This window comes from Euphorbia lathyris, chromosome 1 (genome assembly GCF_963576675.1).
Source record: "Euphorbia lathyris chromosome 1, ddEupLath1.1, whole genome shotgun sequence".
Lineage (NCBI taxonomy): Eukaryota > Viridiplantae > Streptophyta > Magnoliopsida > Malpighiales > Euphorbiaceae > Euphorbia > Euphorbia lathyris.
Genome location: NC_088910.1, coordinates 104,403,443 through 104,475,531, shown reverse-complemented (window position 1 = coordinate 104,475,531; position 72,089 = coordinate 104,403,443). Strand labels below are relative to the sequence as shown.

The 72,089-nt window shown below is 39.7% G+C and overlaps 1 protein-coding gene across 1 annotated transcript; it reads right to left on the bottom strand.

Annotated features, from left to right (window-relative positions):
- Positions 1 to 41,001: 41,001 nt before the first annotated feature.
- LOC136209824 (nudix hydrolase 8-like) lies at positions 41,002 to 44,409 on the bottom strand. The gene is made up of 9 exons (XM_066001422.1): positions 43,737 to 44,409; positions 43,328 to 43,593; positions 43,114 to 43,179; positions 42,700 to 42,837; positions 42,247 to 42,324; positions 42,107 to 42,157; positions 41,977 to 42,011; positions 41,738 to 41,846; positions 41,002 to 41,525 (listed from the first exon to the last, which is right to left on the bottom strand). The coding sequence occupies exons 1-9, from the start codon at positions 43,864 to 43,866 to the stop codon at positions 41,322 to 41,324; spliced, it is 1,077 nt and encodes a 358-aa protein (XP_065857494.1). The 5' UTR covers positions 43,867 to 44,409; the 3' UTR covers positions 41,002 to 41,321.
- Positions 44,410 to 72,089: the final 27,680 nt, after the last annotated feature.

The window sequence follows — 72,089 nt, the reverse complement described above, 5'->3', positions numbered from 1 at the left end:
AGTATCATAAAAGATGATATTCCTAATACAACAACAATTGCGGGAGTTCAACCCACCGACACACAAAAGAAAGCCATTGATGATGCTAAGTTGAACGATTTAAAAGAAAAAAAACTACCTCTTCCAAGCCATTGATAGATCGATTCTGGAAACTATCTTGAACAAATATACAACTAAAAGTATTTGGGATTCTTTTAAGTAGAAATATCAAGGGATGGGGAGAGTGCAACGGTCATAAGGCAAGTTCTTCAAAAGGAGTTTGAATTACTACATATGGAAAGGAGAGTATGTGAATAGATATTTTGGCTGTACTCTTGTCATAGTCAATAAACTAAGGGTTAATAAGGCCAAAATGGATGATATGGTAGTCATTAAGAAGATAATAAGATAGACATCCAAATTTGATTATGTGTTCTATCGAGGAGTCAAATGATTTAAACACTCTCACTATAGATGAGTTAAAGAGTCGCCTTTTGGTACATGAGCAACGAATGAAGGCTTATATTATGGAAGAACAAGCTTTGAAGGTTGATTTTGAGGAGCCTTCAAGAGGAAAAGCTTGAGGTCATTGTGGATATCGAGGTCATGTGAGACGTAGTTTTGATAAATCATCAATCGAGTGCTATAATTGTCATCAGTTTGAACACTTTAAATATGAATGTCCAAAGAAGGAGTCAGACAAACAAGCATACTATGCAGAAGACACTGAAAAATGATTATTGATGGCATATATGAATGAGAAGAACATCGATGAGGAAGAAGTGTGTTTTTTTATATTCTAGATGCAGCAGTCATATGTATGGCAAGAGAGAGCTTTTCTCAGATTTTTAAGAAAACTTCAAAAAGAAGGTGAAACTAGGAGATGGTTCAAGCATGAATGTAATGGGAAAAGGAAGTATTCAGATGCTCATGAATGGTTTGTGCATATTACTTTTGGAGTTTTCTACGTTCCCAGTCTAAAATACAACTTGATAAGTCTTAGTCAGCTTGCTGAAAGGGGATTGGACATTCTTATACAGAAATGAACATGCAAAATTTATCATCCAGAGAAATGGCCAATCATGGAGGCAACAATGTCTTCTAGTTGAATATTCAAGTTGTTTGCTCGATCACAAAAAAGGAAGATTATTTTAACTCACTTATAGAAGATTCAACTCAACTTTGGTACTACAAATATGGTCACTTGAGTTATAGTGGCTTGAAGATCCTTCAATAAAATAAAACGGTGCAGGGTCTTCCATGCCTTAAATTCACATCTAAAGTATGTGAAGGTTGTTTATTTGGGAAACAACAAAGAGATCCATTCCCAAGGAAAAACACGTGGAGAAATTCTCAAGTTCCTGAGTTGATAAGTTGCGATATATATGGATCAATCACGTCCATATCTAACATGAACAAAAGGTACATGATCACCTTCATTGATGACTTTAGCCGTAAAATTTGGGTTTATTTCTTAGCTGAAAAATCAAAAGCTTTTAATAGATTAAAGAAATACAAAATTTTGGTTGGAAAAGAATCTTGTTTGAGTATAAAATATCTTCGGACTAATAGCAAGGGAGAGTTTACCTCTCTTGGAGTGGAGTCAAGTCATCAGTTAATTATTTTTGAGTGTTTGGGTGTATATCTCATGCACGTGTTCCAGATTGCAAGCAGACAAAGCTCAATGGTAAAAGCATCAAATGCTTTTTACTTGGAGTTAGTGAGGAGTCAAAGCCATAAACTCTAATTTTTTTTTTATCATAAGTAAAGATGTGATTTTTGAAGAAGATAACAACTGGGATTGTGAGAATAGTCATAAGTAATCTATTTGGGTCAACTTGGATTGGGCTCATAGTGACAAAGATTCAGATGAGAACAGTGACACTGAAGAAAATACATAGGAAGAAGACTGAGTTGACAACTCTAGTGAAAGTGAAAACTCACTTGGCACAAATGCATATCCATTGTTTGACACCAATGAGCAAAGTCCTATATTGCAATGAATAATATGACAACCAAGTTGGATGCAGGACTATGAAAGTGGAGAAGGTTTATTTGAGGAAGATGATATGACTAATTTTGTTATGTTTGCAGCAAATGATCCAATTCTATTAAAAAATGATATGAAATATGAAAAATGGAAAGTAACAATGGATAAAGAGATTGAATCTATAGAGAAAAATTCCACTTGGGAACTTACAAATCTTCTTACAAATGCCAAAAAAGTTGGAGTGAAGTGGGTGTTTAAAATAAAGCTCAATGAATGTGGCAAGATGGAGAAGTAAAAAGCCCGAATGGTTACAAAAGGGTACACCCAAAAGCATGGCATGGATTATATAGAAGTTTTGCACCTGTGGCACGCATAGAGACAATCTGATTGGTAATATCTCTTGCATCTAAAAAAAGGTGGAATATTTTTCAGGTGGATGTAGAATCAACTTTCTTTGTGGAGAACTCAATAAAAAGGTCTTTGTTGAACAACCACCCACATATGAGAAAAAAGATGTTGAACATAAAGTTTACAAGTTAAAAAAGGCTCTGTACGGACTAAAATAAACACCTCGAGCTTGGTATAGTCGGTTAGAATTTTATTTTGCTAAGGAAGGCTTCCAACGATGCCCTTATGAACATACTTTATTCATCAAAACATAAGGAGGTAAGATTTTGATTGTTTGTCTCTATGTTGATGATTTGATTTTCACGGGCAATGATGAGAAAATGAGATATTTTCTTGGTATAAAAGGTCTGAAAGGTATTTTCATTTGTCAAAAGAGGTACACATTAGACGTTTTGGAAAAATTTGATACACATAAATTTAATTTTGTTCATAATCGAATTGTTCCAGGTAGCAAACTCACAAAGGATATGAATGGAGTAAGGATGGATGGTAGTAATATAAGTAATTAATTGGAAGTTTAATGTATTTGACTGTCACTCGACCTGATATTATGTTTGTGGCGAGTTATTAAGCAGATATATAGAACACCCTACGAAATTGCACCTCAAAGCTGCGAAAAAAGTCTTAAGATATTTAAAAGGTACATCTGACTTTGGGATACTCTACACCAAGAACGGAGATGATGAGCTAGTTGGTTATACAGATAGCGACTAATGTCAGAGACGTAGACAACAAAAAAAAGTACTTAGTATTCCAATTAAACTCACGAGTTGTTTCTTGGTCATGAAAAAAACAACCAACTATCATACTATCTACCAATAAAGCAGAATATATTGCAACTACTTCATGTGGTTGTCAAATATTATAGTTGAGAAGAATTTTGGAGGGGCTAAATCAAGTTCAAACTAGTGGTACAACAATTTTATGTGATAATAGTTCAACTATTGAACTCTCAAAAAATCGGATGCTCACGGATGAAGCAAACATATAGATGTTAGATTTCATTTTATTCAGAAACTGATAAAAAATGGAGCGGTAAAACTGGTTTACTATCCTACTCAAAATCAGGTTGTAGACATCATGACTAAGTCATTAAAGTTGGATATGTTTGAGAGTCTTTGAAATTTGTTGGGAGATTATAGTGCTCTTAATATAAACTGATATATAAGATGTTTAGTTTAAAGGGAGATATTGAGCTACCAAAATGTTGATTTAAATTTTAAAGTTTGAGTTGAAGTGGCCACTTAAAATTGACTTCTGTTTCTTTTATAAGGTTATATATATATATATATATATATATATATATATATATATATATATATATATATATATAAACTAGTTTCTTTAAAAATCAAAAGTCAATGGACCTTCCGTGATCTACCTGTCTTTGCCCCTCATCCCTTAGTCTCCCAGCAACATTTAAATTATATCCAGAAAAAGATTGTATATTTCTAAGAATTTTTCTCTACTTATAGACCACATCATCCATGCACCAGACTAATAATTTGATATCGCCTCATATATATTAAGGTTCAGGTTTATAATTTAGGGTTATATTTTAAGGGCTAAAACTTTATATAAATAATTAATTGAAAAATATGAGGTAAATTACAACAATGACCACTGAACTTTACATCTACTAAAATTGTAACCATTAAACTTTAATTAACGCCTTAAAATTATTGTTGACGACCTCAAAATAGAAAACTCCAAGAAATAAAGTTGTTTAGAACCTCATTTATTATGGAACAACGTTTTTTTTATTTTTCAAAATCATTATTTTTGAAGTTTCTCTCTAAATATTCTTTTTCTCCCTCCTAACCAAACAACACCTAAATAATCTCAAAACGAAAAAACTTGAAGAATTAAAATTGCTTGGAATATCATTTCCATTCGTTCTATAGGTGGATCTAGTAATTGGCCAATTCCAATTCTGATAGGTGCTCTAAGATTACCTCATTGACTACAGCATAACCCGTTAGATTACACATTATTAAAGTGGTCAAAATTGAATAATTTTTATGTTAGAAAGTGTAAAGTAAATGACTTTTATATTACATTTTAAGTTTAGTGATCATAATATTCAGTTAGGATAAAATTTAGTGATCATAATTGTAATTTATCAAAAAAAATGTAACTAATTAATTACATAACGTTAATATTTTATTGATCGAAATGTTAAGCAGTATCAAATTATTAGCCTAATGCACTATATTATCCGTGCGTTCTGTGCGTGAACGTATAATAAAATCTCTCCTAATTTTACCTCAGCAGAGTAAACATTAATTTAGGTGTTAAACTGTTGAAGAAAAAGAGTCAGTTAGAAGAAGATGAGATATTTTTGGAATGTCATAAATTGTATTAGCAAAGTCCCACTAGACATTTCAGATTTTATTAATTAATTTGGACTTATAAATCCATTCGTGATACACATAACATAAATGATATCCGCATGGACCTTGATGACCACGTAAATTTAATCATTCACCGTTAGATCTAGGCGGATTAAAATCCTAAGGTAGAGATTCAAAATATTCTAAGACTTATATTTAATCCGCCTAAATCTAATGGTGAATGAACGCAACTGTAATAACAAAAATTAATTTTAACAACAATGCTATTTTCTAACCATAATTTTTCTGGTCTCGTATATCACAATTTTCACTTCAATATAATATCAACACAAATTATATACTTTTAGTGATAAAAAAGGTTAATTTATAATCTTTAAAATTATTGGAGAAATTAATTTTTATCCTTATTGTAAGAGAAGGGTTAATGTTATTATATACATGGTTTTAGAACATCTCTTTGATTTATAGTCCACTTTTTAAAAATATATAAACAATTAATTCTCGCTGATTTAAGGATTGACTAAAATACATTCACTTTTTAATACTTATCATATTCAATTCTTATTTATTATTTTATCATTAAAATTAGTTAAGAAGCTATTGGAATTTGTTTTTAACTGCTCATTTTCAAATTTTAATGTGAGAATCCAACTAAAATAATGTTTGAAAATACCCTTAATTACTTTTTAAGGGGTAGCCTTTTCTTTTTCTTGCTAGGTCCATGCCAAAACAATGTCATTTTGATTAAGTCATCAACTAAAAAAAGTGGTTAATCTCTTCCCCCGGTATTCTATAGATGAAATGGAGGGATTGGATGGAGGCGACAACTACCCCTTTCAAAAGTGGTTTCGAACAGTCGGGGTGCATGACAATCCAATCCTATTAATTAATTTTTCTATTAAAAGCAGTTGTTTCGAAATTTTACCAAACATTTTATTTTGTATCTCATGTTAATTCCGAAAAATAGAAACAAATAACACTCAATCTTAACTTAGTTTTTCCTTTTTCAATTGATTTCATTGATAAATTGATTTCATTGATAATTTAAAAGAAAAAGTATAAATAAAACTTTTATGGTTTTACCGATTTGCAAATAGAGAGCGAGAACTTACGTTTAACACAGTTAAAAAATAAGGAATTTAATATCGTTTGACACGTAATCTAGTTAACATGACATATCATCTAGTCAACATGTTATAATAGCAAAAATTAACATTTCATTATATCCATATCAGCAAAGTCAAAAAGTTAACGTATGATATCAGCAAAATCAATATGTCACGTGATCAAATATTAACACCATTATTCATATTTCTTTCTAAAAAAACAAAATTATACTATATTCTTCTAGTTACAAATCCTAAAACCGCAAAAGTTTATATATATATATATATATATATATATATATATATATATATATAGGCTTAATGCTTCTTCAACCCTCTTAACTTGTTCAAATTGGTCATTTTACCCCTCCAACTCATCGAATGTCCTATTTACCCTCTTAACTCCATAAAAATGGTATTTTTCACCCCCTTAACTTGTCCAAATTTGTCATTTTACCCCTTCTCAACTCATCGAATATCCTATTTACTCCATTAACTCCATAAAAATGGTATTTCTTATCCCTTTATAGTAGTAAAAAAAGTTGAAAAGAGAAAGAACGAATAAAAAATACTAATAACAAGAACATTAATATAAACAAGTTAAATATATTATATGTAGGGATAATGTACCAAAATAGGCCTATGATTTTTGGGGAAGTATCAATTTAGGTTCCACTTACAAAATAGCATAAATATAGGTTTAACGTTTAAAAAAGTTATCAATTTAGGCTTTGATAATGGATTGTAAGGGGTGAAAAATACCACTTTTATGGAGTTAAGGGGGTAAATTGAACATTCTATGAGTTGGGGGATAAATGGACAAGTTGAGGGGATGAGACATACCACTTTTATAGAGTTAAGGGGGTAAATAGGACATTCGATGAATTGAGTGGGTAAAATGACCAATTTAGATAAGTTAAGGGGGTTGGGGAAACATTAGGCCTATTATAGACACCGAGTCGGAGGACCTGTGACGAAAACCTGAAAACAAGACGGTGGAAGCGATTGATTCCGGAAGTTTCGAAAAAAAATAATAAAATAAATAAGTTACGGTGGGTCGCTGTTGTTGATTGGATGGCTCGCGAATGCTTAGCGGCATGGTGCGAGTATTTAGCGGCGGCCGGCGCGAGTTCGACGACAGTCGGACACCCGCTCGACGACGCAAAGCGCGCGCTCGACGCCCGTCGGACGCACGCATCCAACCAGGAATATCACGCGCTCGACGTCTGAGCAATGCACGAGCTTGGCAGCGCGAGGCGCGCGCTCGTTGGCCACGGGACTTGTGCGCCCGGCAGCGCGGAACACACGTTTGGCGGTCACGACGCGTGGACGCCCGACGGCGCGGAACGTGAGCTCGACGGCCGCAGGGGGCGTGCACGCCCGGCGGCGCGAGATGCGCCCCTGTGGCCGTTAGGCGAGCGCCCAACCACGTCGGGCGGACGCCCAACGGCAGTTGGGCGCGCATTCCCAACCTCGCGTTGGGCGCTCGCCCAACGCTGTTGGGCGACCGCCCAACAATTGTTGGGCGGCCGCAAAACATGCTTTGGGCGCCCGCCCAACCCCCTTGGGCGACACCCGATTTTACTCGGGCGTCGCCCATTTGTCCGGGGACCCGTTTGCCTATAAAAGGCACGGATCCCCATGCATTGAAAGGGAGGGGGGGATCTTTTGGAGCTTTCTCACTCTAAACATTTTTAGAGAGAGAAAGTCAATTTTTTGGTGAAAATATTTTTTTCCCAAAAAAATCCAAATTTTTCCAAAGTTAAATTTTTACTAAAAAACACAAAAAAACGGAAAATCGCGACTCGTGGAATCAATCGGCTTCAACTGTCAGATACCGAACTTGAGGTATTATCCGAGGACTAGACTCGCTTTATTTTATTTAATTTATTTCCTTCTTCTATTTATTTTTATGTTATAGTTTTTATTTATTTAGTTATTCATTTATTTTATCACGTTTTATTTAATTTAGCGTATTTATTTAATTTTTGTCTCGTGTTGAATAAAATGTGGTTTTGTTTTAAAAATAAAAAACCTCGTTTTGATATTCCAATACGAACCGTGATCCGATAAAAAGGTAGTTCGGGTATTAAAGACGTTGTAATTATAAGTTGTAATTTAAAGAATTTCCAAATAACGTTTTAAAATAAAAACGTCGTTTTAGGAACGTCCGTTATTGACTATGATCCATTTTTGGTAGTTCGAAAATCCAAAACGATTGAATTAGATTTAATTTAAAGCTTTTGAATAAATCTGGAAATAATTGGAGTGCTGCTGTAATTTGCCATTTCTGTCACTAATTGCTGTTTACCGACGGATTTTCTATCGGTAAATCTGCTGGAATGTAAAAAATGCTGTTTTAGTCCCTCTTTCTCAACTTTTAAGTTTTTGATTCTTGGTATACATATATATAGTTATGTAATATATACTTTTAAACTATTTTTTAGATATTTGGTACCTATAGTTATTTAGAACGTCTATATATTATTTTTCATTAATTTGATCTATTATAAGTATATGTATATATATATTTCCTTTTTCATTCATTTGAGTTATATTGAATTTTATTTTAAATGTTATTTACTTGAGCATTTTGGAGATAATTAGTAAATATTAGTGGATAAATATATATTATTTTTGACATTTAAAATTACCTTAGTTATGTATATATATAGTTTTGGGATATTTGGGCTATATTAGTTATTATTAAATAAAACTATTTTGGTGACAAATGTTATTTTCTTATCTAGGAGTTTTATTTACTATTTTCGCATGTTCAAAGTATAAATGTATTATATTTAGTATTTTCATATATGTATTATATAGTCTCTTTTCATTAACTTTTATTTCATATTTCCTTTTTGGATTAAAATGTATATATATATGCTTATATTATTTTCTTTATTCTTTTGGGCCATTTAGGGTCCATGTTTCAAATGGGCTTTATTTGGGAGTGAATTTTGGTTTAAATATGTTTATTATTGTAATTATAACAAGTAGAGAATCCACTAAGGAAAAAGGGGAAAATAAATCACAAAAAGAGTTTTCAATTTAATTATTTAAACTAATGAGTTTTTAGAAGTTCCTAATGTAAATAAATAGTGTTTTCTTGACATTTCAAAATCGTTTCCCAAAACATCACGCTTTAAAACCTTAGTCCGTTCCAACGACGGATTAAGCGAACCTTGTAATTAAAATCGTTTTCATTATAAATGATAGAGTTTTGAATCGTTTTCTTAAATGATTTGTACAAAATAAATTGACTTGTATGCTTAACCACGTTTTCTTATTAAAGGTTTTTACCTTAATGTTTTCAAGCACTTGAGTCGTTCCAACGGCGATTCAGGCGGACTTCATCAAACGAGGTTTTGAAACGTACCTAAATCGTTCCAACGGCGATTAAGGTACGAACCATGTAAATAAACTCGTTTTGGGGAAATGAGTTAGTATAGAATTAACACGCAACACGACATGTAAATCCCGTGGTAAATAAACCACTTCTTTCTTCCTCCCCTCTCTTTGTATGTATATCAAATTGATGTAAATGGGTGATTCTTTACTAAAGTGGCTTTTCAATAATATATGCTCAAAACGGTTTCTAAAAAGAGAAAGAAAAAGTTTCAAATGAATTTTAAACTTAAAGAAGTATACGATTAGTCCGTTATCGCCTAACATGCTGAGTAGGAGGTCGGTGGTTCATAACCGGGCAATGTCGGGGTGCCTAGTAGCCTTTCTCCGGAAAGGAGCTAGCCTTCTCGGCTCGTACCTAAGTTTCCCGAACCCACACCGGTCTCCCGCAAGGGATCGGTGTTCATTTTCCCATTCGTGGGTGGCGACTCTTCCATATCTTCGAGCTCCGGTCCTGCCGAGCAGCTTGATTCCACGATTGGTTGCTTTTGGCGCCAATCACCGCTTACGTCGCCATGAGGTGTCCACCCCCCGGTCCGCCCGGAAGATTAGGCCGCGGCACCTCGTCTAACAAGTGGCGACTCTGCTGGGGAAGCGAGAAATTTGATTCCGGAAGGCGTGTATTAAGCCCTTAACGGGGACGGATCGTATTATTTCTTTTCGTATGCATTCATGTGCATTATTGCAAAACTTTTGGGTAATTTCCGTGAAACCTCTAGCGAGAGTCCATTCGTCGCTCGAAAGAGGCTAGTGTAAGTTCCCCCTTACAGTAAGGCGCCAAAGGGTCCCCATCCATTCGTTAGGGGAGAATTTGTGCGGTCCTGTGAGGTCCCGCGCTCAGTCGTGTCAGCATATAGTAGCCTTAGAAGTTTCCATAGGATTACCCGTTACTATTTTTGATGTGATAAATGAATCAGTTCGTGTTTTCAAATCGCCATGATACGTGTCTAAATCCTAAAGTATGTAAAGAAAATGAAATGATGCGTTAATATATACTCTTGAGTCGACATACTAATTACCCTAAAACATCAAAACGATTTAAACTAAAGACGACTTAGTCATCTCATATGAATGAACATGTGCGGCCCGCCTTGTCCCTTTCTATGTCCCGACGAAAGCACATGTTCAGGAAATGCGTTACGACGTAAGCACGTATTAGTATGAATCGGTTTGGTGTTGAGGATAGTTATACTTCGATTCAAAAGACTATATTAACAGTAGCCGTTATTCACATTCTTTAAATAAATTGGGATAAAACGAGATCATAACGAAACGAAAACGAAGAACATTTCTGTTTCGAACGACCCTGTCGTAACGTGAAAAGTTTCGCACGAGTAGCTCGTCCCTTCCGAATAAAAAACGAGCTTTTACGTTATGCCCCGTGTCGTTCTTAAAGAGAAATGGACGTGTCCGCAGAAGTGACTAAGAAAAGAAAAGCGAAAAATGAACTAAACGACCAAAATCATTCTGAATTTACGATATATGTCAATCCCGAGCGTAGTTAAAGAAAATAAACCAATGCCGTTGAATACGTGCCTCGAACGAGTGTATACCCCGTTTAAAATCTCGAAGCCGAATTAAGCCAAACCATATAATTGCGCCATATGGACGAGACTGCGGGTTTTGACTAACGACTCGATCATTTCGACCGTTACCAAAACTGCAAGAAATATGGCCCGATGTACGTGTTTGCTTAAGTCGTGCCTAAAGGAAAGAGAACGGTGATATCCTCGCTTTGAATAAGCATGCGATTCAACGAAACGTTGATTTTCTATAACCACACTAAGATGATATATCCTGTGGATTGGGAAGAACAACGAACTGTTGCTAGCCGAAATGTTACCGTGCGCTCAAAATAAGACTCGCCGTCTTTTCACGTAGCTAAAATGAGCAAACGGATCCTCGACGCTAAGAACAAACGCGTTACGCGATGAGTTCGTTCCCTAAAATAAAATCCAAAAGTGATTCCATCACTGAATAAACACGTGGTTACGTCTCTCGATAGATCCAAAAGATCCCATTGTAATCCAAAAATCGAGACACGAACCCGCACGAACAAAAGGGAACGAGTCATTGACAATAACGAACGATTGGACTAGAAGAATAACTCGTACCACGTCTAAAAACTGAGATGCGCTCAAAGGGAGTCAAAACCCGAATTAATGCGTCTCGCGAAAGGACAAAAGACGAGTTATTCTGAAAGGACAATCCAACTTGGTCGATTTCTTAGTCACTGAACGTTGATACGTCAAAACGAACTGTATTGTCTGATGACTGATCTACTTTTCCGCAATAATCGGCGGCATCACGCGTCCCTTGGACCGCAATGTGAGCCCCAAACCAAAATCCTAGGAAAGAGACCTGGACCAACGAGTGTGTGGAGGAATAAGGGTGGAAGAGAGATGTTGTGATACGTGTAATTAGACTAACGTTTGTTCTTCTTATCTTATATATCCGTAAATAAATAAACGCACACACCACGAATCATGCATATAAAATCATGCATACATACTAATGGATACCGTTCGCGCAGACGTCATCATTAAGCGATTGTGGTACCGAGATAGCAGTCGGCTAGTTAGGCAGTTTGACCAGTTACAAATTGACAGTTCGGAATCGGCAGTTGTGGCTTCGGAATCATCTTCGTCCGAGTATACTCAGTCTTCAGCCAGTATATCTGCGACCGACGAAAAAGTGGCCGGATTGGAAAACTCTGTGAACAACATTAATGAGCAGTTAGCGGTGATAGCGGCCCAGTTAGCTAAGCTGGCCATGAGAGATGATAAAAATGGCAGTAAACACGCTGAGAATGAGGTGAACGATGGCCCTCGCTTTGGGAATGAGGAGGATTATCAGGATTATATCCGAAAACAGCTGGAAAAAGAGAAAGCTAAGGAAGAGGAGTGGAAGCAACACATCACGCAGGAGGTGCAGGACTTGCGCAGAGGAAGTTCCGGAAGTCAGGACTTTTATAACTTGAAGAATTGTTTATCGGCAACGGCTTTGCCTTTGAAATTCCGGCTCCCTGATATGAAAAAGTTCGATGGAACTGGGGATCCCACTGCCCACATGAATCAGTATGTCGCTGTAATGAAGCACACGATCCTTACTGAGGATCAAGTCCTAGGGCTGTTTAACACTTATCTTAAGGGGGCTGCCCTCACATGGTTTCATGCATTACCAATGGTGACGAAGAGGGATTGGAAAGAGTTAGCGAAGTCATTCATCGCTCAGTATAGCTTCAACACCATGCTTGAGGTCACTTTGAAGGAACTTGAGAGCACTAAGCAGTAGACTGGGGAATCCTTTTCCGATTTTGTAAGAAGGTGGAGGGCCAAGGCCGCGGTTATGAAACAAAAGCCGCTTAAGCAGGATCAGATCCGAATGGTAGTGGGCAACACATTGCCATATATTAAGAATGAGTTGCGGTATATGTCTTTTACCGGTTTCAATCAGATGTATAGTTGTGCCTTGACCGTTGAGGGGGATGGAGAGCCGAAGAAATCATACACTAAATGGACGAAGTCTGGGTATAGTGCCGGAGGGCCGAGTGCGAGTGCAGAATCTGCAGCAGTGAAAGTGCTTGATCTTAATGCTATCGAAAAGAGGCGGTTTGCCAAATTTGATCAGACTTACGCAAAGGTTTTCGAACGTTTGCAGAAGAAAGGACTGTTGAAAGCCCTTACCCCTTATAACAAAGCTCCACCTACTCCGCAGATACAGGCTAGAGGGTATTGTGAGTTCCACAGCAGTTATGGGCATACAATTGAGAATTGTGAGAGGCTGAAACATGAAATCCAGGATTTAATCGAGGAGAAAAAGATAGCTGATCCTTCGTCAGCAAACCCTTCCACTAGGCGTAATCCATTGCCTAATCATAGGGTGAGCATGATCGGAGTTGGTTTGACAGAATGCATAGTGATGGAATCCTTCGAGGAGAACGTAGAGGAGTTGCTGGATTCCGATGAAAGGAACAATGTAGGAAATGGTCTATATGTGTCCTTCCTTGGCGAGGAACAAGAGGATGAACCGATGGAAGAGGGATTGGATGGTGGAGCACCGTATGATGAAGATAGTGCCGAAGAGACCGAAGAAGGGTCGTCTCGAACTATTATGCCTAATTTGGGCCTGTTTAGTGGAGGGGGAAATCCCGAGGTGCACTTGCATAAATATATGCGCGATATGTTTGTTGAATCCTTCGGGGTGGATGAGATCGCTCAGTGGTTCCACCATTCGCTGATAGGCGAGCCTTTGGGGTGGTTTCACTCATTACCCGACTCTTGCAAGTATGATTGGGATCAATTGTCAGATCTATTTCTAGAAAAGTATCAAAGAGCTGAGGACATGACTGCAGAGCGCTTTGCGATGCAGATCGGACCTATCAAGCGTCCGCTACCGAGGGTCAGTAAGTATAATGGCAACAAAGATCCGATGGAACACCTTCATTTCTACTTGTCAGCCATGGCGCCCTTGGGTTTTAAGGAAGAAGAGATCACCAGCTTGTTCTGTAATTCATTGATGGGTGAGCCGTTGATGTGGTATATGTCACTTCCGATGTATGTTAAGACCGATTGGGCGGCAATGACGAAGAGGTTTATCAAAGAGTATACGGTATGGATGTTGGTGGATCAAACCCCGGACTCCCCCTTTTATGAAACGCCCGAGGCAGTGTTGGCAATGCCTAGGTATGGTGGATACCAGGATCCTGTTGAGCATGCGAGGTTATTCCGCAACCATATGTACGACGCCGGATTCCCGCAATGTGAATTACATGAACATTTCCCGGAAACTTTAATGGGAGAAGCCTTGTTGTGGCACCAAGGCCTATCAGAGGAGGAAATGGGTCATTGGATACCGCTTAGGAGTGCTTTTGTGGCAAGATATGAGATGTATGTTCCATGGACGGGATCCCTGGAAGATCTGGATAGGATCATGCAATTCCCCGAGGAACCATTCGTGGATTATGCTAGGAGGTGGAGGCACCGGTATGAATAGTGTCACGAAACAATGAGTAATAAGGTGCAACTTATGTGCATACAATGAGGTGCTATTCCGTTGGTAGCAAGAAGGATGAGCAGAGTGTCCCTCCGAGATTATGACGATTTGATAGGCTGGGCTTTGTATGGATCAGCAGATCCCTTTTATTTGAATCCAAACGTTCCTCACGTCATGGATTTAATGATTGTGGACATTTGGGAGAGCTCTTCGGACGAGGAAGATGCTAATCGGAGGATTCCTATCAATATTTGGGATGAATCGGATGATGAGCCAGAAATCGCCGTCATGACAAGGCCAGGATGAGTGGCCGAGGGAAAGGCACCTATGGTTGAGACTGAGATAGGGAAGGGTCGGCTCCTAAGCCCGACGACCAAGTTCTCGAGCAGTTGAAGAAGACGCAAGCTAAATCCACGGTGTGGGAAGTTTTATGCCATTCCAAGTACCATCGTGAAAACCTGATGAAAGAGCTGCAGAATTTGGTTGTTTCCACCGATACTGAGCCGGTAGCGCTAGTAGGGGCAATTATGGCTCGAAAGAAAACTGAAATCACATTTACCGACGAGGATCTCCCAGAAGAGGGGAAGGCCCACAATAAGCCTCTGTACATCCGGGCAGAAATCAACGGGAAGAAGACTAGCTGTGTGATGGTCGATGATGGATCGGCTATTAATGTTTGTCCGTTGAAACTCTTATTGAAGTTGGGAGTTGAGAGGGGAGACTTGACAGCCTCTGAAACTGTGATTAGAGCATATGATGACAGCCGTAGGCATATTGAAGGAGTCTTCAAGGCCAAGTTGAAAGTGGGGCCGTATGAAGAAGAAACTGAGTTCACAGTGCTGGATATCCCGGTAACCTTTACCGTATTATTGGGACGCCCATGGTTCCATAAGTTGGGAGGTGTGCCCTCCATGCTCCATCAAATGATCAAATTCCCCTTCGGAGAAGAGATAGTGACAATCAGAGCTGAGAAGTTGAGCTCGGTGGCAGCATTGGGAATCGAGCCATAACTTTTCTCCGGGTTCCAAGTTTCCGGGATTTACGAGTCAAGCATGACCACCGATGTGGTGAAGATGATGAAGGGAGGTTTCATCCCAGGAATGGGCTTAGGAGCACACCATCAGGGGTTGCCAGAATTTCCGGACTTTAAGAGTCAGCAAACCCGGAGGGGTTTGGGATATGAACAGGGAGGTCCGTCCAATGCAAGTAATGAAGGAAAGGTGGGCCTGAGGAAGTACTTCGTGAATGAGGGGTATGGAAAAGTTTATTCAGGAACCCCCGAGTCATGGACTAGCACAGAAGGGAAGATCCTGCCGGGGTTCGAAATCTTCAATGATGTTGTCGACTGGGGCAAAGGAAAGGCGAGCTGCTTTGTCGAGGAGATTATGGTGCTAGACTTGAATGCCGAGGAGCAAGTCATCACCATTGAAGAAACTGCGGGAGCGGTGGACGAGCCTAGTACCTCCAAAGTTCATGAAAAACCCGAGGACCTTGAGGATGAAAATTGTATTACTGCTTTGTTTGAATCAAACGATGTAATCGCCAATACTATCAATGAAATGAATTCTGATTTCGCTTACTTGCTTGATGTTGATCGTGATCATTCCATGCATTCTCATTCATATAACATGCCTACATTTGAAATCAATGCAATAGAAATGTCAACTTTCAATCTTGGCACGGATGAAAATCCTAAACTTATACAAATTGCTCAAGAATTAACTATTGAAGAGAGGAAAGAATTCGAAAGAATAATTAAAAAATACGAAATAGTGTTTGCTTGGACATACGAAGACATGCCTGGAATTGATCAATCAATCGTAACTCACCGTATTCCAACATATCCCGAGGCGAGGCCCGTAAAGCAGAAGCTCCGACGCATGAGACCGGAATGGGCAGATAAGATCAGAGAGGAAGTGAAGAAGCAGTTAGAAGCAGGGTTCATCGAAGTAATCGACTATCCCCCTTGGGTCGCAAATGTGGTGCCCATCGCAAAGAAGGACGGCAAAGTAAGAATGTGCGTCGATTATCGAGACCTTAACAAGGCATGCCCCAAGGATGAATTCGCGTTGCCTCATATTGACGTGTTGATCGACAGTGCAGCATCGAGCGTCTTACACACGAATGTGGACGGTTTCATGGGCTACATGCAAGTTCAGATGGCCAAAAAATACAAAGCAAAAACCTCGTTCACAACTGAGTGGGGAACATACTGCTACAGGGTGATGCCGTTTGGTTTGAAGAATGCCGGGGCAACTTACCAGCGAATGGCTACAACACTGTTCCATGATATGATACACAAGGAGGTGGAAGTTTATGTGGATGACATGATGGTCAAATTAGAGACGAGAGAGGGGCACTTTGCTGCACTCGAGAAGTTTTTGGCCCGAATTGCAGAATTCAAACAAAGGTTAAACCCGAAGAAGTGCTTCTTCGGCGTTTCATCGGTGAAAATCTTAGGCTATATAATCGGAAACAAGGGAATTGAGGTAGATCCTGACAAAGTGAAAGCCATACGGGAAATGCCGGCACCGAAGAATGAGAAAGAAGTGAGAGGGTTTCTGGGGCAGGTTCAGTATATCAGTCGGTTCATAGCAAGACTCACCGCAATCTGTGAGCCAATCTTTAAGTTGTTAAGGAAAGACCAACCCACAATCTGGAATGATAAGTGTCAGCAAGCTTTGGAGAGCGTCCGGAACTATTTGTCTAATCCGCTAGTGCTGAAACCGCCTAAACTGGGAAAACCTCTTCTCCTCTATGTGGCGATCGAGGAGCGATCTATTGGGGCAATGTTGGCCCAAGAAGGGGACACCGGTGTGGAGCACGCGGTATATTATCTGAGTAAGAAGTTCCTGGAGTACGAGCTTAAGTATAACATGATCAAAAAGACGTGCGTGGCAGTAGTATGGCTAACAAAGAAACTACGGCACTATTTTCAATCTTACAAAGTGATCATTATTTCTCGGATGGACCCCGTGAAGTATCTGTACCGAACTCCGTCTTTGACAGGGAAGTTAGCCCGATGGTTACTACTTTTATCTGAGTTGGACATTGAATATGTAACGAAGAAGGTTATCAAAGGGAGGGCCGTGGCAGAGTTTCTGGCCAACCAACCTCTGAATATAAAAGAGGAAGAGATAAGCTATGATTTCCCCGATGAACACTTGAACGCAATAGAAGTTATACCGTGGAAAATGTTCTTTGATGGAGCAGTTGATTCGAATGGAGCCGGAGTTGGAGTACTACTTATCTCACCAGATGGAGAAAGGATCCCGATGGCCAAGAAGTTGTCGTTCCCTCTTACCAATAATATGGCCGAATATGAAGCGTGCATTTATGGTTTAGAGTCTTTAGCGGCACTAGGAGCATCGTACGTCGAAATTTGGGGTGACTCAAAGTTGATCATCGAACAGGCACAAGGAAACTGGGAAGTAAGGGAAGAAAGGCTACATCCATATCTAGATCAGCTAGAAGGGTTGGCACAAAGATTCAAGGAATGTCGTTTCTATCATATTCCTCGAGCACAGAACCAGGCGGCGGATGCTTTGGCCACTTTGGTGTCAGTTTGGGACAACCCCCGGAACCTTGCCTCGAAACCGTTGGTATTGAGGAGATCTCACAAACCATGCTACGAAGACGTAATGCTGTTAGGGGCAGATGAAAAACCGTGGTATTTCGACATCATGAACTTCATGAAGAGTGGAACATATCCGGCAGAATCAGAACCTAGGGATCAAGCTGTGATTAGAAGGTTAGCCCGGCAGTTCATCATCCACAACGATTTGCTTTATAAAAGGCACACTGATGGGTTACAACTGAGGTGCTTGGATGCGGAAGAAGCCCGCGAAGCAATGGAATCAGTACACTCGGGAATTTGTGGGGCCCATATAGGAGGAGCAGTGTTAGCCAAGAAAATCATCAGACGAGGCTTCTATTGGCTCACCATGGAAAGAGATTGTAGCGAGTATGCGAAGAAATGCCACGATTGTCAAATCCACGGCGATTGTAGTCATCTTCCAGCCATGGAATTACATGTGTTAGCACCTATTTGGCCATTCGCGGCTTGGGGCATTGACATCATTGGTGAGGTAAGGCCTAATGCTTCAAACGGGCACAAGTTTATTGCAGTCGCCATCGATTATTTCACCAAGTGGGTAGAGGCAGAGTCGTTTAGCAAATTGGGATCCAAGCAGATGAGAAAGTTCATTGAGAAACACTTGGTCACCAGGTTCGGAGTGCCTCATCATATGATCACGGATAATGGGGTCCAGTTTCAGGGGGAAGTAAGAAGTCTCTTCCGAGAATATGGCATTGAACATCACAAATCTTCTTCGTACCGTCCACAAGCTAATGGGGCAGTAGAAGCAGCTAATAAGAATCTTAAGAGGATTCTCGTAAAAACGGTGGAATCACATCGGAATTGGCATGAGCAGCTCCCACTCGCATTATGGGCTTATCGCACGACAGTCAGAACCTCGACTGGGGCAACGCCATTCTCCTTGGTATACGGAACAGAAGCAGTCCTGCCGATTGAGATCGAAAAGCGATCGTTGAGAATCGCAATGGAAGCAGAAATCCCCGAAACGGAATGGGTGAAGAAGCGATATGAGCAGTTGGCTTTGGTTGACGAGAAAAGGATGGAAGCCCTTTACCATGTACAGTTATATCAAAGAAGGATGGCTCGAGCTTTCAATAAAAAGGTCAAGACCAGTCCTATCAAAGAAGGAGATTTGGTGCTGAAACAGATTCATGTGACGCACACCGACCCTAGGGGCAAGTTTAAACCTAACTGGGAAGGGCCATTCGTCGTGAAGAAGATACTAAGCAAAGGAGCGGTGAAGTTAACTACCATGGACGGCATGGAATTCTCCGAACCTACCAATCTGGATAGGCTTAAGAAATACTTTTCGTAAAAAAAAAAAGAGAAAAAGAAAGAAAAATTCCCGATAGGTTGAAAACCCGCAAAGGGGGACCTATGCAACAATAAGGGAAATCCCAATGGGTGAAAACCCGAAAGGGCACTCATTTAAAAATTCCGGGATAGTAAAAGGAGAGGAGAAAAATCGCCGGGATCCGAAAACCGAAAGGCGGGTCCTGGTAACAATAGTTATAACTTGAGCAGTTACAAAAACAATGTATAAGAGGCTAAGTATTTCTGCTGTTTGTAAATAAATAAAGGCATGAATATATTTGACGAGAATGATTGGAATCATCACAATCTACTGAATGTATGGTAATATGAATCATGAGTTATACATTTCCTATCTTACTGTTCACAAAAAAAACCTACCTACTATCCACCCCACTCCCTATACATCAGCTATACATCGGGGTAACTCTAATGAAAACTACAAAGCAATACATAATAAGCCTAATATGGAGGGAAGTCCCAGTAGGCCTCAAACCCCCTCAAATGCGATGCCCGCTCCGTAGATAAGGTCTCCTCGGTAACTCGGAGCCTCTCCTCAGCAACTCGTGCTCTCTCTTCGGCAGCGAGGCGTCCTGTGGTCTCAACATGCACCCTCTCCTCGGCAGCGAGGCATCCAATCGTCTCATCACGCGCCCTCTCCTCAACGACAAGACGTCCAGCAGTCTCCCTCCGCATCACCTCCGACCAGTGGTCGTTCCGCTCTTGGTACACCTGGCCAACCCTGGCATCGGCCTCCTGCACCGACTCACTCCGTCTCCGCTCATGGGCGTGAAGATCGCTCTAAAAAAGAAAAAAAAAGAAGAAAAACAGATGTGACAAAAAAAGAGAAAAAAACGAAGCAGCATAGGCAAGAACAGAAATCATACATACATGCATGCATCCCACTACACTAAAATAAAGTAAGGATACATACCAGGTGATCGGCACAACGCAAGCTGAGGCGGTCTCGGAGGTAACCGGACAGTCCCACATAATCTGTACAGGTCTCTCTCGTAGTCAGAGAAGCGTTTGAAGGATCAAATGGGACCCTCGAGGTAAAGATAGAAGGAGCCGCCTCGACCCCCACATAAGCTGCCCCGGACTCATCGTAACAAACCGTGGCAAAATCTCTCCCGTAGTCCGGTACGGGCACGCCTAGGGAAGACCTCTCCGGTCGGGCGGCACTGGAGGACTCGCCGACATGGTAGGGTGGCTCGTCTACGGATGTCTGAGCTCGAGTACCGTCAAAGAAGTTCGACAGGTGAGCGCTCCTCCAGGACCCCTCCTGCAAATAAAAACACAATAAATACCGCTAACCATCTCATGAATAAAAGGTAAAAAGCGGAATCACTTACCGGGACCTCCTTCTGACCAAAGACTGCCGCGACAGCCTCCCTCGAAAATACGTCTGCCACCGGATCCACCTCCATCGCTACCGCCGGGGCATCCCTCGCGCTCAACAGAGTCGATAGGTAGGGATCACGGCCCCCGGTATGAACCCACACCTCTCTACCGACAAACCGACGGGTCAAGTCCTGACGGATGACCGACAGGGGCATGGTCCGCACCGCGAACATGGAAACGGGAATCTCGCCCGGTGTCCAGTGTGCGTCACTAACCCCAGTGATGCCTCGGTCCCCCAAATACCATACCCGCACGCAGGGGCCGGTGAGCATGCACTGCTGCTCCTGGATCACAGATACATACATGTAATCGGGACCGAAGTCGAGGTCGTCCCACCTGAACTTAATCTTAAAAAAAAAAAACACAAAGAGAAAGTCAGAACGGTTCAAACAAGAATCTAGCACGACTAGACGACATCTACCTGTCCCAGGGTCCGCGAGTCAATCCAATCTAGGAGCCGCGCCACCGTCCGTCTCCTCTCGGCGCCTAGGTCAAAATCTCTCCATCGGGTCATGAGAGGGAGCCTCGGTACTCGTGGCCGAGGCCGAGACTGACTGGGAAGAATCCGCCTCTCATACGCCCAAACCTGCGGTAAAAACAAAGATTATAAGTGTGAAAAGCGCGAAGAAGATAAAATGGGCGAGTCAGGGGCGCGTCACGTACCAGTAGGGCAAAGGCGTAACCACCGAAGTCCTTGCGCTTCCGGCAAGTCAGATCCAAAAATTTATATAGAAAGACTAGACCTGCCCCCGTCCAATCATAGGAAGCCGCCGTATCCAAATCACTGAGTGCCTGAATAAGACCCGCGTGTACCTTTCCGCCCTTGGTGTGGAAAATCGTCTCGCTCAGAGTATACACTAAGAAACTACGAACTGCCAAGTCAGTATCGTCCGTCTCACAAAAATCCCGGCGACTCAAAAGGCTCGCAGTAGAAATAAACTTCGCCGGAGTAGATCTGGCGCCTGGACAAACTCCCGGCCCAATCAAAGCAGCAAGCCTAGCGAGGTCAACCCGCGGTCGCATCAGGTCAAAATGAAAGGGAACTGGAGTGCTGCTCCCCCACAGCCCCGTCAACAAAGAGAAATCTCTAGGCGAGATGGTCATCTCCCCAAAGGAAAGATGGAAGGTGTGGGTCGAGTCAACCCACCGCTCGCATAAGGCACGTAGGCCAAAACGATCACACACCCCGTTGGTGCGGGGCAGCGCTGAAATAAAGGGCTCGAAGCCCAACTCGCGCACACGGGCTCTCGCCGCGGCGCCTAGCCTAGCATACCACGAATGAATCTCGGCCGTAGTCCTGGAAATCTCGATGAACTAGAAAGAACAAGACAAGAAAATTTAAATACGATTCCTAAAGCGTACGATTGATGAAAACGCGTTAAGACTAGGTATTCTTTCATTATCTAACCTAGAGACATCTGGTCAATTAGGGCCAACTTTCTATAAAAGTCTCTCCTTTTGGGTCGCTCATGTAAGGTTTAGTTAATTCTTTAGTCCACTCTCGTCCGCATTGACAAGGAGCATAGGTTAAGTTTACCATTCACGTGCATTAGTTAAGTTTTCACTATTCACATTTTTTACTATTCACGTACACTATTCACGTACACTATTCACGTTTTTACTATTCACGTGCATTAGTTAAGTTTTCACTATACACGTTTTTTACTATTCATGTGCACTATTCACGTTTTTACTATTCACGTGCATTAGTTAAGTTTTCACTATTCATGTTTTTTACTATTCACGTGCACTATTCACGTGCATTAGTTAAGTTTTCACTATTCACGTGCATTATTCACGTTTTTACTACTCACGTTATTTTTACTGTTAGCATGCAGGAATTCGCAGGGTTACTACTCACATGCATATAACGCGCGTTCGTACACAGAAACAAACAAGTGTTACTTGTAAGTGAAGAAATTCATGTTTTCTAGCTAAAGTCCTCTAAGGCAATCTAAAAGTTAGCATGCAAATCATGTTCGGATAGGAATACTAAAGCCTAGCATTTGAATCAAACAAAAGTGAGAAATCACTTACCTCGTTGCAGCGTGTCCGGCTCAGATGCGTCTCAGGGTCGTGGAAAGGGTCCACTCTATCCAGGTTCATGTAAACCTCATCCATGCCTCTCGTGCCATCGCATTCATCCAAATCCATCCCGAGGATAATCCAAATCAAAGTCTAGAGAGAGAAAGAAGAGAGAGAAGATGTGGGGTTGAAATAAAACCCCACCACCTTATATAGGAAGAGGGAATGACATTCCCGTAAATAGTGAAAAAAGTACGATGTGACATAAAGGTAAAAAGTAAATAATTAATTACCAGGTGCACAGACCTCTGATTTGCAGTCCGTTTCAGCCCGCATTTCTCCCAGACAGCAACCAATACTGTCAAGATATGAACTCCAGACGACAGCCAATTTTTACAGAACAGTGACACCAGTCAAAATACAGACAACAGTCAACAGAAAAATAATCATTAGTCTATATCATTCCAGACCAAAACACGTTCCCATTAAACCTCCGAGACACTAGCTCCAGACAATGGTGTTTTAAAAGAATTCAGAATCGTTAGAAAGAACTTTTCTGCCCTTGAGCCATCTTACCTATGGTTCACGACCGAGGTAGCTTTTTAGCTATCTTACCTACGGTTCATGACCGAGGTAGCTCTTTAGCCATCTTACCTACGGTTCACGACCGAGGTAGCTTTTTAGCCATCTTACCTACGGTCACGACCGAGGTAGCTCTTTAGCCATCTTACCTACGGTTCACGACCGAGGTAGCTTTTTAGCCATCTTACCTACGGTTCACGATCGAGGTAGCTTTTTAGCCATCTTACCTACGGTTCACGACCGAGGTAGCTCTTTAGCCATCTTACCTACGGTTCACGACCGAGGTAGCTTTTTAGCCATCTTACCTACGATTCACGACCGAGGTAGCTTTTTAGCCATCTTACCTACGGTTCACGACCGAGATAGCTTTTTAGCCATCTTACCTACGGTTCACGACCGAGGTAGCTCTTTAGCCATCTTACCTACAGTTCACGACCGAGGTAGCTTTTTAGCCATCTTACCTACGGTTCACGACCGAGGTAGTTTTTTAGCCATCTTACCTACGGTTCACGACCGAGGTAGCTTTTTAGCCATCTTACCTACGGTTCACGAACGAGGTAGCTTTTTAGCCATCTTACCTACGGTCCACGACCGAGGTTGCTTTTGAGCCATTCTTACCTATAGTCAACGTACGCTAGATTCCGAGAGAAAAACATCCACCGACGACCGATTTAGAGGTAAGGCTGGAAAGAATCGACAAACAACACCGGAGCGCGCAGCGCGAAGGTCAGGTATTCTCCCTCCTACTCTTTACGTGTCTTTTACTTTTTATATGTTTTACATTGCATGTGTGCGTTAGCAAAAAAATATTTTCAAAACACACACATCACTGTCAAAATAGCAAAGTAGGGGCAACTGTAGACACCGAGTCGGAGGACCTATGATGAAAACCTGAAAACAAGACGGTGGAAGCGATTGATTCCGGAAGTTTCGAAAAAAAAAAATAAAATAAATAAGTTACGGTGGGTCGCTGTTGTTGATTGGATGGCTCGCGAATGCTTAGCGGCATGGTGCGAGTACTTAGCGGCGGCCGGCGCGTGTTCGACGACAGTCGGACACCCGCTCGACGACGCAAAGCGCGCGCTCGACGCCCGTCGGACGCACGCATCCAACCAGGAATAACACGCGCTCGACGTCCGAGCAATGCACGAGCTTGGCAGCGCGAGGCGCGCGCTCGTTGGCCACGGGACGTGTGCGCTCGGCAACGCGGAACACACGTTCGGCGGTCACGACGCGTGGATGCCCGACGGCGCGGAACGTGAGCTCGACGGCCGCAGGGGGCGTGCACGCCCGGTGGCGCGAGACGCGCCCCGGCGGCCGTTAGGCGAGCGCCCAACCGCGTCGGGCGGACGCCCAACCTCGCGTTGGGCGCTCGCCCAACGCTGTTGGGCGACCGCCTAGCAATTGTTGGGCGATCGCCCAACGCAAGGTTGGGCGGCCGCCCAACCCCCTTGGGCGACGCCCGATTTTACTCGGGCGTCGCCCATTTGTCCGGGGACCCGTTTGCCTATAAAAGGCACGGATCCCCATGCATTAAAAGGGAGGGGGGATTCTTTTGGAGCTTTCTCACTCTAAACATTTTTAGAGAGAGAAAGTCAATTTTTTGGTGAAAATATTTTTTTTTCCCAAAAAAATCCAAATTTTCCCAAAGTTAAATTTTTACTAAAAAACACAAAAAAACGGAAAATCACGACTCGTGGAATCAATCGGCTTCAACTGTCAGATACCGAACTTGAGGTATTATCCGAGGACTAGACTCGCTTTATTTTATTTAATTTATTTCCTTCTTCTATTTATTTTTATGTTATAGTTTTTATTTATTTAGTTATTCATTTATTTTATCACGTTTTATTTAATTTAGCGTATTTATTTAATTTTTGTCTCGTGTTGAATAAAATGTGGTTTTGTTTTAAAATAAAAAACCTCGTTTTGATATCCCAATACGAACCGTGATCCGATAAAAAGGTAGTTCGGGTATTAAAGACGTTGTAATTATAAGTTGTAATTTAAAGAATTTCCAAATAACGTTTTAAAATAAAAACGTCGTTTTAGGAACGTCCGTTATTGACTATGATCCATTTTTGGTAGTTCGGAAATCCAAAACGATTGAATTAGATTTAATTTAAAGCTTTTGAATAAATCTGGAAATAATTGGAGTGCTGCTGTAATTTGCCATTTCTGTCACTAATTGCTGTTTACTGACGGATTTTCCGTCGGTAAATCTGCTGGAATGTAAAAAATGCTGTTTTAGTCCCTCTTTCTCAACTTTTAAGTTTTTGATCCTTGGTATACATATATATAGTTATGTAATATATACTTTTAAACTATTTTTTAGATATTTGGTACCTATAGTTATTTAGAACGTCTATATATTATTTTTCATTAATTTGATCTATTATAAGTATATATATATATATATTTCCTTTTTCATTCATTTGAGTTATATTGGATTTTATTTTAAATGTTATTTACTTGAGCATTTTGGAGATAATTAGTAAATATTAGTGGATAAATATATTATTTTTGACATTTAAAATTACCTTAGTTATGTATATATATAGTTTTGGGATATTTGGGCTATATTAGTTATTATTAAATAAAACTATTTTGGTGACAAATGTTATTTTCTTATCTAGGAGTTTTATTTACTATTTTCGCATGTTCAAAGTATAAATGTATTATATTTAGTATTTTCATATATGTATTATATAGTCTCTTTTCATTAACTTTTATTTCATATTTCCTTTTTGGATTAAAATGTATATATATATGCTTATATTATTTTCTTTATTCTTTTGGGCCATTTAGGGTCCATGTTTCAAATGGGCTTTATTTGGGAGTGAATTTTGGTTTAAATATGTTTATATTGTAATTATAACAAGTAGAGAATCCACTAAGGAAAAAGGGGAAAATAAATCACAAAAAGAGTTTTCAATTTAATTATTTAAACTAATGAGTTTTTAGAAGTTCCTAATGTAAATAAATAGTGTTTTCTTGACATTTCAAAATCGTTTCCCAAAACATCACGCTTTAAAACCTTAGTCCGTTCCAACGACGGATTAAGCGAACCTTGTAATTAAAATCGTTTTCATTATAAATGATAGAGTTTTGAATCGTTTTCTTAAATGATTTGTACAAAATAAATTGACTTGTATGCTTAACCACGTTTTTTTATTAAAGGTTTTTACCTTAATGTTTTCAAGCACTTGAGTCGTTCCAACGGCGATTCAGGCGGACTTCATCAAACGGGGTTTTGAAACGTACCTAAATCGTTCCAACGGCGATTAAGGTACGAACCATGTAAATAAACTCGTTTTGGGGAAATGAGTTAGTATAGAATTAACACGCAACACGACATGTAAATCCCGTAGTAAATAAACCACTTCTTTCTTCCTCCCCTCTCTTTGTATGTATATCAAATTGATGTAAATGGGTGATTCTTTACTAAAGTGGCTTTTCAATAATATATGCTCAAAACGGTTTCTAAAAAGAGAAAGAAAAGGTTTCAAATGAATTTTAAACTTAAAGAAGTATACGATTAGTCCGTTATCGCCTAACATGCTGAGTAGGAGGCCGGTGGTTCATAACCGGGCAATGTCGGGGTGCCTAGTAGCCTTTCTCCGAAAAGGAGCTAGCCTTCTCGGCTCGTACCTAAGTTTCCCGAACCCACACCGGTCTCCCGCAAGGGATCGGTGTTCATTTTCCCATTCGTGGGTGGCGACTCTTCCATATCTCCGAGCTCCGGTCCTGCCGAGCAGCTTGATTCCACGATTGGTTGCTTTCGGCGCCAATCACCGCTTACGTCGCCATGAGGTGTCCACCCCCCGGTCCGCCCGGGAGATTAGGCCGCGGCACCTCGTCTAACACCTATATATATATATATATATATATATATATATATATATATATATATATATAGGAGAGGGCTCTTGTGAGAACCCTTTCCTAGGTGAGAACTCACCTTAGGTGAGAACCATCCAAAACTACGTCGTTTTGAGTAGAAAAATTTAAAAAAAACGCTGCTGCCATTAGGCCTATATATATATAGGAGAGGGCTCTTGTGAGAACCCTTTCCTAGGTGAGAACTCACCTTAGGTGAGAACCACCCAAAACTACGTCGTTTTGAGTAGAAAAATAAAAAAAAAACGCTGCTGCTTGGGGGGGTCAAAGCTGAGACTCTATGTTTATACTCCACACAACTTACCACTGAGCCAATTGCTTTCCTTGTAATATATGTCGCACGCTGATTAATATACCATTGCCCTTTTAGCTTCTATTGTTTAATTTTGATGCATGCACTTATTAATATCGATTAAATATGCATAATAATAAATTATTAATAGAAAAAAAAAGAAATGTGCATAATAATGAATTATTAATAGAAAAAAAAATCTAAGATGCAGACATCCTAACTGGGATCAATAATAGCACGCGCCTTGGCGGATCTCCTCTCGGCGTTCTCACAGAGGTTGTATCTAAGAGGGCGGATCCCCTGGACACGCGAGCGGGGCGGATCTAGACGTACGCCATGAGGCGTACCAACAACTACACTGGGCGGATCTCTAGTTTACTTCCTGCCGAAGGAATTCTCCAACAACCTCTGACGCTCCGTACCTGCACCTCTGTACCTGTTGTCTGGGCGCATTACCTATCTTACCATCTTCTTATTAACTGTATTGTAACCCTAGTAGGGGTAGTCCCTGTCCTTTGCTTATCTTTTAGAGGTTGTATTTAAACCCTCATTTTGTAAGGATAAGGCAACTTTTATCAATCAAATATCATTTCTCATTGAGATTAAGGTTTATACCTTTGTTTATCGGGATTCACTCCTTCTAGTCTAGCTAGAGAAGAAGATCTTTGTTGGTTTACGATTAAAACCTCCATTTATCGCTTTTAATCTGTATCAGTTGGTATCAGAGACAATCGTTTCCTGACCCGAAACTTCTTTTGGCAATGGTTCAACCCCGACAACCGTAAGATTCCATGGAAACCAGTGACCGGAGATATGAGGAGCTGAGAGAGCACCTCGCGGAACAAATCCAGGCCAGCCTTGAGTGGCAGAAACAAAACGACCAACGGTTCCAGGAGCTAATCGCTTCCCTGGAAAACCTCAGATTGGAGATCCGTGCAGTGGTCAGACCAGCCGTCGGGGAGTCCGACCAGAGGAGGGAAGGAGTCCTTGAACCACGACCCCAAAGGCAACCCACGCCACCTCGACTACCATTGGCAAATGTCCAACTTCCACGAATGGGTCCTAGGGATCCTGAGGTAAGAAGACCCAACTTTGTCCTTGTACATAACGCTGATAGTGATGATTTTAAGGATATTGGGGATAATGGTGCCTTTAGAACTGTGAGGAATGGTGGTCCGATTGACGACAGACGTGTGGGTATTGCTAGGGCAGAACCGGATCTAGGGAACTTTGATAGAGATGATGCCTTTAAGCTAAAAATAGACTTACCGTCTTTTGGAGGCGAATTGGATATAGAGGGGTTCTTAGATTGGTTATCGGAAGTTGAACGTTTCTTTGAGTATGCCGGTATTCCTGATGAGAGGAAAGTTAGACTGGTGGCGTATCGCCTGAAGGGTGGCGCATCAGTTTGGTGGGATCAGATGAGGGAAGAAAGGAGAAGAGGGGGCAGAGATCCGATTAGATCTTGGCTATGGATGAAGGCGATGCTGAGGGAGCGGTTCTTACCGCCGGACTACGAACAGTATATCTACAGCTCCTACAGAGGATGCTCTCAAGGGACCCAAAGTGTCCATGAGTATACTTCTGAGTTCTTAAGGCTTTCGGCGAGAGCCAACCTGTTTGAAACTGAAAGCCAAAAGACCTCTAGGTATCTAGAAGGGTTGAGATACAATATCTAGGATCGTATTGGCACACAGATGGTGTTTAGAGTACAATATGCTAGGAATTTAGCCCTCAAGGCTGAGTCCCAACTGACCGGGAGATCCAGGAGATTCGCCACTGCTGAGTATACGCCTGGAGGAAGAGATAACGTGAAGTCTTACGACAAAGGCAAGCAGGTGGCAAGTGCCAGTGGGGCCAAGGTTAACAGTGTGGGAAGGGGATCCGTTGGAGATACTAGACCATACAAAAAAGCACATATACCACCCAAGAGCAACAATCCGTATGCAAGGCCAGCACCTTTCAAATGTTTTCGGTGCAATGAGCCAGGACATAGATCCAACGAGTGTCCTAGAAGGAAGAGCGCCAACATGGTGGAGAGGTATGAAGATGACTATGACGAAGAGGATGAAGTATTTTGTGAACCCTTGGGAGAAGATGATGAGGTGGCGGGCGAAGAGAGGTACGCCATTCATGTGGTACGGCGTTTGTTAGTCTCCAGCCGGATAGAGGGCGATCAGAGGCACCGACTATTCAGGACCCACTATCTTGTGAAGGGCGGGCGATGTAATGTGATAATAGATAGTGGGAGCCAAGAGAACATTGTGAGTAGCAGCGCCGTTCAGAAGTTCGGGTTGTTGGTAGAGGCGCACCCTGATCCCTACAGGGTGGGATGGATCAAGAACGTGGGCGAGTTGAGGGTGACCCAGAGATGCAAGGTACCGATTGAGATTGGTAACTATCATGATGAAGTCTGTTGTGATGTGGTTGACATGGACGCATGCCACCTATTGTTGGGCCGACCTTGGCAGTTTGATAACAACACCACCCACGCCGGAAGAGAGAACACTTACAGATTTGTGAAGAATGGGGTGAAGTTTGTCCTTACACCAATGGTGAGAGAGCCAAAGGCCGATGAGAAGTCTACCTTGGTAGTCTGTCCTACACACAAATCGTTCGTCAGCGAATGTGAGGAGAGCCAGATGGTGTATGTGGTGATGGTTAAGGCGAATCACGAGGCCGCCCGAAGGGGCGAGAGAGAGATGCCGAATGAAGTGACCCACCTACTTGGCGAGTATCAAGATCTATTCCCCGACGAACTGCCGAGTGGGTTACCACCTTTGAGAGATATCCAACATCATATCGATCTGGTGCCTGGGGCTAGTTTGCCAGGCCTCCCACATTATCGAATGAGCCCAAAGGAGAATGATGTCATGAGATAAAAAGTAGAGGAACTCATCGAGATGGGATACGTTAGGGAGAGTATGAGTCCTTGCGCTGTTCCAGCTTTACTTACACCGAAGAAGGATGGGTCTTGGCGGATGTGTGTTGACAGTAGGGCTATTAACAAGATCACCATCAAGTATAAGTTCCCGATTCCAAGGTTGGATGACATGTTGGACCAACTTGGCGGATCTCGAGTCTTCTCCAAGATTGATCTCAGGAGTGGGTATCATCAGATACAAATCCGATCTGGGGATGAGTGGAAGACTGCCTTCAAAACAAGAGATGGATTGTATGAATGGTTAGTTATGCCCTTTGGGATGACCAACGCCCCTAGTACTTTTATGAGACTGATGAATCAGGTGCTTCGCCCAGTGATTGGGAAGTTCGTAGTTGTGTATTTTGACGATATTTTGATCCACAGCCAGACCTTGGCGGAACATGAAGAGCACTTGCAGACCGTGTTTGACCTGTTAAGGAAACACCAACTATACGCCAACACCAAGAAGTGTGACTTTGTCATGGAGAGCTTAGTTTTCCTTGGATTCGTGGTCAGCGGGAGTGGAATCCAAGTTGATGGGGAGAAAGTAAGAGCCATCCGAGAATGGCCTACTCCGAGGAACGTGGGGGATATCAGGAGTTTTCATGGACTAGCAACGTTTTATCGCCGATTCATTAAGAACTTCAGTTCCATAGTGGCCCCGTTGACGGAATGTTTGAAGAAGGGAAAGGGGTTCGAGTGGGTGGACGCCCAAGAAGAGAGCTTCGCCTTGATCAAGGAAAAGCTGAGTATAGCGCCAGTGCTGGCGTATCCCGATTTTGACAAACTGTTTGAAGTTGAGTGTGATGCCAATGGAATTGGGATTGGTGGTGTCTTTATGCAAGAAAAGAGGCCCATTGCATACTTCAGTGAGAAGCTCTGTGAGGCACGGCAAAGGTGGGCAACGTATGATCAAGAGTTTTATGCTGTAGTGAGGGCGTTGAAAGTATGGGAACATTACTTGGTGGGAAAAGAGTTCATCCTCTACACTGACCATCAAGCTCTCAAATACCTGGGAAGTCAGAAGCAACTTCGAAGCGCCATGCACGCCCGGTGGTCTGCCTTCATAGATAAGTTCCCCTATAAGCTTATCCATAAGGCGGGAAAACAGAACATAGTGACGGACGCCTTGAGTCGGAGGGTTGCACTAATAAAAACAGTCAACCTGGAGACCGATTGTTTCGAACACATCAGAGGAGAGTACCTGGCGGATCCTGACTTTGGAAGTATCTGGGAGAAGTGCCAGCGCCAACCTGGGGATGGGGCGTATCACTTGATGGATGAGTATCTAATGAGGGGCAACCAACTTTTTTTACCCTGCACTTCTATCCGCGAGAAGGTGGTCCGAGATCTACATGGCGAATCCCTGGGGGGACATTTTGGGCGAGACAAGACATATGCAGCAGTGAGTTCCCGTTATTTCTGGCCCAAAATGAGAAGAGATGTGGCGTACCTAGTAGAACGATGCTATATCTGCCAGACCGCCAAGGGACACGCTACAAATGCTGGCTTACAGCTACCCTTGCCTGTACCAGAAACTATATGGGAGGATCTGTCCATGGATTTTGTCCTAGGGTTACCCAGAACTCAGAGAGGCATGGATTCCATCTTTGTGGTTGTTGATCGGTTTTCGAAAATGGCACACTTCATACCATGCCGTAAGACTAACGACGCCTCAGCGACTGCCAAGCTATTCTTCAAAGAGGTTGTCAGACTACATGGTGTACCAAAGAGCATTGTCTCAGACCGTGACACAAAGTTCCTGAGTCACTTCTGGCGGACCTTGTGGGCTTTTTTTGATACTTCTCTGAAGTTTAGTACCACCGCCCACCCTCAGACAGACGGACAGACAGAAGTGGTCAATCGGACTCTGGGAAACTTACTGCGCAGCAAATGTAAGGATAAGCCCAGGATGTGGGACGTGGTTTTAGCACAAGCTGAGTTTGCCTACAATGGATCTGTACACTCGGGAACTGGGAAGTCACCCTTTGAGGTGGTATACACTAAGACCCCGAATCACGTCCTTGATATAGCCCGTCTTCCCAAAGGAAACGTGACTGCAAACCAGCTAGCCAAAGACTATGTCCAGATGCACCAAGAGGTGAAGGAGACTCTTGAGGAGAGAAACCAGAAACTAAAAGCTAAGGCGGATGAGCACCGCAGGGACCTACAGTTCGAAGTGCGAGATGAGATTATGGTACACTTGGGAAAAAAGAGACTCGCCAACGCCACAAGCAGCAAGATTCGACCGAGAAAGTACGGGCCATATAAGATCACCAAGAAGGTCAATGCCAATGCCTATCACATAGCTTTGCCAAATTGGCTTGGTAAAGTCTCACCGGCGTTCAATGTTTGTGACCTTAGCCCGTGGAAGTCAGATGGCCCTTTGGAGAACAACACAGACAAGCCAGTGCCGAATTCTTTTAAAGAAGGAGAGAATGATGCGGACATCCTAACTGGGATCAATAATAACACGCGCCTTGGCGGATCTCCTCTCGGCGTTCTCACAGAGGTTGTATCTAAGAGGGCGGATCCCCTGGACACGCGAGCGGGGCGGATCTAGGCGTACGCCATGAGGCGTACCAACAACTACACTGGGCGGATCTCAAGTTTACTTCCTGCCGAAGGAATTCTCCAACAACCTCTGACGCTCCGTACCTGCACCTCTGTACCTGTTGTCTGGGCGCATTACCTATCTTACCATCTTCTTATTAAATGTATTGTAACCCTAGTAGGGGTAGTCCCTGTCCTTTGCTTATCTTTTAGAGGTTGTATTTAAACCCTCATTTTGTAAGGATAAGGCAACTTTTATCAATCAAATATCATTTCTCATTGAGATTAAGGTTTATACCTTTGTTTATCGGGATTCACTCCTTCTAGTCTAGCTAGAGAAGAAGATCTTTGTTGGTTTATGATTAAAACCTCCATTTATCGCTTTTAATCTGTATCAGAACATGCTCTAATTTCTTATTTATTTAATTCATTTATATTCTTGTAATTTATATTTTAAAATGTTAAGGACGATGTTCTAAATATTGTTATATATGTTCTAAATTTTATAATTTGGGTTCTAAAAATTAAGTATAATGTTTTTTTAAAAAAAAAGATATATGGACAATTTTTACATTTGTTCTATAATATAATTTATAACTCATATTCTAAATAACATAACGTATGTTCTAAAAAATATAACGTATGTTCTAAAGTTTATATTTTGTGTGCCAAAAATTAAGTATAATGTTCTAAAAATATCAGTAGATATCTCGATCGTTTTTTCATTTGTTCTATAATATAATTTATAACTCATGCTAAAAAACATAACGTATGTTTTAAAAAATATGTCGTACGTTCTAAACTTCATAGTTCGTGTTTTAAAAGTTAAAATATATATTCTAACGTTTGTTTTAAAAAATATATAGTTTGTGTTCCAAAAATTTAGTATAATGTTCTAAAAAAATCAGTAGATATCTGGATCGTTTTTTCATTTGTTCTATAATATAATTTATAATTCATGTTCGAAAAAACATAACACGTGTTCTAAAAAACATAACGTATGTTCTAAAAAATATGTCGTACGTTCTAAACTTCATAGTTCGTGTTTTAAAAGTTAAAATATATGTTATAACGTATGTTTTAAAAAATATATTTTCTTATATAACATAAATTACAAAAATATAAAGGAATTAAATAAATAAGAAATTAGAGCATATTCTTGGATTTTTTTCTATTAATAATTCATTATTATGCACATTTGTTTTTTTTTCTATTAATAATTCATTATTATGCACTTTTTTTCTATTCATAATTCATTATTATGCATATTTAATCGATATTAATAAGTGCATGCGTCAAATACTAAACAATGGAAGCTAAAAGGACCGTGGTATATTAAGCAGCGCACGATATTATAAACATAAAAAGCAATTGACTTAGTGGTAAGTAATATGGAGTGTGAATGAAGAGACCTAGGTTCGAATCCCTTAGGTAGTAGCATTTTTTATTTTATTTTCCTACTCAAAACTACGTAGTTTTGAGTGGTTCTCACCTAAGGTGAGAGAGGGTTATATATATATAGGGGTGAGATCCGGCGTGACAAGGGCTTAAGTTGTGACAAGGAGCTTATTGTGTTACATAACAAAACTACGTAGTTTTGATGATAATTAAAAAGGACAAGGTAACAAATTGGTAAATAAAATGAAGGGTAATTAATTTATTAGTCCCTATATTTTGACAAAACACACTGTTTAGTCCCTGTATTTTCAAAAACACATGATAAAGTCCCTAACCTTTTTCACGATGAACTGTTTAGTCCCTAACGTTTTTCTTGGTGAACTGTTTAGTCCCTGTCGTTAGACTCTCATGAAGATTTTGTTAGTCAATTTGGATTTGCGTTCTTCTTTTCATTTCCTTTAAACTCTAATGCATTTGAAATCAACTTTCAGTGTTCTTCTTTTTTATTTTCTTCTTAATCGTTCAAATTCGTAAGCATTGGGTCTTTTTTTTTTCTTGTTCTCCATACAAATAGCTTCTTCTTTTAAATTGGATTTTCTCTTCTAAAGTTTGAAGGTAAATAGTAAAAGGTAATTTAGTCATTTCCGAAGTCATAAACGGTAAAAAAAATCTAACAAATAGAAGGAAGGACTAAACAGTTCATTGAAAAAAAGCTTAGGGACCTTACCATGTGTTTATGAAAATACAGGGACTAAACAGTGTGTTTTGTCAAAATATAGGGACTAATAAATTAATTACCCTAAAATGAAAGAGATGATAGAGAAAATTGTTTTATTTCTTTTCTTTAAAATACATTTTTCCGACATCTCTAACATCGTTTTTCGAAATTTTTTATACTATTAGACTCGTCTAAATTAGACGGTCATTTTAAGATCCCTGAAGCTCAAGTAAACAAATTTCCGGTGAACGGAATCCGGGTGGGCGTTTTCCGGCGAGAAAAAAAGTACCCAGAAAATTCTTAAAAAATTTCAGAAAAGGTAAAACATTATTCTAAGAAACTTTAATTCTTGGGTCGAAATAGGATTTCTTACGGTTTAGTCCCAATAAAACGTTTTCCTTAATTTTATCAATTTTACATGCTTCAACAATTTGTTGGGACTATACCGTAAGAAATCCCACTTCGACCCAAGAATTAAAGTTTCTTAGAATAATGTTTTACATTTTTTGGAATTTTTTGAGATTTTTCTGGGTATTTTATTTCTCGCCAGAAAACGCCCACCCGGATTCCGTTCACCGGAATTTTTTTTACTTGAGTTTCAGGGATCTTAAAATGACCGTCTAATTTAGATGAGTCTAATAGTATAAAAATTTTCGAAAAACAAGGTTAGAAATATCGGAAAAATGTATTTTAAAGAAAAGAAATAAAATATTTTTCTGTTGGAACAATGCAAGTATTATGTTGGAACAAATGGTACACTGATTTGGAACAATGTAAGTAGGACAAAAAACGTACCAGAAAATTATCAAAAAATTCAAAAACATGTAAAACATCATTTTAAGAAACTTTAATTCTTGGCTCAACTCGAAATTTCTTACAGTTTTGACCCAATAAATTGTTGAAGCATGTAAAATAAATAAAATTAAGGAACGAGTTTATTGGGACTAAACCGTAAGAAATCCCGCTTCGACCCAAGAATTAAAGTTTCTTAGAATAATGTTTTACATTTTTTGGAATTCTTTTAGAATTTTCTGGGCACTTTTTTTCTTGCCAGAAAACGCCCACTCGGATTCCGTTCACCGGAATTTTTTTTACTTGAGCTTCAGGGATCTTAAAATGACTGTCTAATTTAGATGAGTCTAAAATTTTTTGAAAAACGAGGTTAGAAATGTCAAAAAAATATATTTTAAAGAAAAGAAATAAAATAATTTTCTGTTGGAACAATATAAGTATTATGTTGGAACAAATGGTACATTGATTTGGAACAACGTAAGTAGGACTAAAAAAAAACGTGTCCAGAAAATTATCAAAAAATTCCAAAACATGTAAAACATTATTTTAAGAAACTTTAATTCTTGGCTCAAAGCGAGATTCCTTACAGTTTTTACCCAACAAATTGTTGAAGCATGTAAAATAGATAAAACTAAGGAAAAAGTTTTATTGAAACTAAACCGTAAGAAATCTCGCTCCGACCCAAGAATTAAAGTTTCTTAGAATAATGTTTTACATGTTTTGGAATTTTTTGAGAATTTTCTGGACACTTTTTTGCTTGCCGGAAAACGCCCACCCGGATTCCGTTCACCAGAATTTTTTTTACTTGAGCTTCATGGATCTTAAAATGACCGTTTAATTAATACGAGTCCAACGGTATAAAATTTTTTAAAAAACGAGGTTGGAAAAGTCGGAAAAATGCATTTTAAAAAAAAATAAAATAATTTTCTCTTTTCTTTTATTTATAAATTTGCCACCTCCTTTTGGTTAATTACAAAATTGGTCCTTGTCACATAATAAGACTTGTCACACCATAAGAGATGTGTCACACCTATATATATATATATATATTTTCCCTAATTTAAATATAGTAAAATTAGAAATAGTTTACCAAAAAAAAAGTAAAATTAGAAATAGAACGTAGTAGAAGTAAAATTGAGCCTTTAGAGTGCATATTTCAATCATGATAAAAACTGGGTGGTGACCCACAAGAAGCATAAAGCATATCACATGCCATTGTCTATTTTTAGGCCTACATGTAGAAGCCGATGGGAGAATAGAAGTTAGCCTAGATTTCTCCAATCTCTCTTTACCCCCATTCTTACCGTAACTTCTAAGTCCCAGTTTGACATTATTATTTTTTTTTACTGATATCCAACTAAATGATTATGTACGTGATATCATCACTATTTTTGTTATGGTCCAAGTTTATATGCATCCAAAACGGTTACAGCAGAACGGAAACGATTGATACGGTCCAAGTCCAACAAGCGGCGGTCTACAACCAAATGTTCAAACCTCCAAAGCTCAACACATCAAATGACCTTTTAGAATCCTACAAGAAAAAAGATTCTTCTCAAGATTCGAAATCCTTAAGGCATACGCAGACCTAAGTTTGTAAGGATTCATAAGGAGGTGACAACCTTAAACCTAATAATGCACTATAAACACACATGTATATGGACAAGGTTCGGTACGTTAACTAATATCTCTAAACTAGTTCATTCCCTTCCATTCAGTCCTAACTCAGAAACTGACTTAGACGTCGGAGCAAGTTTACCAGGTTCCGATCCATCTGATCTGTATATTATTTTATAGGCTCGAGTACGACATCAAATCATCATTACGGTTGAGACACGTAACGTAACCAAATTCACATATTAAATTATCTTTGGTACGATGAAAGCAGTTTTTTCAGTATTGGATAAGGCTCCATAAAAAGTGAGATAGTTGAAAAATCTACTTTAAAAAAACTATAATTTATAGTTTGTTGAAAAGGTAGTTTTTACAACTTATCCACAAAATATGATATTAATCTTTTTTTTTTTTTTACAAAAAGATCATAACTTTCAATAGAATATAATATATATTATTAGTTTTTATTTTTTGACTTTTAGATTTTTAATCATATCCTTATTAAACACATATTAGTTTTTTTCTCACAACACTTTTCCCTATAGCATCTCTGGGAATGTAAACGGAGCGGGAATGTAAAAAGGTATCCCGCCCCACGGGGATTCCCAAACCTACCCCGTATTGTGCCCCGCAGGAATTCCCGACAGATTACCCGTTTAATCCCCGATAACATATTATTAATCATAGAAAATAAAAAATATGCATAGAAAAACTTGAACCTATTATTAATCCGATATAAATGATTTACTTCTGTTTCACTCTATGTCTATTTATTCATCATATTCTCTTATTCTCTTTCTTTTTTCTTTATTCTTTTCATTTATTTCTTTTTTCATATATTCTTTTAAATTTTAAATGGGTAAATGAGGATACCCGCGAGGTCGGAAATTCACCGTGGGGCGGGGACGGGGATGAATTTTGTCCCCGTTTGTTTCGCGGGGCGGGTATGGGATTCCCCGTTTAGTCAGGGAACGGGGATGGGAACTCCAATCCCAGCCCCGTCCTGTCCCACCCCGTTTACATCTCTAAGCACCTCACAACACTTTCCACACAACAGATACTTTTAGTCACAACAATACCAAAACAGTGATCCCACTGTTAGAATGTAACAGAAAATGAATAATTCTTAGCTGGGACTTTCAGTCGAATCTTTTTTAGGAAGGATCGGGTCATTCTAAGACCCTCCATTGGAATTATGCTATGTGGTGCAAAACCCCATGTAAAGCTATATATAAGGCTGTAATTGAGTCGAGCCGAGCTTTGACCTGCTCAAGCTCGGCTCATCATAAGGTTAATGAGCTCGAGCCGAGGTTCGAGCTCTGTTCTAGCTAAAATTTGTGTTTGAGCTCGGCTCCTTTAGAAGCTCGTTTATTCACGAGCCATCTTGTTTATCTTGTTCACGAGCTGCTCATTTATTTTATTTACGAGCTTGATTGTAAGTAATTTGTTTCTTTATTCATGAACGAAATAATATAATAAAATAATAGCATGTTTAGCAAATGAAATAATAGAATTTCTCATGCATAAACATTAATAACTTCCTTTTAGTTATTAAATAAAAAATATTATGATGAAGATATGAAATGGTTTGATGATTATTCAGAAAAAAAAAACCTTAAATCAATGTTGTTTGTAAACATTATAATCGATCTTGATTATGAGCTTATTTACGAACCTATTACCGAGCTTGTTGAGCTTTCGAGCCGAGCTTTGTCATGCTTAAACTCGGCTCCTTTAAAGAGTTTTTTTTTTTTTTTTACCTTTATATCTACTTTATTTTAGTAATATTTGCAACTTCCTATTTCTATTTTTATCTTCACTAGAAATTTTAGTACACTGGATATCAACATTACACATCTATCAATAAAATAATTGTGTAATTAATTGCATATTTTTTTAGAGGATTGAGATGTTTTTCAAACCAACTTATAAAAAACTTACCAACACCATTTTTCAAAAAAAAAAAAAAAAAAAAAAAAACTTATCAACACTAAATTAAATTAAAAAATCAAATAACAATACTAAGTTAAAAAATACATGAAATTTTCTTAAAAAAGACATTAAATTCAATCCCAAATTTATCCATAAATATTTTTAATATCAATTCTAAATTAAATTAAATAATCAAATAATCTTACTAAGTTTTAACAAAATCAAATTCAATTCCCAATTTATCAATTAATTTTCAATTCAAGATCTATGCTCTCAAAATTTCAATCCATCAAAATTATCAACATAAAATCAAATTAATAATCAAATAATAAATACTAAGTTATTAAAGCATCAAATCATGAAATAAAGATATATATTTGAATTCTATATTATTACACGTAAAAGATTGAGATAATTTGAAAAACAAAAGAAGAATCATGAAACCAAATATTTTTAATTGGACGTACATCAAGAATTAAAAATAAAAACAGATATCTAGTATTTTAATGAAATCTATTTATGTTATAAAGATTGGAGCCCAAAATAGTGTTTAAAACAAAGCCTAAGCCCCACAAGTGTGTCAAGCAGGTGCGCTGCCTTCCCTGACTGGGGATGCAATTTCCAGCCAGCAGCCAGGCTGAACCACTCCTCTCAAATCATATTTTCAAGGGTCCGATTGGGTTGGATTTGGATTCCACTCAGTGGACTTTTATCTAAAGACGCACAATTCAATCCACCGTTAATTTAGACGGATTCATATTTAAAAATCATATCTCAAATCTAACTCGAATAAGTCTACTTAAAAAATATACACTTTTAAATAATGATTAGTTAATATATAAATCTAATAATTAATATTAATAGGGTGGAGACGAGACAGTTTGACCTATTCTATTTTTTCTTAAAATTCCAAACCCGCCTTAGAAACATGTGAGTTTTGATAGGCATGGACCGGGCCTAATACCAATTTTTCTTGTCCAAGTCGATTGGACGCCGGCCTAGGTGGACCAGGTGAGTATTTGGCTCGTGAGTAGATTTAATTTCAAGTTCAACAACCGAAAATGCTCCGACAATTCCGTACTCCCTATCTCTGTCCCCGACACTAAGGATATAATAAATTTTTCTGTTTCATATGTTGTTAAACATGAGTGAGAGTAGCACCTCAAACATGATTGTGATCCCTCCTCATAGTAATTAGAGAAATTTTACTATATATGTAGTATGACAAGTGGTTCCCAACGTTGGAAATTGCTTCCGACAGCCAGGGGTGGAGGCTGGGTGGGAGGTATATTATTTTTACAGACCAAAATACATATTTTATATTTTATCTATATTCATATTGCACATGTAAAAGTTGTTTTCGAAATTTTAAGTGCCTCATTTTTATCTTTTGGTAGCTTTTATTTTAGTGTATAGTCTTTTATTAGATTTAATTTAATAGATTAAACGAATAATCGCTTTGTTTAATCAAATTTTATGTTTGAAAACTTTTTTTTTTTTATAATAACCAAAAAAGTTATTATGTGCTATTATAATACATAGAAAGTTTAATATACTAAAATAAAAAAAAAACCAAGAACTTAATCAATAAAAATTGAAGATATCCTAATTTTTTTTTGCCTATGAAGTTTACATACTTTTATAGTACTTTCTTTACAAGTCCTTTTTTAAGAAAATAAGATGGTAATAAAACCAAAAGCTAAGTGGAATACTAAAATGTAGTTGCAAAAAGAAGTTAAATTCTATTAATAGCAGTATGATTATAACATTTACAGTACAATAGCCAAATCCAAAGCATTTACATCATTCGAGAAATTCTATTGTGATTCGGAACTAACTGATCTTGGACCACTTCAGAAAACACATCAGAAGTGACGGACGCTAACATGTCACCACCTGAATATTCCAAGACCAAAATTACACATTAAATATTGCTATTAACTATATATTTTTCCATGTTGCTTGCTTTTTTTGTTGCTATACATGAATACAACAAAGGGAAATAAGAGAAGCAAGCATATATATATATATATGTGTGATCAATTGCCTCTGCAGTTAACATCATTATCCACAACATTATAGTAGAGACATGATAATCTCCCATCAAATTTGGATAGCATTTTATGCGCAGATAATCCGCAGTAACGTTTCCCCAGCCGCGCAACACATATGTCTATGATTTTCTTGAACATGCTATCTCCCCAGATTAACGGCTGCTCTACAAACTCAACTAAGGGCATCCACTGCAACATCATGGAATATAGTTAAGATCATGTTTGATGATAACTCACTAGGACACTAATCAAACATTTGATCATCTGTTAAGTACCCATCAAATGCCCGAACAGACGTAAAACAATTCGAAAGCTATAAATATGAGGTTTGTGACACTAATTCTAGCTGAGGAAAAGCAAAAGTTTCCATTTTGTTTATGCAAATGCAGAAAGATATTCACCTTGGCTGCTTGAATTTCGAGATCATCAACCATGATCTGAGTTGACGAAGGCTTTAACATGCACACGAAGAATAAATCCGACTTATCAAACGCCAAATTGTGCGCGTGCCTGAGATAAGAGTAACAGTTGTGATCCATTAGATCAGACTATAGAGCACAGCTTTTTAAGCTTAACATGTTTTCAACAAAAAAGAAAACTATGTTATCTCCAAATCCTTTGGTGTATCTTTGATACTTACCGGAATGCTACGACTTCTATGAACTCGGTGTTAATCTGCAATAGATAAAAACACAAGGAGCTAATTTATGATCTGACAACAAAGAGTTGGCTTTATCATCTAAATGTATCCCAAGAGAAAAGATTCTTACACCAGTTTCCTCCTTCACTTCTCTAACAGCTCCACTGTAAATCTCTTCTGACTGATAAAATAAGACAAATTATGACTGCTTGTTTTTCCTTTTAATTCTTAATTGCTAGGTAGATCGAATTCGAAACCGAAATTTTGTACCTCATGAATGAAACCAGTTGGTATTTTCCATAGACCCTCTGAGGATGGAGCACAGAATTTCTCTTGTACTACAAGAACCTGAAAGTGGTCAATACAAAACTTTGCATATGAGGATAGAATCATAGAAGTATGCAACTAACTGCAAGTTGTCCAAACTCCTTAATCTGTGAATTGATTAACTTGAACCAGTCTTGTGTAAGAAGAAGAATATTAGAGGCGAGGACAGTGACGGATCCAGGATTCACTGACAGTGGTGCTTGGGATGATCTCTAGTGATTTATGGATGTTCAATTGATATTTTTGGGTGCTTTTGCAGAATAATTAAAGTTCCGTACACAGTTTCAATAGAATTTTCCAGTGACCAGTATATGCTAAAGTCTCCTACCCCTGGATCTGTCACTGGATGGGGAGCAAGCCATTGAAATTTGGTGAAGTGGGTGTGAGGAAAAATACCTCATTTTGGTCATTGATGACAAATCCTCCAACCCCAACTTGATGTGTAGCATTAGTAGGAAGCATGCAAGGCCCTTCAGGAAGCCAGTAAGTCAACATCAGATATCCTGGTTCTGCATGGTGATACTCAAAACCTTCCTGTAATTTCAATTACTCATTTCAATTACAAAACTACTGAATCAGCAAGCATATAGCAGGTCTAATTTCTCAAGTCAATAGGACTGGGTGCCTATTTCTGACACGCTAACACGAATTACACAGACAACCCAATTAACACAACACGACAGGATTATTATTTTTCTTTCTTATCTATCATATGTAATCATATAGAATGTATAAATAACATAATACGATTTTTACAGGATAACCCAAAACTGCCAAGTGGAATAGCCAAATTGACCCTTAAAATCTTACCTTTACAGAGATGGGAACAAGCTCTGATCTTTCCAGTGGTAACTTGAGCCAAATCCCCTTCTTTCCCTGCAATTGAAGTCACAAACTTTAATTGTGTTTTTGAATTGAAACAGGAAAAGAGGGGAAAGTTCACTTGGATTTGAATCCTGTGGGACATTTTGTCAAACAATAACATAGCAAAAACAAATGGTCCTACAATAGTAAGAAAAGTCACCGTTATTTTCCAATGAGAAACAGAGAGGCGAAGAGAAGAAGCAAAGACATCTGAACTATCTGGTAGCCTATTTGAATCAACAACAACTCCTCCATACTCATCATCAAATGCATCAAGCACTTCCACATTTCCAGTAAAAGGCCTTGATTTACCATTGTAATAATTCTCTCCCACAAATTTTTCTTGCTCGGCTGAATCAATGATCTTCCTGGACAGATAATAAGTACCATTCGAAGTATTTGAACAAGACACCTTTAAAACTCCCCCTAATCACAAAAATAAAAATCAATTTCAGTAGCTAAAATGGTAGTTATAATCAGACCAAAAACTTTAGAAGGAAACGGGATATTTCAAGTAAAATCTGGAAGAAAGTTCAACTTAATTACTCTAGTGAAAACCATTTGATTACCTCTGCAACAAGAGGAGTCTGTGGAGAAATTGACACCGCCAAAATGCCTTGAACTGGAAAAGTGGCTGGAATATGTTGTATCTATCTCCGAATAAGACAGAGATTTAGAATGAAGAAGCTTTAACTCCATTAATGACAGAAGTACTGAACTCAAAATCCCAACTACTTAAATTAACAACACTCACAACCCAACAACAAGTCAATCAAATTGTTAGTTTATATATAGACCCAGTTGAGCAAAGATTTAAACTTTGACAAACCCCAATTAAAAAAAAAATGATTCAAACAAGAAAATGGTATTGGGTTCACCGTCAAATTTGGGGTGTGCATGAGGAAGTGAAAAGAACAGAAGTTGGATGAAAAAAAGAATATCTTTTTACTGTGGAGAATGTAAAGAAGACATGATTAAACTTGATGTGTTGTACTAAAGCCAAAGATTAAGGGGGGGATTGAAGGTTATTATGTGGTATGAAAAGAAATAGATGGAGAATGAATGAATATACACATATATATAATGACAAACAAGGCTGAAAAGAAGATCTGCTATCAATTTATGTATTTTTAGGTTTGATGAAATAATAGAAGATTTCCCTCGTTTATTTCATCAATCTTCTGTTATTGTTATAATCAATGGTAGAAATGAGAGAGAAAAAGCAAGATATGAAAGTGAAGGAAGGGGGAGTTTGTGGACTGGAGTGGAGTTGAGTTTCATGTTGTACAAAAAGGACAAGTGATAGTTTGACGCGCTTTTTTAAGAGCGTGAAACAGAATGCTCATTGAGTGTAAATGTGTTGATTTTAAGTTGAATATTAGATGATGCACATGATAAATGTTTGGATACCAAAACAAAAACATTATCCACATTGCAAGTGCCCATGCTCGTAGGGAATTTGTTCACGACGAAGAATTTCTATTTACTTTTGGCACGAAAAATTACTAAAGAGGTGTTATTTTCATAAGAAAATGGATATTGGAACGGGAATCAAGCAATTTATTGCATTTAATAGTGTTTTTTTTGTAAGAAAAAGTTTAAGTAAGGGTAGGTCTATCCACTTTCAAGGTCAGGGTAAACCACATACATCGATGGGGGTTTACAGTGAAATTTACAGATTACCTACTAATGAGGTCTAAATTTTTCCATTGTGAAATTTCAATACTCTTAGCAGTATCTTAGGTTTATACTGCTCTTATCAGTAATTCATTAGGTTTATACCTCTCTATCTCCCTCTCTTGGAACTCAATCTGAACCGTCATATCCCGCCGTATCTGTCGCGTCTCAATTAGATAGAGTCGACGACTTTGCTACGTCGGGCCATCCGTCCGCCGCTACTGCCTCGGGCCTCCTGTCCGCCGCCGCATCACTCCATGTCGCTGCTTCTGCCAGCGCTGGCCCCCAACCTTCTTTTGGCACTGAATATACAATAGTCACTGCTTCCACTTCTCCTCTGCAACCTTCCTCTGGCTGGAGGTTTGAATATCCATTCACAACTCCTGAACAATCATCAGTAATTTCAAGCTATTTGTTTTTTTTTTGTTAAAAAATTTGCGCACCATGAGCTTACATTAAAGAAGAAAGAAAAGTCTCCACCAGACCCGGATGTGATCGAACCCATGACCTCCCTAGTCATAGGTAAGCTCTCAACCACTAAGCTAAGAGCTTCACCACATTTCAAGCTATTTGTTTGATAATAAGGATTCTGGCGCTATTCCTTGCACCATAACAAATCATACGGCTCCTCAATTATTTCCTCCATCAAGTAATAAATCTCAACCAATTATTAGACCTGGTTTTGGTCCTCCACCCTCCTATCACAGTTCTCAATTACCTTCTTCTCTTCATACTCATACTTCAGACTCTTTTCTGTCTAATCCTGGTCAAATTTTTCCATCTCATCCTAATCGTGAACATCCGTCTTCATCCATGAATCATGTTTGTTCTACTTCCATAACAAATTCTGTCCATATGACCCGTCCTGCTCCTACTCACACAGCCACTCATATCAAACTAACACCTCACAACTACAAAGCTTGGAGAATGTCGATTGTGTCTACTCTGAAATCTCACCACTATTTTGAACATATCATTAGCAACAATCCACCACCACCATTTTTTTTGTCTCGAAGTAGCTTTATGTCTGATCATGACAATTTGATGCTTAATCCTACTTATACTATTTGGGATGATCTTGAGAATACTTTTGTCTCTGTTATTGCACTCTCTTACTAAGGAGATTTATCCTCTCATTACTTGTTTCATTATTCTCGTGATATTTGGGTGGCTCTTGAGCAAGCATATGGTATTATTACTTATTCTAGGTAATTTCAATTGAGTCTGGAACTACAAGAACTTGAACAAAATGATATGTCTATCATTGAATATATGCAAAAATTAAAAACTATCCTAGATGGTCTTGCTGCTTCTGGTAATTCATATCCCATGCATCTCTTACCTTCTTTGCTATACAAAAATATTGGTGAGGAATTCAAATCCTCCATTCAAAATCTAATCACACAGAAAGGCATGCACCTTGGTTTTTATGAATTGTTAAGCAATCTGAAGACTATTGAGGGATTAGTCTAATCGACAAAAAAGTCTGAATTCATCTTACCCACACCCAGCGCCAACACTCTTGAAGAAAATGTGTCGACTGTTTTACCCAATGCTACTGCAAAAAGAAATAAAAAGAGGAGGGGTGGAAAATGTTTCAATTGTGGTGATGTTGACCACTGGGCAGACAAATGCAAGCATCCAAAGGGGTATGCAACACAACAATGTTCTGGCGCACATGCCTATGCAGCATGGCAGACTCCTCCAGACCCCTTCAATGGTCTGCCCCAGCCTTGGTACCCGGATACTAGAGCCACAAATCACATGACTGCCAATCCACATCACACCTTCAATACATGCATCCTTATCCAGGCTTTGATACTGTTCAATTTGGCAATGGGTAAGGTTTGAAAATCTCATTTTGGTCACTCTAAAATTCATAATTTCAATGTCAATGATGCTTTACTTGTGCCTAAACTCACCAAATCTCTATTATCTGTTCAAAAAATTTCTCGAGATAATTCATGTTTCTTTGAATTTTGGCCTAACCATTTGCTTGTAAAGGATCAAGCAATTGGGGAAATCATGTTACGCGGTTCGGGTAAGGATGGGCTCTATGTGCTTCCACCCAGCTTAAAAGAGGCGCTAGTAGGAGAGAACGTGTCTTTTGAAGGTGGTATGCACGCTTGGGGCACTATCAGAATCAAACAGTTAGCAAAATTTTGAAGAATAATAAACTTATGTCAACAGCACCAATTAGTAGTTGTTTATTTTGTCCCTTAGGAAAATTAGCCAAAACTTCTTTACCCTCAATAGTGTGTTCCAGCACTTCTATCTTTGAAAATTTACATTTGGATGTTTGGGGCCCTGCTACTGTTCTCTCTTTTAATGGACATCCTTTGGGGTTCCTCTGGTTTTTAGGTATAAATTTTGAAGAAGTCCCCCCATTTGCTTAAATCTCGAATCGTCTTTTTTCTTTCTTTTTACTTTTGTAGTTTTATGGAAGATTTGGTCTGTAAGAATTCTAAAAAAGCTTGTCTTATTTCTGAGCTTTTTCTAGAATCCTTTTATTCCATTTTTTCTCTTTCCATCATGCCTCTGAAATCTTCTAAGTCCCACAAAGCTTTATCATATGGAGTGTCTCAAAATCTCGTTGATAAAGTGCCAGAAAAGGCTAAACATGTTAATCTAAATGTTTATTATCAACCCCAACCTTAACCAACATGATTTGATAAATGTGGTGGCTGATTATCCTGAATTGGAAAAGATGATTGTCACCCTTCTTACTAAAAGAAAATGGATCGAACCTAAGCCCATCAAATTGGTTGTTCGTCCCAGGACTTTGCGGCCATATGTTTTCCCTTAATCCTTTATATATCACCCTAATACCTGTTGGTCCCTGGAAATTAGTTCCAAGGGGGGGTTAGGAACTAATATAACTTTTTCGCGTTTTAATTAAGCTGACTGGAAGTTATTTTGAGAGTTTATTAACTCAGCTTTTTGGTCAGCTTGGTGAGAAATGTTTGAAGACAGCTTTAGTCAGATGTTGACTAGAGTTGTTTTCTTGTGAGTTGAGAATTGACACTCTTGGAGGTCAGCTTCTTAACTCAGCACCACTTATTTACTCAAGGTCAGTTTATGCAATTTATATGCTGAGTAAATATAGCAAACAACACATGCAATATACAAGAAAGTTCAGAGATTACTCAGTATCACTTATCCTGGTTCGGCCTCTCTGCCTACGTCCAGTCCCTAGAGTCCTCCGGGCTTTTTGAATCCAATACTGAGCTCTTTAACGGTAGAGCACAAACCAATTACAAGGCAGTTGAATATGCAAGAGTACCTTCCTCTATTCGTCTACTCAACTCCTACTAAGTGCTACAACCAGCACCTAGATTTCTCTACCACTGAAATGCTTACAACCAAGCACTCAGCTTTACACTCTCAATATCCCTATTGATCACAGACTTGTTCCTTTTGAACTAAAGAACACTTTAGATGATTACAAATCAATCTAGCATTTACACAAAGAATAGAAAAGTTGGTGTAAGATCCTTTTTGTATTTGAGTGCTTTTGAAACTTTCTCTCTTGTATTTTTCTTTCGATGCTTGCATGCGATTTCCGGTTTTTCGATTGTCCTTTTATAGAAGGAAATCTGTAGATTTGATCGTTTGAAATGTCTTGACCGTTAATGTCAAAACGGCTCTTTTGGGGAACAATTTCTGGATAGCTTCAGACTGCACCGCCATTCCTTTTCTCTGTTTTCTTCAGGCGTCAGGTTTGTCTTCTAGCGTCTGGTTTGTCTGTTTGCGTCAATTGTCTTTTTCCAATAATCCATCGTCCCATGACTCTTGGAATTAGTCTTTTAGGTGTCTTCGAGGTTCAAATTATTGGTGCAGAAGATTGGCAGACTTTGTCTTTTAGTGAACGAATCCTTCATGCTGTCCTGACTGTTACTCAGCTCCGTTTGTTCTTTTCGAATGTTCAACGTTCATGCTGAGCTCCTTCAAGGTCAGCTCCGTTCTGTTTAACCGCTCCTGAAGAAGTCTTCAACTTTAGTCAGCTTCGTTTTGCTTCTGAATTTTAACTCCACTCAGCTTCTATTCTGTCATGCTGAGTTCCGTTCTACTCAGCTTCGTTCGTGCTGACTTTTGTCCTGTCTTTACTTTATATAGTTTTTGCACTCAATATTTAACAAACATATTAGTACAATTAAATCAAAGCATCTAAATTTAATTGCCTCTTAATCATGGATGATTTTGTCAAATCAAAATCTTGTAGAAATGTGTTTCAACAAACTCCCCCATTTTGATGTTGGCAAAATACATAATTACGGAACTCAGTTATAAGTTACCCCATGATTGAATTATTTTTATGCTGAAACTACTCCCCCGTAAGGGTTGCATACATTTGTTTTAACTTTATTCTAAGTCTTCCAAGATCTAATTTAGACTTAAAACATTTGAGTGTACTAACTCAGTTTTGGAAGGATGTTGTCTCTTAGTTTATTTTTGGTGTTTATTGTTTTTGACCTTTTTGATTTGTTCTGTTCAAACTAGATTAGTTAGATCAGAAAGAAAACAACTATTTGTAATATTGAGTTTAAACAACAGAAACAATCAACCAAAAAGAAAAATCTACCCAAACAACATTTAAAGACATGATAATTTCTAGACATGATTAAACAAGTTCTACTTCTTCTTTTTCTGAACTGAGGGTTCAGCTAGGGCAATTCCTTTGCCTTTCTCTTTGCTTCCAGAGGTATTTCCTGCAGACTGAGTTCCTCCTCTACTTGTCTCCCCCGTTTTGCCATCATCGGGTTGGTAAAGGAAGGTCTTATTTCTGGCGGCAGAGGAGAGATAGTTAGAGTAGCGATGAAGCCTTTTTGTGCTTTCACCCAAACTGTCAATGACGGGAATGCTATCGTCCTAGACGTGCCTAGGAACCCGAAGGGAGCTGCTGATCATACTGAGGAGACATTCATGGGCTTTACTCAGGCAGGAGATTGAGCTGGTGACCTGACCATAAGATTGATGGAATAGTTTTAGCAGAGCAGAATCATAAAACATGCGCTGGGCATTGTTGATCCGCATGGCCTTCATGATAGCTTGTGAAAAGCTCATGAGTTCTGTGTTGGATACTGGATCAACATCCATCTGGGCTCTATCAATGTTCAGGAGTCTGACTGCCTCACTTAATTGGTCAATAGTACACTGAGAAGAAGAAGATACTAAGTCACGTGTACTTGTTAGCTCAGCATGAAGCTTGGTGAAGCATTGTTGAAGTTCGGTAGAGGTGACAAACTCAGTATCGTTGGGTGGACTGGATTTGGTTAGCTCAGCATACAGCTTGGTGAAGCAATCTTGCAACTCAGCAGATGTGGCAGATTCAGTATGGGTAGTTGTTCTAGAGAGGATCAGTTCCGCTGCTAGCTTAACAAAACAGTTTTGAAGCTCAGTGGAAGTGACGTACCCTGGATTGGCTTCTGACAGTTGTTGAATTTTCCCTTCAAGAGAGTTCAGATGGGTGGCCATTGTAAGTACTGATTCAGTCAGTTTTGCCATTTGCTCTTGGTTTGGTTGCTGAGTCTGGACTGCAGTGATAATGTTAACCAGATCTTTTAGGCCTCAAAGTTCATTCAGAAGCTGAGTAATACCTGTCAGGTGAGAGGGCTCAGCTTGAGTGGAGTGGTGACCATCACCTTGAGTAGGATGAAAATCTTGAAGCAAGGACTGAGCAGAAGCAATGACCCATCGGCCAGACTCAGTAGCATTCAAGTATGCAAACTTAGCAGCATTGAACTCAGAGGCTGGTTCAGAATTTGACGGTGGTGGAGGAGTTGGTTCCTTGCCAGATTGAGTACCTTGATTGGTACCTGGACTTTGATGGATTTGATGAGCTGAGTTATCATCATTTTGTGTTCGAGGTGGAGTTGAGACATGAGTTGAGACATGAGTTGGCTTAATTGGAGCCGTTTGAATTGGATCTGCAGGGTTTTTAGCATGTTCCTCATCCTGAGTAACAGAGGCTTGCTTTTCCACTAGATCTTCTGGTGGAGACTCAGTTTCATTTGAGAAGTACTGGAACTGGATTGTGGAGAGGTCAGTTTCAGGCTCGTCAATGGGAAAGTCGTCCATGAGATCAATTTGCTTTTGCGCTTTCTTCTTTAATCTTCGCCGGGTCTGAGTTTTTGGTGGTGAATGGTCAGTTCGAAGACCTTCACTGGATTCAGTAGCAATTGTCTCCTCTTCTACAGGTTGCTCAACAGGGCTCTCAACAACGTTACTTTCTTTCTTTTGCTGCTCAGCATTATCATTGGGGTATTCTTCCTCTTCAGGATTAACTTGTTGGTGCTCAACGTGTTGCTCATCTTTTTGGTCAATTCCATGTCCTTCAGGTTGAGTAGAGGCTAGTGGGACAGCTTCTACTATCTTTAAAGAGTTACCCTTTTTCTTTTTCTTTAAAGGGGTTTCTGGAGTTTCTTCATTCTCATCCTCAGGCTCTTCTTGCCTCTTTCTTTTCTCATCATGCTCCTTAGCCTTGTCGGCTTTAGCTTTCTGTCTTGATGAAAGCCTTACTTTCTTTGCGACAGCATGAATGTCTTTGGAGCAGGTTTCTACAATCTTCCTCTTCTTTTTCTTCTCAGGCTGAGCTGTTTCTGGTGACTCAGCATAAGCATCAACCTCTTCTGCAGGCTCAGCTTCAGGCTCAATTTCTTGTTGCTCATCTTCTTCATCTTCTTCAGCATCTCCAGCTCCTTCATATCCCTTCAAGGGTTGATTGTACAACAGTCCATCCAGCAGAACTGCAGTAATTTCACTTCCCAATCTACTTGTTTCACTTTTCGTCTCAATCTGCTTGTCTTCAAGAATCTTTGTAATTAGAGATCCCAAGCGGAGTTTCTTACCACTTCGTTGAAACGCACCAACTAGAAAGACAAGAAGATTGAATGGAGTGTAGGTCAACATGTGCTAGATGAAGCACTGTTCGAAATTCGATGCGGATGAAGCTGAGCTGAGTTTGGGGAAGATAAAGTTGGTCAGCATGAAGTGGACCATCTTTTGTTCTTTACCCATGCAGGTGCTGGGTATTTCCCCCTTATGATCTTTGGGTTTACAGAGCCCCTTTAGCTTTTCAGATGTGGATTTTGGTATTTTTTCTTTTGTCGTTCTAAATTGAATTCCTTCGTCTGGTAATTCTAGCAGTGTGGCTAGATAAGCAGGGGTTATGACTATTTTCTGACCCTTCACAGTGGTCTCTAAGTAATCAGAGTCGTTTGCATCAACACGTAGATTCAAGTAGAATTCCCGTACTAACCTGGGGTAAGCTGTTCCTGAAAGGGAGAAGAGACCTTTCCATTTGTTCTTCTTGATCCATTCACAGAATGGTTTCTCAGATGAGACGAAACTTGGAGAAAACCATCGGCACTTTAAAACCTCCAGATTATTGACCTTTGAGTGTACCTTGATCATTGTCCTTTTGATTTCCGTTGAAGGACCAGCGTGGTCAGTGGATTTGTCTGTGGTTTGAGTTTTAGGGGATTTGTTTTTGCCGGAAGCCATTTTTGAAGGTTTTGAAGTTTTTAGAGAGAAGAAAGTTTGATTTTAGGAGATTATAGGTGTAAGGGATGAAGAGTGGGGATTCTTCCACTTTATACAAATCTGCGACGGCCCTTAATCATTAACTAGCCGTTTCTACCTAGGGAGGTTCAACCGACACAAATTCTGTCAATTATGACATCTTCGACGCATGGGATTTGCCATTAATGTGCGTCTTCCCAAGGTGTCAGAGGTTTACACGTGTAGGTTCACTTTATGCGAGTGGGTTTTTTACTAGGTTTTACTAGAATTCGAAACATCCTAGATATTGAGTGCCTAACTTTTGTGAAGATAATTTCTCTATCTCAACATACGTCACTCACTCAGCATGTGCATTCACTCAGCATGGAGTGATTACTCAATATGTTTATCTACTCAGTATAGGATGTTTACTCAGCTTTTATGCCTACTCAGTATCATCACTCAATATATATGTCAATTCAGCATAGGGTGACTTTTTCATTTTCAAGCTTAGTAAGGAGTAGATATTTTACTCAACATGGCATTTGCACAGTTATCAAAGTTCCACTCATATGACAAGTATTCAATACAGATTTAGTTAGAGTGGATTTGACATACCAATTGCTTCCCTTAGTGTGTTGAATTGTTCTCGTGCCAAGGCTTTGTGAAGATATCTGCAAACTGATCGTTTGTAGGCACGTAGGTCAGCTTGATCTCATCTTTTAGTACATGGTCTCTGATGAAGTGATGTCTTATGCTAACATGCTTCATCCTGCTGTGTTGGACTGGATTTTTAGATAGATCAATGGCACTTTTGTTGTCGCATTTGATCTCTATTGTCTTTGTTTTGACTCCGTAATCCTCAAGCTGTTGCTTTATCCATAGGACTTGTGCAACACAGCTTCCAGCAGCCACGTACTCAGCTTCAGTTGTAGACAAAGCTACGGATGATTGCTTCTTACTGAACCAAGATACTAGACAGCTTCCGAGGAAATGACATCCTCCCGAAGTACTTTTTCGTTCTAGCTTATCTCGTCCGTAGTCAGCATCAGTATATCCAATGAGTGTGAAATCATTTGAGGTTGGATACCATAGACCTGCATCAACTGAGCTTTGCAAGTATCTAAAAATTCTTTTTACAGTAGTTAGATGAGATTCCCTGGGGTCAGCTTGATATCTAGCACAATAGCATACTGAGTATTGAATATCTGGTCTACTAGCAGTGAGATAGAGTAATGAACCTATCATACCTCGATAGAGTTTACTATCAACTGACTTACTCTTTTCATCCTTGCGTAGGACAGTATCAGTACCCATGGGAGTTGATATTGGTTTGCAATCTACCATGCTGAATTTCTTTAACATTTCCTTGGTGTACTTAGACTGACTTATAAAGATGCCATTCTTTCCTTGCTTGATTTGAAGTCCAAGGAAGAAGTTGAGTTCACCCATCATGGACATTTCGAACTCAGTTTGCATCTGTTGGCTAAATTCTTTGCACAAGGATTCGTCAGTAGCACCAAAAATTATATCATCAACATATATCTGCGCAAGTAGGGTATGTTTACCCTTTTTCTTAATAAACAAGGTTGTGTCAGCTTTTCCCCTAACATAGTTCCTGGTCAGCAGGAAGTTGGTCAACCTCTCATACCAAGCTCTTGGAGCTTGCTTTAGGCCGTACAGGGCCTTTTTGAGTTTATAAACGTGATTTGGAAATTTTGGATCTTCAAATCCAGGAGGTTGATTAACATATACCTCTTCGTTTATAAAGCCATTAAGAAACGCACTTTTTACATCCATTTGGTATAGTTTAAAATTCATGTAACTAGCATAGGCACACAATATACGTATAGCTTCTAATCTAGCAACATGAGCAAATGTTTCTCCATAGTCTATACCCTCTTGCTGACTATAGCCTTGGGCTACAAGTCGAGCTTTGTTTCTAATCACATTTCCATGCTCATCTAGCTTATTTCTAAAGACCCATTTAGTACCTATGGGCTTTTGATTCCTAGGTTTAGGTACTAAATCCCATACCTCATTTCTGGTGAATTGGTCAAGCTCTTCTTGCATAGCATTGATCCAATATTCATCTTGCTCAGCATCAGCAAAGTTCTTTGGCTCATGTATTGATACGAATGCAACATTGCTGAGGTATTTTCTAAGTTGATCTCTGGTCATTAGTTTGTTGTTGGCGGCATCAAGAATGGCTTGTTCCGTATGACCTCTTGGGATCTTTATTTCCTTGGGCAATGTTGAGTTATTTGGAAGAGGTGTTTCTACAATCTCTACAGGAATAGATTGGTCAGCAAATGATATTTCAATTTCTTGCTTACCTTGGGTCAGCTCCTGTATGTTTGACACTGAGGCTTCTGGTTGATCAGCGGAAGCTGAGCCTGGTTCATCTTCTTCAGGCTGAGCTGACTTACCTGTAGGGTCAGTTTCATCGAACTCAACATGTACAGACTTTTCTACAATCTGGGTTCTTTTATTAAATACTCTATATGCTTTACTATTTATTGAGTACCCTAAAAAGATCGCCTCATCAGCTTTAGCATCAAATTTAGCAAGGTTGTCTTTTGTATTGAGTATAAAACATTTACACCCAAAGGCATGAAAGTATCCAATGTTGGGCTTTCGACCTTTCCAAAGTTCATATGGGGTTTTCTTAAGTATAGGTCTAACTAGAGCCCTATTCAGTATATAACATGCCGTGTGAACAGCTTCACCCCAGAAGTACTTTGGAAGCCTATTTTCACTCAGCATTGCCCTAGCTATTTCGACAATGGTTCTATTTTTCCTTTCAACAACCTCATTTTGTTGAGGTGTTCTAGGAGCAGAGAAGTTGTGGTCAATACCACAGGTTTCACAGAATTCATCAAACTGTTGGTTTTTTAATTCTCCACCATTGTCGCTTCTAATGTGAGCTACTTTTAGGTCTTTGTCATTTTCGAGCTTTTTGATCAATGTGGTAAACATCTCAAAGGTTTCATCCTTGCTACCCAGCAAGATGATCCAAGTATACCTAGAGAAATCATCTACAATAACCAAGGAAAATTTCTTACCTCCCAAGCTGAGTGGCTGGATAGGTCCGAAAAGATCCAAGTGTAGTAATTCCAAAGGTCTTTTGGTTGAGACAATATTTTTGCTATGAAATGACTTTTTGGTTTGTTTGCCTTGTTGACAAGCTTTACATAGTTGATCTTTTTCAAACTTTAATTTGGGTAATCCCTCAACTAATTGCCTTCTAGCTAATTTGGCAAGAAGGTCCATGCTGACATGCCCAAGTCTTCTATGCCATAACCAGGAGTTGTCCTCTTTAGACACTAAGCATATGTTTTTAGAAAACTGTTTTTCTAAGTTCAACATATATACATTTTCTACACGAGGGGCTGTTAAAATCAATTCATTTGTATTTCCCTCGAGTATTTGACACTTAGTATCATCAAATACAACCTTTCTGCCACTCTTACAAAGCTGAGCTACACTCAGCAGATTGTATTTGAGACTTTTAACTAAGGAGACAGACTCAATAGTTGGGTTACCTCCGATAGTACCTGAGCCGACTATCTTACCCTTCTTGTTGTCTCCAAAGCTTACACTTCCACCTCGTTTAAGCTCTAGTGTGATGAACTGAGTTTCATCACTTGTCATATGCCTTGAGCATGCGCTGTCTATATACCATAGTTTTGACTTCTCCACGCATGTCAAGCTGACCTGCAGTTTAAACTATTCATTTTTAGGTACCCAATTTCTTTTGGGTCCTTTCTTGTTAGTATAAACAGGTGCAAAATCATACTTTAACTTGTGACGACATACTTTTATGGTGTGGCCTGGCTTACCACAGAAATCACAAAAGGACACCCTTTGTGGGTTGAACTGAGTATAGTCAGCATTATTGTGTTGGGCATGACAACATACTTTTGTGGTATGTCCTTTTCTTCCGCAGAAATCATATTGGACAGTCCGCTTGTTATGCCAACATACATCCTTTGTGTGTCCCCTTTTTCCACAACACTCACATTGAGTAACTTGCTTATGCTGACTAGTATTTGCGTACTCAGCATGGGCTTTATTTCTTTTTGAGCCCTTCTCTTTACTCTGTAACGTTGTGATATCCTTTCTAAGTTTCTTTGACTCAGATTGAACCTCCGTGACAAACTTATGTAAGATTTGCATGTTGGTATGCAAGTCAGAGTTGTCCTGGAGAAGATATCGGAGGTCACTCAGCTTGACCTCTTCAATCTCATCACAGCGCCTGCTGAGTGCCTTAATCTTTTTGTTACACTTCTTAGTTAGTGTATATAAGTCACTCAGGGCATTTACCATTTCGTTTCTAAGCAAAAGTAAGGATGTTACCTCATTGTTGTGATTCTCCTGGTCAGTTTCATCAGAGAGGTTAGCATGCTCAGATTGGGATTGGTCAGCTCCATCATCTGCCATAAAACATATGTTGGCTGTTTCATTTTGCTCAGCTTCAGATGATGTTGACTCATCACTGTCACTCCATGTGGCTACCATAGCCTTTTTGCTTCCCTTCTTCTCTTTTTTGAGGTTGGGACAGCTTGACTTGATGTGCCCGGTTTGATGACACTCAAAGCATGTGACAGATTTCGAGTTGTCCTTCTTGTACTTGTCACTTGACTCAGCTTTGTACTTATCATTTCTTCTAAATGATCTTTTGCCGTTTCTATCATTTCTCCTGAACAGTTTTTTCATCTTTCTGGTGAACATGGCCAGTTCCTCATCATCAGTTGACTCCGCTTCAGTTGAGTCAGCTTTCATGACAAGGGATTTTTGTTTCTTATCTTCTGATTTTTCTTTCTCTTTGGCTTCAAAGTTTTTCATAGAGATTTTATGGGTCAGCAGGGATCCAATCAGCTCATCATATTTGTAGGTAGTCAAGTCTTGGGCTTCTTCTACGGCTGTTTTCTTTGCTTGCCAGCTCTTGGGCAGACTTCTCAGAATTTTCTTCACTTGTTTTTCTTCAGTGAAGTTCTTTCCAAGCCTTTTTAGCTCATTTATAATGTTTGTGAACCTTGCGTTCATTTCTGAGATGTCTTCATTCTCCTTCATTTCAAACAGCTCGTAGAGTCTCATATGTTGATTGAATTTAGACTCCTTAACTTTGCTTGTGCCTTCATATGTCACTTCAAGCTTCTTCCAAATCTCCTGTGCTGACTCACAACCTGAAATCTTATTGTATTCTGCAGCATCTAACGCACAGTGAAGCATATTTATAGCCGAAGCATTATTTTGTAATTTTCTGAGGTCATCCTCTGTCCACTCAGCCTCACTTTTAACAATTTTCTCATTATTAACAGTTTTGTATGGCACATGTGGACCTTGAACAATTGCAAGCCATGCACTCATGTTTGTGGCTTGTATAAAGTTCTTCATCCTATTCTTCCAAAAGGTATAGTTAGATCCAAAGAATAGGGGAGGTCTAGTGATTGATAATCCCTCAGGGAGTATCTGCGTTGTTTGGTTTCCAGGAAGGAAACGAGTGCTATTCTCACCCATTTTTAGGGATCAGCTCAAGATTGTTAAATCTTTGAGTAGTGAGCTTAAGCTCTGATACCACTTGTTGGTCCCTGGAAATTAGTTCCAAGGGGGGGTTAGGAACTAATATAACTTTTTCGCGTTTTAATTAAGCTGACTGGAAGTTATTTTGAGAGTTTATTAACTCAGCTTTTTGGTCAGCTTGGTGAGAAATGTTTGAAGACAGCTTTAGTCAGATGTTGACTAGAGTTGTTTTCTTGTGAGTTGAGAATTGACACTCTTGGAGGTCAGCTTCTTAACTCAGCACCACTTATTTACTCAAGGTCAGTTTATGCAATTTATATGCTGAGTAAATATAGCAAACAACACATGCAATATACAAGAAAGTTCAGAGATTACTCAGTATCACTTATCCTGGTTCGGCCTCTCTGCCTACGTCCAGTCCCTAGAGTCCTCCGGGCTTTTTGAATCCAATACTGAGCTATTTAACGGTAGAGCACAAACCAATTACAAGGCAGTTGAATATGCAAGAGTACATTCCTCTATTCGTCTACTCAACTCCTACTAAGTGCTACAACCAGCACCTAAATTTCTCTACCACTGAAATGCTTACAACCAAGCACTCAGCTTTACACTCTCAATATCCCTATTGATCACAGACTTGTTCCTTTTGAACTAAAGAACACTTTAGATGATTACAAATCAATCTAGCATTTACACAAAGAATAGAAAAGTTGGTGTAAGATCCTTTTTGTATTTGAGTGCTTTTGAAACTTTCTCTCTTGTATTTTTCTTTCGATGCTTGCATGCGATTTCCAGTTTTTCGATTGTCCTTTTATAGAAGGAAATCTGTAGATTTGATCGTTTGAAATGTGTTGACCGTTAATGTCAAAACGGCTCTTTTGGGGAACAATTTCTGGATAGCTTCAGACTGCACCGCCATTCCTTTTCTCTGTTTTCTTCAGGCGTCAGGTTTGTCTTCTAGCGTTTGGTTTGTCTATTTGCGTCAGTTGTCTTTTTCCAATAATCCATCGTCCCATGACTCTTGGAATTAGTCTTTTAGGTGTCTTCGAGGTTCAAATTATTGGTGCAGAAGATTGGCAGACTTTGTCTTTTAGTGAACGAATCCTTCATGCTGTCCTGACTGTTACTCAGCTCCGTTTGTTCTTTTCGAATGTTCAACGTTCATGCTGAGCTCCTTCAAGGTCAGCTCCGTTCTGTTTAACCGCTCCTGAAGAAGTCTTCAACTTTAGTCAGCTTCGTTTTGCTTCTGAATTTTAACTCCACTCAGCTTCTATTCTGTCATGCTGAGTTCCGTTCTACTCAGCTTCGTTCGTGCTGACTTTTGTCCTGTCTTTACTTTATATATTTTTGCACTCAATATTTAACAAACATATTAGTACAATTAAATCAAAGCATCTAAATTTAATTGCCTCTTAATCATGGATGATTTTTTCAAATCAAAATCTTGTGGAAAGGTGTTTCAACAATACCAAGTTTAGCCTCCATATAGGCAAAGTCACAATCACAACAAGTCTATTATCGCGAGTTATCCCCCTCGCTAGGACGAGGAAGGGTGGGCAGCAGCTTAGGTTCCACTTTCTTTTTCTTCTTCTCCCAGTCACCTCGGAGGTCGATGGAATCCCAAAGTCTACCTCCACCCAAAAATCTGACCTAACCTGCTCCAACTTCTCCCACCCTACAAGTCTACCTCCACCTCAACTTAGAGACTCACTAAAACAGACGATTCTACGGCGGACACTAAGTCAACACCCAAATATTTTAAAGAGTTTTTGGAACGGTGGAAGGGGGAGCACTCAACACAACGAAAAATGAAAAAGGTAACATGCAATAAACAAAACAGAGAAGAGAGACTAACCTTAAGACCACTGATAAAGCTTCACCACCGTTCCAAAAAACCCACCAGAAAGACCAAACTGCACCAACCCCAAAAAATGGAAAACAAAAACTTGAAGGAGGAAGAGGAACAGAGACACAAAGAAGAATAAAAAGAGTAATCGGTAAAACTTAGGTAAAATCGACTATTTATAAATGAATACAGAAGGCCAACTGTCACTAGATTTTATGGCGCAGACGTTGGATGAAAAAATTATTATTACAGTATGCACACACATGAAATGTGTCTAGAAGATACCATTAGAAGCAGTCATCTTTTTCAGCCAAACGTGCACACACTCAACGTTTGACTAATCCATGTGAGAACACCTCACAGTCAACAACCTTAACAAATGCAAATACATCATGAGGAGAGTTCATCGTGTCCAAACTAGCTTGCACCTAGTGACTCACCTTAACTTAACTATAAAGGGGGACTTCTAATAAAGCATATGGGCCCGAAGGCCCACAAATAGTGCCCCAATGGGAAATTAGATTAACCAGTAAAGTCTGACCATTCCTCACTATTGCACATAGCTAGGGCTGGAAACCGCACCCTGACTCAAGCTAGGCATAATAAGGACATTGCACCACCTCAAAGGTCAACCCTATAAATTAAACGATCCCACCTCACGGTAAGGGATCCACTCTTTCTCTCTCTACTCACACTCTTTCTCTCTCCCCCTATTACTCTCTTCCTATCACTAACTACTAACTTAACCGCTGGAATGTATTATAGGGACTGGAGATGACAATGAGTACTGTACCCGCGGATACCCAATACTACCTGATCCTAATGGGACTATTCATACCATGTATAAGAGGATATGTGACGGGTATGAGATCAAAAACATTACTCGCGACGAACATATGAATACCCCACATGGTATCCGATACCTGATACCCGATATATATTTGATGGGTAACGTGTAATGGATACATGTTACCTGTTACCCGTTTATTACCCTCCATAACTCCTTCTTATATTAAAAAAATATTATTGTTTTTTAGATATAAGATGTGAGATCCGAACCAACAACATTTGTTCTTTAACCATTGAGTGATACCACTAAGTGAAGATTATTAAAATAAACCATTTATTTTTAGTGTATTTTAATTTCTTGATAATTGGAGTGATTTAGATTTTTTCTTTTATGTCTTGATTCTTTATGGGTAAAGATATTTGCGGGTACCTGCGAATTAAATGGAACGGGTATAGGATGAACATAGGGTTCGTTTGGTATGCCGTAATGCAATTTAATGTAATCAAACTTGTAATGTAATGGAATGGAATGGTGATTCCATTACCATGTTTGGTTGTTAAATAAAAAGAAAATGAAGAAATGTAATTACAATTACAATATTTATGTTTGTCTAAATAAATATAATCATAACATTTTATTTGCACAATTAAAATTAACGAAAAACATGATAACGTGAAAAATGAGATGAAGCGAAAAACGAAAAACACGAAAAATGCAAAAAAAAAAAAAGAAAGAATCAAAATCAAATACAAAATTAGATTAGCTGAAATCAATTTAATTAGTGCATATATATTAAAAAAATTACTTTTTTCTCGTTTTTAAATTTTCATGTTTTTCTACTTTTTGCGTTTTTTAGAATGATAAGAGGTTAGATTGATGTGTGAGATTTGATAAATGAGAGGTTAGAGAAGCTTTGAGAGTAACAATTAGAATTTCATGCTTTGGATGTAATGAGAATTCAACTCATTTTTTTTTTATGTAATGGGGATTACAAGCTTTATTGAACAAAATGTAACCTATGGTTTTATCATTATATTCCAATAAAATAAAAAATTGCATCCAAACATAGTAATGGGCTTTTGATGTAATGGGCTTTTGATGTAATGGGCATTCCATTACGAAGTCCATTACGTCTTACCAAACGTACCCATAGTATATCCGTTAGGATAATGGGTAATTAAAAAATAAACGGATAAGAGTTTGAAATTAACACTATCCATGGGTACCTACCCGTTGCCATCCTTATTAGGGACCGCTCCTGGGATAGGTACGACGAACAAACTCGGAATGTCATTCGGATCCCAACTTCTCATCAAGAAGTATCTCAATATATATTGTGTGTTTTTATGATAGTCTCTCATATATTAGAAGAGTAAGGAACGTGTAACTATTCTAAATCCTCAACAGAAACTGAATACCGGCCAATTTTTTCAGTTACGCTATAGTTATAGTTGATCATCTACTTACTAAAGTCTTGAAGCTGTCATATAAGCTTCATGTTCCTTTATTTTGTGACAATTAGTGAGTCATCTACTTAACTAGCAATCTTTATTTCATAAGAGGATTAAGCACATAGAATTACATAGCCATTTTATTCCAGGCAAGCTTTAATAAGGATTAATAAGTCCATTATCAATTTCTTCTTCAAATCAATTACTAGCACTTATTTTGACATAACCAATACCATCAACATTAAAAGAGTGCATGTGGACAGCATTATAGCACGTGACTCAGATCACATTAATCAATATGTGGCTTTGAGGCTAATTTAGTGAATCACGCCTCCTTTCCTTTTCTTTTCTCAATGAAATTAAATTTTAATCTAATCTTAATTACCACCATCAAACTTACACCAAATTAAATTAAATTTTAATCTAATCTTATTATCGAGTTTCGATTTTATTTTAACATACTGCATCTTGTTTTCTATATATGATTACTATTAAATTTATATATTAAATAATAATTATTTATGCGGATGATTTTTAACAATTTAAATTTTAATAATTATTATATTGTAATTAAAATAAGTTTTAGATTTTATAAAAATAAAAATATAAAAAACCCCATAAATAGGAAGTCCTAAGCCAAAGCCGAAGCCCCCTCTAGACCTGCCCCTTGCCCGAATACACTTTGAGCCAAAGTTAGTATTTGATAGTATTGAGTGCCGTTAAAGAAAGAACATGCCTAAGAGATAGATACATTATTTATAGCAATAATTGAGTGATGAAAGTATTCTTATGTCCTTAGGTAAGACAGTTTTAACTAGACCTGTCCACGGGTCCGGGTACCCGCCCAGGCCCGTGTCCCTTGGACCGGGCTTGGACAATAAAAATTGCTTATCGGCCCAGGCCCGCCAAAGCCCGTCTATTTTTTGGGCGGGCTTGAGATTAATAAAAATAACACGGGCCGGTCCAGCCCGGCCCGCTTATTAATATTAATTAATAAATATATATTTATATATTAAATATTTATTTTTAAGTATAATATTTATTTTTTTATAATTAACAATTATATATATATATATATATATATTTAGGTGGGCTTATATGGGTTGGGCTCGGGATTTGATTTTTAAGCCCGAGCCCAGCCCGGCCCGAGCCCAGCCCGGCCCGAGCCCGCCTAAATTAATTGTGGGCTGGGCTGGGCTTGGGCTGAGCATTTTTACTTAAAAACCCGACTGGCCCGGCCCGGTCCATGGACAGGTCTAGTTTTAACTTAGGCGACGGTGGACCTATATATTGATTAACTGATGGACTTTCATGGCTATTTTTGGCCTGTTTGGAATGAGTCTGGTGGGGAATAGATCAATAACAGTTAGTATTGCCGTTTTGTAGATGGAGTAATTTAAAACTTCATGGAAAATGGTAGATCAATAGAAGTTAATTTCTCGTTAATTTGGTTCCACATCTATGTCGTCCTAAATTATAAATATGGAAAGAATAGTTTAAACTCCACATATAAAAACATATAATTCGCATTACCTTTAGTTACACATGAATGCTAATTGAGCTCATAGCTTAGGTGAGGTTCAATTAGATTTATCATCAATAAATTTTGAAATTGCTCTATCAACAAAAGATTAGTGACAATATTGGACAGAATTTAATCTAAAGATAGCAAAAATAGATATTATGTATCTTATCTCTATCTAAAATATGGATGGCATAAAAATAAACAATAATTATGTAAATCGAATCGTGACCAACGAGTTATTTTTATAAATCAAATCGTATTATCATGTGTTAGAAATTGACATCCAAAATATATTCTCCTCGGATTAATGTATACAGCTACTTTTGTATATGATGTCTAACAACAACAAATATGTTGTAAAGAAACGAATAAATATTTTAGTGTTACGAAATTAAAATATTATAGTTGAAAAAAAAACAGCATCAGATAGTAGCATAATACCCTAACCTGACAACCGATTAATTAGTTTGATATAGATGCATGGTTGTCGATACATAAGTTATCGCTTATTTAGACCGAAAAGTAATAGTGAGATGCGGCGTGTAATGGACCTTTGGGGTTTAATTAAAAAATGATTTGTAAAGTCCTAGGAGGACATATTAATTGAATTTCACGTGATAATAGAAAGGATAAGGTTATTCTTTTTGGATAATTGCATAGTGATAAGTGATAAGTAATTCCATTTATGCTAGAATCCACCTGCGGCTCCACACTCCAATGCAATTCATTGTATGGTTAGGTCATTTGCTGACTCAGCCCCAATTAAATTAGTATAAAACTAACCGTGACTCTGACCTACAATTTTTGCTAAAAATATTTGAAGCAATAGTTGAACTGTTAACTAATAACGGTTACGGTTGCTGTTTGCGGTTATCATAATCTATTTATTATTGTTATTAGCGATTTGTTGTTAGCTGTTTAATTACAACACCTCTTATTAAATTAGACACTTTCATTATTCACATTCCCATAATATCTTTAGGGGGCGTTTGGTTCATAAAGGGTAAGAGAAAATGAATCAAGAAAGGGAAACCAGAGGAAAGAAAATGAATAAGCATTAATTCTCCGATGTGTTTGGATATGTTTAGGAAAGGGAATGAGGTAAAGGGAATCCAATTTCCTACAGGGCCTGGGATAATGAGTTTAACCTAAAGTGAGGTAAACCCATAATCTAAAATGGGTAAAGGGAATGTGTTTTTTTTTAAACAAACAAGAACAAAGAGAATGAAACACTCTCATTCTCATTCCTAAAGACCCCGAACCAAACGCCCCCTTATTTTGTTCAAACTTTATACTGCGAACAAGAAACATGATGTAGATTAAACTCGATTGAAGGTTTTAATCGTAAACCAACAAAGAATGCAATCTTCTCAAGCTTAACTTGAAGGTTGAGTTAACGCAAACAAGGTGAAACCTTGGTGCTACAATGGAGGCTGATATTTTAATTCATCAAAAAGTTGTCTTTCATTACAAACAATGGAGTTTATATACTCCAACAAAAGAAAAGGGAAAAGACTAAAGACCATTGGATAGGGTTTCTAACAAACATAGGACAAGGGGTGAGATGGGAAGGGGTAAGAAATAATGGCAACTAGTAAATATTGAGTGATGGCAAATAGTAAATAAAGAACAACAGAAATTGGTCCCCCCCCCCTTAGTAAGAACTTGGAGGAGAAGTTTACTGCTGAACGAGTACGCCCCGCGCCCCAATATTACGCCCCGCGTGTTCGAGTCTCTGGGCTTGAGGACGCTGGACGAGGCTCTCTACGCGTGGCGTCCTCGGGACTACGCCCCGCGTAGTTGAGCTTCTAAACTTGGCCGTCATGGGGGTTGGCATCTACGCCTGGCGTCATAAGCGCACGCCCCGCGTGCTGGACCTCCTAGTGAGATTCTCGTTCGAAGCTGCTATACGCGCCTCGCGTATGGGTTGAGGCGCCCCACGTGGTTGAGTTGCTGAGCTTTTTATCTGAAGTAGGAGCCTCGACGCCTCACGCTTCTTCAGGCACGCCCCGCGTGCTTGGTTGCAGGTTCTTGCTTGGGCCGCCCGTCGATGGTTCCTCTCGTTCCTCGTTCTTAGTATTCGGTTTCATGTGGCCGGACAAGATGCCCTCATCATTCTCCCCTTCTTTGAAAGAGTCGGACTCCACCTCGGAGCTTTTGGTTGGCAACGACCCGTCCGGCTTCCACAAGCTCAAATCCTGCACATTAAAAGAAGAAGACATCTTCCCAAGCCAATTAGGAAGCGTTAGTTGGTAGGCATTGTCACTAATCTTCTTGGTGATCCGATAGGGACCGTACTTCCTCGGCCTCAGTTTGCTATTAGTAGCGTGCATGAGTCGCTCTTTTCCCAAGTACACCATCACCTCATCCCCCACCTCAAACTGAACATCTCTCCGGTGTTGGTCAATTTTGGCCTTAACCTTACTGTTTTTCTCCTCAATGCTATGCCGAACCTCTTGGTGCATTTGGTGGTAGTCATTGGCCAAATTCTGAGCCGCTACGCTCTTCTTTCCTCCCTTCGGAACTTCGCCCAAATCAAGTGAGTGGTTCGGAGCCTTAGTATACACAATCTCAAAAGGGGACTTCCCGGTGGTCGAACTTACGGTGGAGTTGTAGGCAAATTCGGCTTGAGCGATCACATAATCCCACATCCGGGGCTTATCTCGACATTTGCTTCTCAGTAGATTCCCCAACGTCCGATTTACCGCCTCAGTTTGCCCGTCAGTTTGTGGGTAAGCTGTAGTGCTGAATTTCAAAGTGGATCCGAGGATGGCCCAAAGAGTCCGCCAAAAGTGGCTAACGAACTTAGTGTCCCGGTCTGATACTATGGTTCTCGGAACCCCATGTAGCCTCACCACCTCACGGAAGAAAAGTTTGGCAATGGCGGTGGCGTCGCTAGTCTTCCGACATGAAATGAAGTGCGCCATTTTTTAGAATCGGTCCACCACCACGAATATGGAATCCATACCCCGTTGGGTTCTTGGTAGACCCAACACAAAATCCATTGAAAGATCCTCCCAAATGGTTTCCGGGATCGGGAGGTGCATCCGTAACCCGACATTGGTAGCATGCCCCTTCATGGTTTGGCAGTTTTCGCATCGCTCCACGATGTACGCCATATCTCTCCTCATCTTAGGCCAGAAATACCGGGAGCTAACCGCCTCAAAGGTCTTGTCTCGACCAAAATGACCCCCCAACACTCCTCCATGTAGTTCTCGGATCACCCTTTCCCTTATAGACGTACCCGGGAGACACAATTGGCTACCCCTCATGAGGAACTCGTCGACTAACTGATACTCTCCTCCTTCGGTTCCGTCTCTACACTTCACCGACTCGCTTTCAAAGTCCGGGTCATCACAGTACTCCCCTTTGAGGTGCTCCAAGTCTACTAACTCCAAGGCCACTGTTTTGATAAGTGCCACCCTTCGGCTTAAAGCATCCGCAACCTTGTTTTGTTGACCCGCTTTGTGGAGAAGCTTATAGGGGAACTTATCCACAAAGGCGGACCATCGGGCATCCATAGGACTCTGGAGCTGTTTTTGGCTTCCTAGGTACTTGAGGGCTTGATGATCAGTGTACAACATGAATTCCTTTCCGATGAGGTAGTGCTCCCACGTCTTGAGAGCCCGCACTACCGCATAGAACTCCTTATCATAAGTGGCCCACTTCTGTCTTGAATCACACAGCTTCTCACTGAAGTACGTTATGGGCCTCTTCTCTTGCATTAACACTCCCCCAACTCCTACTCCACTCGCATCACATTCAACTTCGAAGAGTTTATCAAAATCTGGAAATGCTAAAACCGGAGCGGTATTTAGCTTTTCCTTTATCAAGGCAAAACTGCTCTCTTGCTCATCTCCCCACTTGAAGCCTCTACCCTTCTTCAAACACTCGGTCATAGGAGCCACGATAGCGCTGAAATTTCGGATGAACCGCCTATAGAACGTAGCCAACCCATGGAAACTCCTAATATCCCCAACTGTCTTCGGAGTCGGCCACTCCCGGATAGCTCTCACTTTCTCTTCATCCACTCGGATGACACTCCCACTGACCACGTACCCAAGAAACACCAAGCTCTCCATCACAAAGTCACACTTCTTAGTGTTGGCAAAGAGTTGGTTTTCCCGGAGCAAAACTAATACGGCCTTCAAGTGCTCCACATGCTCCTCTAACGTCTTACTATGGATGAGAATATCATCAAAATAGACCACCACAAACTTCCCAATCACCGGACGTAATACTTGGTTCATCAACCTTATGAAAGTGCTCGGTGCATTGGTCATCCCGAATGGCATCACTAACCACTCATATAGTCTGTCACGCGTCTTAAACGCCGTCTTCCACTCATCTCCTGCCTTAATCCGGATTTGGTGGTACCCACTCCTCAAATCGATCTTCGAAAAGACCTTGGAACCACCCAATTGATCTAGTATATCATCAAGTCGGGGAATCGGGAATTTGTACCGAATGGTAATCTTGTTGATGGCTCGGCTATCCACACACATCCTCCACTACCCATCCTTCTTAGGCGTCAACAAAGCCGGTACAGCAAACGGACTCATGCTCTCCCTGATGTAGCCCATTTTTATCAACTCGTCCACCTTCTCCTTCATCACTTCACCCTCCTTGGGACTCATCCGGTAGTGAGGGAGGCTAGGTAAACTCGCTCCCGGCACTAGATCAATGTGGTGTTGGATGTCCCGAAGGGGTGGTAGCCCGTAGGGTAACTCTTCCAGAAACACATCTCGGAACTCATTCAACAAATGCCCTACTTCTTCCGGAACCTCTTCCTCTTCACTACCTACCCTTCCCGACGGTGTACTAGACTTCACCATTACTACATAGACCGTTTGACTTTCCTCACACTCGTTGATAAACTCGTTGTGAGTTGGGCAAACGATCAAAGTAGATCTCTCCTTAGCCTTTGGTTCTCCTACAAGGGGCGTGAGTACATAACGAACCCCGTCCTTCACAAACCGATAGGTGTTCTTCTTTCCGGCATGGGTGGCATCCCTATCAAATTGCCACGGACGTCCCAACAGTAGGTGGCAAGCACCATCTCTACAATGTCACAATAGACTTCATCCCGGTACTCTCCTATCTCAAGAGGTACCCTACACCTTTGGGTGACCTTCAGCTCCCCAACATTCTTGATCCAACCCACACTATACGGATTCGGGTGTGCTTCGATAACCAACCCAAACCTCTTAGCCGATGTATCGCTAATGATGTTTTCTTGGCTACCACTGTCAATAATCACACTGCACTTCACCCCTTGAACTAGACATCGGGTTCGGAACAACTGATGCCTTTGGTCCGTTTCCACTTTACTTGAGATCAAGAGTCTCCTCACTACATGTACGGCTTTCCCTCCGTCATAATCTCCCTCATACTCATCATCAACGGGGTCACAACAAACATCCCCCTCATCGTCATAATCATAATCATCTTCATACCTTTCAACCATGTTAGCACTTCGCCTCTTAGGACATTCATTGGAGCGGTGACCCGGCTCATTACATCGGAAACATTTGAATGGAGCCGGTCTCGCATATGGATTGTTGCCCTTAGGGGGTTGTGTCGCCTTAAAAGGCCTCACATCTCCGCTAGGGGCCTTTCCCGCACTCGGCGCCTTCGGGTCGTTTGAACTACTTGCAACTCCCTTGCCCTTATCAATCCCCTTGGGAGCTCCTCTCCCTCCATAAGTGTTCTCAACCCCGACTCTCCTATAGCCTTCACGTCCCCTCAAACTCAGCTGTGCCTCGGCCTTCAATGCTAAATTACGGGCGTCTTGCACCCGAATCACCATCTGCGTCCCAATCCGATCTTGGATGTTGTATCTCAGCCCTTCAAGATACCTTGAAGTCTTTTGGCTTTCGGTTTCTGATAGATTAGCCCTTGCCGAAAGCCACAAGAACTCCTAGGTGTACTCGTGCACACTCCTAGCACCTTGAGAACAATTCCGATAGGAACTGTAAATGTATTGCTCATAGCCGGGTGGTAGAAACCTCTCCTGCAACATCGACTTCATTCTAAGCCAAGATCTAATCGGCTCCCTTCCTCCCCCTCTTCTCCCTTCCTTCATATTATCCCACCAAACTGAAGCTCCTCCTTTCAACCGGTAAGCGACAAGACGGACCTTTCTATCCTCCGGTATTCCCGCATAATCAAAGAAGCGTTCAACCTCAATCAACCAATCGAGGAAGCCCTCTATGTCGAGTTTTCCCCCGAATGACGGTAAGTCCACTTTCAACTTAAAGGCGTCGTCTCTTTCAAAATTTCCTCCAAACCCCATTCTCACATTCGGTTCGCCTCTATATACGCCCCTTTCATTACCTCGACTCCCATATGGGTCATTCAAACCAACATCTCCCCGTCCATAACCACCTACAACATCATTATGCATAATATCCATATTCCCGGCACGCACATGCACGAGACCAACAACATCATTCATATGCATATCATGTCTAGGTCTATCATTCATGGCATTATCATCCATCCTAATCCCCATATTCCTAGCAATCCTAGGCATATCATAATCATCAAACATCTCCCCATCACTATCACTATCCACGTTTCTAATGATTACGGGATTAGTCCGTCTTACCTCTTGAACCCGAGGGTCCATTGCTTGGGGTGCATAAGTTATCCTTGGAGGTGGTGTCGGTTGCCGTTCAAGTAGAGGGCGAGCTTGCTCCTCTTGTCTCCGGTGAGGTTCCCCGGTTAGACGGTTGTGAATTCCTTGGGTTGTTATTGTGAGTTCTTCAATAAGGCAGCACAAGTCTCGGGTACTTACGTCGTGCTTCTCGTCTATCGCTCTTAGAGACTTCGTGATATGCTTCACGTTGCCTTCTAGTGCTTCAACTCGTTGCTCCATGGATCCGGTGGCTTCGTTTGTGATACGTGGTTGAACCATGTCCGAGAAGAAGTCTCTGGGAAGGAAAACGACTCGGCTCTGATACCAACTGATGTAGATTAAAGTCGATTGAAGGTTTTAATCGTAAACCAACAAAGAATGCAATCTTCTCAAGCTTAACTTGAAGGTTGAGTTAACCCAAACAAGGTGAAACCTTGGTGCTCCAATGGAGGCTGATATTTTAATTCATCAAAAAGTTGTCTTTCATTACAAACAATGGAGTTTATATACTCCAACAAAAGAAAAGGGAAAAGACTAAAGACCCTTGGATAGGGTTTCTAACAAACATAGGATAAGGGGTGAGATGGGAAGGGGTAAGAAATAATGGCAACTAGTAAATATTGAGTGATGGCAAATAGTAAATAAAGAACAACAGAAATTGGTCCCCCCCACTTAGTAAGAACTTGGAGGAGAAGTTTACTGCTGAACGAGTACGCCCCGCGCCCCAGGATTACGCCCCGTGTGTTCGAGTCTTTGGGCTTGAGGACGCTGGACGAGGCTCTCTACGCGTGGCGTCCTCGGGACTACGCCCCGCGTAGTTGAGCTTCTGAACTTGGCCGTCATGGGGGTTGGCATCTACGCCCGGCGTCATAAGCGCACGCCCCGCGTGCTGGATCTCCTGGTGAGATTCTCGTTCGAAGCTGCTATGCGCGCCCCGCGTATGGGTTGAGGCGCCCCACGTGGTTGAGTTGCTGAGCTTTTTATCTGAAGTAGGAGCCTCGACGCCTCACGCTTCTTCAAGCACGCCCCGCGTGCTTGATTGCAGGTTCTTGCTTGGGCCTCCCGTCGATGGTTCCTCTCGTTCCTCGTTTTTAGTATTCGGTTTCATGTGGGCGGACAAGATGCCCTCATCAAAACAACTACAAAGTTCTCCTTATGCGACAACACCTTCAAACAACTTCTACATTTTTTGTTGCGATTATGGACAGATTTTTGCATCAAATTCAATAGCAAAGATCAGAAAGAAGGCAAGTTTCAATCTATTTGCATCAAATAACAAGAAACCACAACATGTTTAAGGTTTAGGGTTTGTTAGGATTTAGGGTTTAGTTTTTCAAATGATTTAAGACCTTATTATAATTAAAGTTATGTTTAGTAGCATGTTTATATATTGGGAACTTATTTCAGAATGTATTTCGTGATTAAATGTGTTAAGAAATCCTCTTATTGAAGCAGTGTGATAGTTTCGCAGTCATGAAAATCTTTCACAGTAGAAGCAACTCAGAGGAAATTCATATAAGTGATTTGAACTTCCTTCACAGTTGCTTCCACTGTGGAAGGTTTTCATGACTGCGAAAACAATTGAGTTGAAGAATACTTTCACAGTCTCATACACGAAGAAGGTATTGCAATAACTGCGAAGATAATTGTCTTCGTAGTTTTATCACCTGTTTCGTTATTGCTTCAACTGTGAAATCTTTTTAACTTGTTTCTTTCATAGTTAGGTTAACTGTGAAGTTTTTTGTTTTTTTTTGTTTCCATTACACTAAATACCAATTCTTTTTTTAATATTGTGAAGGTTTCAACTAAGGATTCTTCTAAGAAGGATTCCAAGAAAATAAAGAGAGGAGTACCTCTTGATGATAGTGTGAAAGGCATAAAAGGATTCAAGAATTCCTTCAGCTTGAATACAAAGACATCAATCATGGTGAGGGCTAACTTGGAGGTAATGAGGAAAGTAAAGAGTA

What these genes read in the sequence shown, in the direction of transcription:
- LOC136209824 (XM_066001422.1), bottom strand. Translation starts at nt 43,866, where the DNA reads ATGGAGTTAAAGCTTCTTCATTCTAAATCTCTGTCTTATTCGGAGATA. An exon ending in TCATCAATGACCAAAATGAG is followed by an intron (nt 42,325 to 42,699) that starts GTATTTTTCCTC and finishes GACCACTTTCAG; the next exon opens with GTTCTTGTAGTACAAGAGAA. An exon ending in CAACTGGTTTCATTCATGAG is followed by an intron (nt 42,158 to 42,246) that starts GTACAAAATTTC and finishes TTATTTTATCAG; the next exon opens with TCAGAAGAGATTTACAGTGG.